The following is a 57,999-nucleotide window of genomic DNA, read 5'->3' on the forward strand; positions in this document are numbered from 1 at the left end:
GAGATGGGCGGTTTGCACCGAACAAAAGCATAGGGCTTTAAAGATGGGCTGGAAATTCTGCAGTTTCAAAAATAGCGGCTGCGACTACTAGACCCCCCGTTTGAACTCTCACACCTGCCCAAGTAGAGGAGCGAAGAGCGAAGGGCTTTTGCTTTCGATATGATGAGCGTTTCACCCCCGGTCATCGGTGTTCTAAACCGATCGGGAGTGTGATGCTTATCGATGGTCCTAAGGAGGATGATGAGGTAGTTGATGATAAAGAGTGTCCAGAGGAGACCCATGAGGAGGCCGTTGTGAAGGGCGTGGAGAAAGATATCCAAGCTGAAATATCGATGCATGCATATTCGGGTACTTCCGCGCCGAGGACGTTACGAGTATACGAACTCGTTAGAAAGTATTGTGTACACATTCTCATTGATTCGGAGAGTACACACAACTTTCTAGACAAGAGGCTAGTGAGAAGATTGGGTTTGGATGCCGAACCGACTACGGGGTTTGACGTTGCTATTGGAGATGGCACGAAGCTTAGGGCGGAGAACTTGTGTCGCCGAGTTGGTATATGGGTGCAAGGACACAACATTATTGTGGACTTGTATCCGTTGGCACTGCGAGAAGCGGACATTGTCCTTGGTTCTCAATGGTTATAAAGTTTGGGACCCGTCACATTTGATTTCCGGAGCATATGGATGATATATAAGTAAGGAAACAAAGATGTGCGGCTTGATGGTGTTCGGTCTTCGCCGATTCCTACGATGCAGCTTTTGGTGGGACTGCCTTATGCGTATGATTTGACCTATCTTCTTTAGTTAAGACCAGCAGAAGATAAGCCTCAAACGAGTTCATGTACTACCATTGAATTGTCTAATTTATTACATAACTTTTCTGGACTATTTGAGGAGATGCAGAAGTTGCCACCGAGGAGAGCGACAAACCATCGCATAGAGATTATACCTGGGGTTGCACTGGCGAACGTGAGCCTATATCGGTATCCATATGTGCAAAAAGAAGTTATTTCAAAGAAGGTAGCCGAGATGTTGGAGCAAGGCCTCATACAACCAAGTCATAGCTCGTGCTCATCCCCCGTGCTTTTGGTGCGAAAAAAGGATGTAACATAGCGTTTTTGTGTCGACTATTGAACACTAAACGCTATTACCGTCAAGGACCGGTATCCTATTATGGTTATCGAGGAGTTGCTGGACGAGCTTGCAGGGGTGACTATATTAAGTAAGCTGGACTTGAGAGCTAGGTATCATTAAATTAGAGCTCACCCGATGGATGTGCACAAAACTGCATTTCGGACTCCGGATGGGCATTACGAGTTCCGAGTGATGCCTTTTGGTCGCACCAATGCTCTAGCTACGTTTCAAGGCCTCATGAATGATATATTTCAGCCTCTATTGCAAAGGTATGTCTTGGTATTTTTTGACGATATTTTGGTGTATAGCAGGACTAAATTAGAGCATTGGCGACATTTGAAGGACGTGCTGAATTTATTGGAGCAAAACTAATTGAAGATCAAGAAGTCCAAGTGCCTATGGGGAGTACTAAAGGTGGAGTATTTAGGCCACATCATTTCAGCGGATGGTGTAGCGGCGGATCCTCAAAAGGTTGCATGTATGACCGCTTGGCTTATTCCTACTACTATCATCGGATTGAGAGGATTTTTGGGGTTGACTGGTTATTATCGTTGATTCATCACCGGATATGGCAGATCGTTGCTCCTCTCACTTCTTTGTTGAACAATGACTCTTTTAGATGGATGGATGAAGCCACTTTAGTCTTTGAAAAATTGAAAACAGCAATGACGACGGAGGGGTCGAGAGTGCACCCTGTCTTTAATGTTTCATTGTTGAGAGAGCGCACTGGAGATCATGAAATTGTTCGATCGGTTCTATCGGAGCCATTGGAGGAGATAGAGATCGTAGAGCCATTTCGAGTACTTGCTAGACGCCGACGATAACATGGTACCAAATTGGAGATAGAGATTCTAGTTGAGTGGCTTGGCAAGCCATCTGCTAACGCGATATGAGAGTTGGAGACTGATATCTTAGAGTGTTTCCCTGACTTTTCACCTTGAGGGCAAGCTGGGGGAAGCGTGGTGGGCTGATACACTTAGGTAGGTGATAGGCTCTGATACCAAATTGATGAGCTCTAATACCAAATTGATAAGCTCTGATACCAAATGATAGGCCCTAATACCAAATTGTTAAGATCTGTAATCCAAAGATCGGCTACGGAGCAATTTCTTAAGATCTGAATTTATTGTAGGAAGCAGTTTGCGTAACTATAGAAAAATATTCGTCAGATATTCTCCAATAGTCAGAAAATAATGGAACTAATTGGGTTGGATCCATAACTTCCTGATCTACAACTTTTGTATGTATGCTCTTCACAGATTCGAACGGTAGCAGGGACGAAAATACAGAATAACATGGGTGATGGTGGTGGTGACGAGTGAAGTGGATGTTAGGGTTATAGATGGGTATGGAGATGAGGGTGGATTGTGGAAGTGATTCAGGGAAGTAGACAAAGGGAACAAAGTGGTCGAGATCCCAAAGAAGAGGGGTGGCTCGATAGTCGAGAGAGATTAGAGAAGTGAGGAGAAACCTTACCAACGGTAGAGGTGGAAGGATGGTGAAGAGGGAGGAGGGAGAAGTTTAGAGAGAAGATAGGAGGCAAGAAATTAAAAATCCAATAGCATTATGAAGTTGGTTGTCATCCACATATTTATAGAGGCTAGCCAACAAGTCCTAAAACAATATGAAATCCTAATTCTAGAGGATTCCCATTGATCGCGTTCGAATGCGCCCGATCGCGTTAGAACGCACTAAAAAAGGCCCTTCTCTGGATTTGCGAACGCGACACAACCATTCGAACGTGGGCGTTCACAAGGTGTTCACAAATGCAGGAGTTCACAAATGTGGGCGTTCACAAGCATTCGAACACGACCTACAGGAATTTTATTTTAATAAAAATAAACACCTAATGTAATACGAAAAGATCCTAGCTAAGTGTATCAGCCCACCACGCTTCCCCCACCTTGTCCTCAAGGTGAAAAGTCAAGAAAACGCTCTAAGATATCAGTCTACAACTCCTATGTCACCTCGGTTTGCCAAGCCACTCGATTAGAATCTTCATCTCCAATCTGGTACCATGTCATCGTCGGCGTCTAGCAAGTACTCGAACTAGCTCTACGATCTTTATCTCCTCCAATGGCTCCGGTAGAACCGATCCAACAATCTTATGATCTCCAATGCACTTTCTCAATAATGAAACATGAAAGATAGGGTGCACTCTCGACCCCTCTAGCAGCTACAAACGATATGCAACTGGACCAATACGCTCCAAAGTAGCGATGTGCTAACTTTTTGATTTCGCATCGGATGTTAGGTCACCTGTTGATACTGTTGCACCCTCACAAACACCCAACTGCCGATGTAGAACTCTTGCTCCCTATAGCTACGATCATAAACTTGCTTCATGCGATTTTGAGCAAGTTTAAGATGAGCACACAACCTCCTCAACGTGGCATCTCTATCCATCAATGCTAAGTCCACCTCCGTCCTATTTGCAGATGCCATTGGATCATAAGCGCGTAACATCGGAGCCGTGCGTCCATACACCACCTCAAATGGAGGCATGCCAATACTGTTATGGTATCACTCCGCCCACGGTAAGAACTCCAATCATCATCTCAGCATCTCTCCAACAAAGAACCTCAAATACTACTCAATGCCTCGATTAACCATCTTAGTTTGGCCATCCGTCTATGGATGGTAGGCCGAACTAAAGTTTAACCGAGTCCTCTGCAATCTGAAAAACTTAGTCCAAAAGTCGCTCATAAATACACAATCACAATTCGAGACAATCGTACATAGCATGCCATGTAATCGAGCAATATCTCTAACAAAAATTTCAATTGTCGTCTTAGCTAAAAATGGATGTGATAATGCCGAAAAGTACGCATACTTGCTCAATCTGTCAACCACCACAAAGATAACAGAATAACCACATACCAGCGGAAGACCCTCTATGAAGTCCATAGAAATGTCCTCCCAAACATGGTCCGGTATAGGTAAAGGCTATAGTAATCCGACCGGTTTCAAAGTGGTTACTTTAGCCATTTGATAGACTTCGCAAGTACAAACAAAACTCCTCACATCCCGTCTCAATCCTGGCCACAAGCAACTCTGCGATATCCTCCTATAAGTCCTCAAGACACCCTCATGACCAGCCTCTGGAGTATGGTGAAAGTGATCCAACAATTTCTGCTGCAATCCGTCATTTGCAGGCATTTGAATGCATCCGTGGTCCAGCAACAAACTACCTCGATTCTCTAACTCAGGATGGCACTCCGGATCATCCATCGCCTCCTACAACAATCTCAAAATATCTAGGTCAAATGTACATGCATACCATAGCTCATCAAGGAAGGGAAAGGTAGGAGATGAATAGGCTGCAAGCTTGGCGGTATCGGGTTGGCGTGATAGTGCATCCGCTGCTTTATTTTTTGTTCTCTTCTTGTATTGAATTTCATAATCATACCCTAGCAATCCTATCGCGACTGTGCCGGAGTGTGTATGCGCTGTCCTAAAAAGTATGGAAGGCTCCTTTGATCGGTTCGGATAATGAATCGTTTACCGATCAAATAAAGCCTCCACTTTGTCGCCGCATGCAGAATTGTCAACATCTCTCTCTCTCTCTCTAAGTCGATAATTGCTTAGATTTTTGCACTAAAGCCTTACTAAGATAGGCAATGGGACGTCTTTCTTACATTAGTACAGCTCCTATACCAACATCCGACGCATTACATTCAACAATGAATTCTTTGGTGAAGTCCGGTAGCGCTAGAACAGGTGCCGTCGTTATTACTGTTTTTTAATTTTTCAAAGGCTAAAGTGGCTTCATCCATCCATCTAAAAGAGTCCTTCTTCAACAAAGAAGTTAGAGGAGCCGCAATCTTTCCATATCCGGTGATGAATCGACGATAATAATCAGTCATCCCCAAAAATCCTCTCAATCCGGTGGTAGTAGTAGGAATAGTCTAAGCGGTCATACATGCAACCTTTTAAGGATCCGTCGCTACACCATCCGCTGAAATGATGTGGCCTAAATACTCCACCTTTGGTACTCCCCATAGGAACTTAGACTTCTTGATCTTCAATTGGTTTTTCTCTAACAAATTCAGCACGTCCTCCAAATGTCGCCAATACTCCAATTCAGTCCTGTTATACACCAAAATATCGTCAAAAAGTACCAAGACATACCTTCGCAAGAGAGGCCAAAATATATCATTCATGAGGAAAGAGAGGCCAAAATATATCATTCATGAGGCCTTGGATGGTAGCTGGGGCATTGGTGAGATTAAAAGGCATCACTCAGAACTCGTAATGCCCGTTCGAAATCCGAAATACAGTTTTGTGCACATCCGCTGGGTAAACTCTAATTTGATGATACCCGGTCCTAAAGTCAAGCAACTCCTCGATAACCGGAATACGATATCGGTCCTTGACGGTAATAGCGTTTAGTGCTTGGTAGTCGACACAAAAATGCCATGTCCAATCCTTTTTTCGCACCAAAAGCACAGGGATGAGTATGAGCTATGACTTGGTTGTATGAGGCCTTGCTCCAACATCTCGGCTACCATATTTGAGATAACTTCTTTTTGCACATGTGGATACCGATATGACCTCACGTTCGTCGGTGTAGCCCCGGGTACAATCTCTATGCAATGGTCTGTTGCTTTCCTCTGCGGCAACTCCTGTGGCTCCTCAAACAGTCCAGAAAAATTATCTAATAAATTAGATAATTTAGTGGTAGTACCTGAACTCGTTTGAGGCTCATCTACTACTGGTCCTAACTAAAAAAGATAGGCCAAATCATATGCACCAAGCAGCCCCACCATAGGCTGCATCACAGGAATTGGCGAAGTCCGAACACCATCAAGCCGTACATCTTTATTTTCTTGTTTATATTTCATCCACATGCTCCGAAAAGTAAATGTGACGGGTCCCAAACTTTGTAACCACTGAGCACCAAGGACAATGTCCGCTCATCGCAACATCAACGGATACAAGTCCATAATGATGTCTTGTCCGTGCACCCGTATACCGACTCGGCAACACAAGCTCTCCGCCCTAAGCTTCGTGCCGTCTCCAATAGCAACGTTAAACCCTATAGTCGGTTCGGCATCCTAACCCAATCTCCTCACTAGCCTCTCGTTTAGAAAGTTGTGTGTACTCCCCGATTCGATGAGGATGTGCACACAATGCTTTCTAATAAGTCCATCTACTTATAATGTCCTCAGCGCGGAAGTACCCGAATATGCATGCATCGATATTTTAGCTTGGATATCTTTCTCTATGCTCTCCTCAACAGTCTCCTCATGGTTCTCCTCTGGACACTCTCCATCATCAACTACCTCATCATCATCCTCAGAACCATCGATAAGCATCACACTCCCGATTGGTTTAGAACACCAATGACCAGGGGTGAAACGTTTATCACATCAAAAACAAAGGCCTTTTGCTCTTCGCTCATCCACCTGGACAGGTGTGAGAGTTCGAACGGGGGGTCTAGTGCCTTCTCTAACATTTGAAGAAGGTCTCAAAGGTGGTCGAGGTCTAATAGTCGCAACTGCTGTTTTTGAAACCGCAAAATTTCTGATTGGCGTTCTAGGTGCAAACCACCCATCTCGGTTACCCCAATTAGTTTTCGCTGCCATCTTTAGAGCCCTATATTTTTGTTCCATCCTCACGGCCTTCTCAAAGGCCTCCTCAAGAGTAGTAGGACATAGAGCATGAACATCCGCTTGTATCTCCTCTCGCAGCCCTGAAATAAATGTACTCATCAATGTACGTTCGGGCCACGGTGGCTGACAACAACTACTAACTCTTTTAAACTTAGCTTGGTACTCCAATACGGTAGTCCTTTGAACCATCTTGCTTAATGTGGCAGCAAAATCTTCATATGTCACTGTCCCAAATCTGCGTGTAATCCTTTTACAAAAATTAGCCCATCCGATAAATCCACCACCACGAATTATCGATAATATACCAATGCAATGTCGTTCCTTGGAGGTGAAAGCTTGCCATATGGACTTTTGCATCTTCCACTATACCTTGACAATCAAAATATTGTTCAACTTGAAATACCCAATCTGTTGGATCATCGCCTTGGAATTTTAGAAAGTCCAAGCATGGGGTTTTCCCCCGAATAGCATTGTCGGGTTCTCAAAAGATCCTTGGTTTAGGTCTAAACCTTTGTGCGTTGTCAGGATCAACCTCATCCTCAAAGTGCCAATCCTCCTCATCGACGAAGCGCATCGGTGCCGCACGCCTCTCGGGTTCCACCACCATCGATCTTGGGTTTTGTAATGGAGGTGGGGGATGATGTGAACACATAGGTAGGAGGGGATTATTGACACTCATATGACGCACCTAGACTTGTGGGGTATCGATTCTATGAGTTCCCACTGTTGGTCCATCTTGAAACTTCGTTCGTCGTCAAGGAGATGATGAACCCAATTGATTCACGACATATTCCTTGAATTCGTTGTGATCCTTTTGTATGTTGTCAACTCTATGCAACAATGTTTGGAACATGCCTCTTAGTTCATCCATATTCGAACCCATGAATGTTGGTTGACTCGGTCCTATCATGGTCGCTCCAAAGGAATCGGCCTCACGGTTAAGATCATCGTGCATTGGGTCCTCCCTTGTCGGTGTGCTCTCCATTGGTCTCCTTGTTGATGTCATCTTCCTTATTTCAACCATCATGTAGGTCTGAGATTCGCCTGCTCTGATACCACTTGATAGGCTCTGATACCAATTGTTAGGGCTCTGATACCAAATTGATGAGCTCTGATACCAAATTGATAAGCTCTAATACCAAATGATAGGCTCTAATACCAAATTATTAAAATATGTAGTCCAATGATCGGCTATAGAACAATTCCTTAATATCTGAATTTATTGCATAAAGTAGTCTGCACAACTGTGGGTAAATATTTGTCAGATATTGTTCGATAGTTAAAAAATTACGAAACCAATTAGATTTGATCCGTAACTTCCTGATCTACAACTTTCACATTTATTCCCTTCGCAGATTCAAAATGTAGTAGGGACAAAAACATGGAATAACATGGGTAATGGTGGTGGTGACGGGTAAAGTGGATGTTAGGGTTTTAGATGGGTATAGAGATGAGGGTGGACTGTGGAAGTGATTAAGGGAAGTAGACGAAGGTAACGAAGTGGTCGGGATCTCAAAGAAGAGGGGTGGCTCGATAGTCGAGGGAGATTAGAAGCGAGGAGAAACCTTGCCAACGGTAGAGGTGGAAGGATGGTGAAGAGGGAGGAGTGAGGAGTTTAGAGAGAAGATAGGAGGTAAGAAATCAAGAATCCAATAGCATTATGAAGTTGGTTGCCATCCACATATTTATAGAGGCTAGCAACAAGTCCTAAAACAATATGAAATCCTAATTCTAGAGGATTCCCGTCGATCGTGTTCGAACGCACTAAAAAAGCCCCACCTTTGGATTTGCGAACGCGACACAGGCGTTCGAACACGGGCGTTCACAAGGTGTTTACAAACGTGGGCGTTCACAACACGTTCATAGGGCATTTACAAGCGTTCACAAGTGTTCGAACGCGACTCCACCTACGTTCGAACGCATCCTACAGAAATTTTAGTTTAATGAAAATAAACACCTAATGTAATAAGAAAAGATTCTAACAATTGGTATCAGAGCCTATCATTAGGATCTTTTCTTATTGCATTAGGTGTTTATTTTCATTAAAATAAAATTCCTATAGTTTGCATTTGAACGCAGGTGGAGTTGTGTTCGAACGCCCTTGTGAATGCCTTGTGAACGCCCGCATTCAAACGCCTGTGTCGCGTTCGCAAATCCAGAGAATGAGTTTTTTTGAGTGCATTCGAACGTGATCGAGCGTGTTCGAACGCGATCGATGGGAATCCTCAAGAATTAGGGTTTCATATTATTTTAGGACTTGTTGGCTAGCCTCTATAATGTGGATGACAGCCAACTATATTATGCTATTGGATTCTTGATTTCTTGCCTCTTATCTTCTCCCTAGACTCCTCCCTTCTCCCTCTTCACCATCCTTCCATCTCTACCGTTGGCAAGATTTCTCCTCGCTTCTAATCTCCCTCAACTGTCGAGCCACCCCTCTTTTTTGGGATGTCGACTACTTCGTTCCCTTCGTCTAGTTCCCTTAATCATTTTCACAATCCACCTTCATCTCCATACCCATCCATAACTCTAACATCCACTCCACCCGTCACCACCACCATCAGCCAAATTAATCCATGTTTTCGTCCTTGCTACATTTCGCATCTATGAATGGAGTAAATATGAAAGTTGTAGATTAGGAAGTTACAGATCCAACCCAATTGGTTTAGTAATTTTATTACTACCGTAGAATATCAGATGAATATTTTCCTACGATTGCACGGAGTGCTTTTTACAATAAATTCAGATCTTAATGAATTATTCTGTAGCCGATCTTTTGGTTCTAGGTCCTATCAATTTGGTATCAGAGCCTATCAAGCGGTACTAGAGCCCATTATTTGGTACTAGAGATTATCAAAGTGATCTTAGAGCCCATCAATTGGTCTTAGTAGCTTATTAGTTCATGGACAGTACTTTTATGGATTTATCTGAATTATGTTTATGTATTCTTAAAGATCAAGTATGATAGATTAGTAAATAGTTGTGTGGCAATGGATTGATATTATGAATTGAGTATTATATCTATCAAGATATTGAAGGGATTATTGGATTACTTGGTAGAATTTAGTAGATAGTCTTTGGATTTGAATATCGTTATCATTAAATGATATTTTGGTGGATATATTAGTAGTGATAGTAACTAAATAGATAATGATCAAATTGAAATTATGTGAATCGAGGAATAAATAGTTTGGATACAAAAAAAGACTGATAGAAAGATCACTATAAATTTTTATCATGTGTGCGTGTGTTTTTTTTTTGAGGTAACCATTCAGATATTGTAGGTTAAAAAGGAAGATAATGTAGGGAATCAGAATGCTATATAAATTTTATTTGAGGTTGCATTATGATTAACGTTGATAGGTTGGATTTGATGAACTGTATGTTATGTTGAAGAATGTATTATGTATACAAGTTGATATTGTAGTCTTATATGGATAGTTGTGATCTCTTTTATTGATTTGTTTTCTAATTGGTATAATGGTTTAAGCTTATGTGCAGTGCACTATTAAATAAGAGGATTTGTATTATTGCCTAAATTTTATGATGATATCAGATGATGGTGAGTATGTTTAGGTTAGGCAGAAATAATATGTATTTATCGTTCTATCTGGTATTAGTGATAGTAGTGAGGGATAACTATTGAGCATGTTTGAGATCAGACTATACATTCAGTAGATTGGAGATAATTTACTTAAATAGGTTGTGTTGTATTATGGTAGGTGATTATGGTATTACGTTGTTATATTGTTGCAGTTAGCAGAAAAGGTGATATATTTGGACAGCTTGAGGTATTTTTGAGTAGAACATGATTCAATTAATAGATGACAACACTTTTTATATTGTAGAATGAATGTACTCTTTATTGCAGACCAATGGTAATATCGATGTCTATAGACATAGTATGATTACCTCACTGACCTAAATCTAGAAATTTTATTTTTGTAAGGGAGTTACTCGTGGTTGTGTAATGTTAGGAATTAATAAGTAAACTAGTAAGGAAGTATAAGTTATGGACCTAAAAAAGTGAGATTGCACAATTGTCGATTTGATTAGAAGGTAGTGGAACTAGATATGTGGATTTTCTTACAATCCTAGCGTGATATAAATTTCGGGGTCGAAATTTTCGTAAGAAGGGAAGAAAAATGTAACAACCTGCCTTAAAAAAAAAAGAAGAACAAAAATTTAATTAAAAATGTAACAACCCTCCTCGCCGGCCCGGTCCCCTCCCTTCCCTCCCCTCCACTCTTTCTTTTCTTTTTCTCTTCTCTTCTTCGTCTTCTTTCTTCTTTCTTCTTTCTTCTTTCTTCTTCTTCCTCAGCTGCTTCTCCTCTTTTTCTCTTTTTTTTTGTAATAATGTGATACACTTAGTTAGGATCTTTTTTTATTGCATTAGGTGTTTATTTTTATTAAAATAAAATTCCTTTAGGTTGTGTTCAATCGCAAGTGGAGTCACGTTCGAACGCCCTTGTGAACGCGTTGTGATTGCCCGCGTTCTAACGCCTTGTGAATGCCTGTGTTACATTCGCAAATCCAGAGAAGGGGCTTTTTGAGTGTGTTCGAACGCGATCGGGCGCATTCGAACGTGATCGACGGGAATCCTCTAGAATTAGGATTTCATATTGTTTTAGGACTTGTTGGCTAGCCTCTATAAATATGTGGATAACAACCAACTTCATTATACTATTGGATTCTTGATTTTTTTTGCCTCCTATCTTCTCTCTAGACTCCTCCCTCCTCCATTTTCACCATCCTTCCATCTCTACCGTTGGCAATGTTTCTCCTCGCTTCTAATCTCCCTCGTCTGTCGAGGCACCCCTCTTCTTTGGGATCTCAACTACTTTGTTCTCTTCGTCTACTTCCCTTAATCACTTCCACAATCCACCCTCATCTTCATACCCATCTATAACCCTAACATCCACTCCAACCATCACCACTACCATCACCCACGTTATTCCGTGTTTTCATCCATGCTACAGTTCGAATATGCAAAGGGCGTAAATACGAAAATTGTAGATTAGGAAGTTAGGGATCCAACCCAATTTGTTTCATAAATTTCTGACTACGAGAGAATATCTAACGAATATGTTCTCACGGTTGCACGGACTACTTCCTACAATAAATTCAGATCTTAAGGAATTATTCCATAGCCGATCTTTTAGTTCCAGATCCTATCAAATTAATATCAGGGCCAATCAATTGGTATCAGAGCCTATCTTTGGTATCAAAGCCTATCAAGTGGTATCAGAGCAGGTGAACCTTAGACCAACATTAATGGTTGAAACAAGGAAGATAACATCAACAAGGAGACCTATGGAGAGCACACCGACAAGGGAGGACTCAATGCACGAAGATCCTAACCGTGAGGCCGATTTCTTTGGAGCGACCATGGTAGGACCGAGTCAACCAACGTCCATGGTTTCAAATATGGATGAACAAAGGGGCATGTTTTAAACATTGTTGCATAGAGTTGACAACTTACAAATTGATCACAATGAATTCATGGAATATGTTGTGAATCGATTAGGTTCGTCATCTCCTCGACGACAAACGGAGTTTCAAGAAGGACCAGCGGTGGGACCTCATCGAATCGATACCCCACAGGTCTAGGCGTGTCATATGAGTGTCAATGATCCCCTCTTACCAATGCTTACACATTATCCCCCACCTCCGTTACAAAACCCAAGACCGACGGTGGTGGAACCCGAGAGGCGTGCGGCACCGGTGTGCTTCGTTGATGAGGAGGATTGGCACTATGAGTATGAGGTTGATCTCTATGGAGTTGGTGATGGACGTGCTTGAGGATTTAGAGAAGGTGATCAACATGCACAAAGGTTTAGACCTGAACCAAGGATCTTTCATGAACCTCACAATGCTATTCGGGGGAGAACCGCACGTTTGGACTTTTCAAAATTTCAAGACGGTGATCCAACGGGTTGGGTGTTTCAAGTTGAATAATATTTTGATTGTCAAGGTACAGCGGAAGATGCAAAAGTCTAGATTGCAAGCTTTCACCTCCAAGGAATAGCATTGCATTGGTATAGATTGGTAATTTGTGGTGGTGGATTTATCAGATGGGCTAATTTTTGTAGGAGGATTATATGCAGATTTGGGACATCGACATATGAAGATTTTTCTGTCACATTAAGCAAGATGGTTCAAAGGACTACCGTATTGGAGTATCAAGCTGAGTTTGAAAGAGTTAGTAGTCGTTGTGAGCCATTATGGCCCGAACGGACATTGATGAGTACATTTATTTTGGGGCTACAAGAGGAGATACAAGCGGATGTATGTGCTCTATGTCCTACTACTCTTGAGGAGGCATTTGAGAAGGCCATGAGGATGGAACAAAAATATAGGGCTCTAAAGATGGCAGCGAAAACCAATTGGGGTAACCGAGATGGGCGGTTTGCACCTAGAACGCCGATCAGAAATTTTGCGACTACTAGACCTTGACCACCTTTGAGACCTTCTTCAAATGTTAGAGGAGGCACTAGACCCCCTGTTCGAACTCTCACACATGTCCAGGTAGAGGAGCGAAATATCGATGCATGCATATTCGGGTACTTCTGCACCGAGGACATTATGGGTAGACAGACTCGTTAGAAAACATTGTGTACACATTCTCATCGATTCGAGGAGTATACACAACTTTATAGATGAGAGGTTAGTGAGGAGATTGGGTTTGGATGCCGAACTGACTATGGGGTTTGACGTTGCTATTAGAGACAGCACGAAACTTAGGGCAGAGAGCTTGTGTCGCCAATTTGGTATACGGGTGCAAGGACACGACATCATTGTGGACTTGTATCCGTTGGCACTACGAGGAGCGGACATTGTCCTTGGTGCTCAGTGGTTACAGAGTTTGGGACCCGTCACAGAATAATAGGCAGATAATTATGTTTTAAATACACTATTAAATAATATAATTATGGTTAATAAATAACAAAACAAATATAGAAATGAAGAGTACATAATTACAATAAGAAACTATCTTTTTGTCGGGTTAATTTTAATCAATAGAAAGACTGACATATTTGTTATAAATAATTTCAGATCCCGACCCCCTTATTCAAGACCCCATGAACTTAGTTATCGAGGCTTGATTGTTATCGTAGCAGCGTGAACGAGTGGTGGTTTGGTATTTGCAGTAGGGTGAGTAGTCTTATCCCCTAGATGCCTAGATGCCTTTCTCAAATTATGTTATACTATATATTATGTATATGCATGTTTTGGCCTCCAACATGATTATATGACTCTATCTAGAGATGATTACAATTGCGCATATTTTATCATGCATTTGATTAGGCTAATCTTGGATATAAGTATGATGATGATAAATAGAGATGATCAGAGATGATTCTACTGTTATGATTTTATATAAAAATGATCTTCTAGTATGAATGTGCATGTGACAGACTAGCGGGAGTATGCATGTGTTAGATACATGGTTGGAGTCTACATTGCATCATTTTTCTCTTGATTCTTATTCCACCTAAATTCCTGTTATACATTGACTCGTTATCGTACTGGATATATACATGTGATCTGACATTTAGAAGGAAAGCATGAAATGTGATTGATATGATAGTTGATAGAAACTGTGAGGATACCCGAGTAGGCACCAGGGTTAGGGGTGCCTAGAGTGATGATTATGGTCGCTGATATGTGATATCTCGTGGCCCATGTCTGAGGTCAGTTGAGTCTGTGCGCATAGACAATCGGACACATGTCGTTCGCCAGGGTATATGTGGCGAGTTATCCTCATGAGGTTTCTATCAGCTAGGAGGGTGCTCGATCTGGATGAATTTTGATATACCCTTAGCGTATGACAGGGTATGATTATGACTAAGATACCCTTAGCATATGGTAGGGTATGCTTTGAGCCTACGGGCAGGATGTTGAGATCGGGTACCGGGTGTTGACTATGCACAATGGTCTGGTATGATAATGACATATAGAGATGGCATTGATGACTGAGATGTTGAGAAATGCATATGATTTTATTATCATCTGATTACCTGATTATTGAGTGGTTAATATACATCATATATGGTTGCATTTGATATCATAGCATTGTCATGGTCGGCATGCATCATGTGTTATATTAGAGAGAGAGTTATGATGATAGTATGACATTGAGATCTATTTATTCATTGTCGAGGATTATATACTTCTATCAGTTATGACATGCTATCTACTTTTCAATTATGTATTATTGAGAAACATTCATACACTTATTCATGACATAATACTCTTTCTTATTTATATTATCCGGTACTTGATTTATTCTCTATTTGGCTTCACTAATTCGGGGTAAGGTCTATTCATTGAGCCTTTAGCTCATGACTTTCTTTGTTTTCTCCTTTCCAAAAACCCAGGTGAACGAGAGGAGCAGGATACTCCCTTAGAAGTGAGTGAGGAGTAGAGTGTGATTAGTGTTATATGCCAGATAAGTTATCTTATCTGATGTATTAGTGGACATCCTCCAAAGTGTATCTGTATCCTTATCTTATATTTTAGAAGGTGACTTTGTACTTATATAATTCTGTATATGTAGTTGTGAAAAGCTCTTGATGATGTGTTGTGGCCTATGTGGGGCCCAAGTAGGGTTTTCTGTATGCTGTTGACAGTTAGACTTGAGTTATTCTTAGTTTAAATGTTGTGGATAAAATTATGATGTTGCTACAAGTTTATTTGATTGTCAGTAACTAACCAAATGATCAGGTGCTACGCACGTGTCATGTGGGCTCATGCCATGCACATGTTTAGGGTTTAGGTGTTACATGCCGGTCACCGCGGATCGCCGTCATCACTTCCACTATAGTGCTATTGACGCCGATGAGTCTCCTCCCTCCTCCCCAACCCGCCACCGCCGCTACCGAGCTGCCAATAAAGCCCTTCTCCCTCCATCGTTTTTTCCTTCTCTTCTCTTTCTTGTTCTCTCTCTGCCTTTATACCTCTCTCTCTCGATCTTTCTCGTTCTCATCTACCCCTCGACCTCTCTCTATCTCTCATGGACTACCAAAACACTAGGAACCCGCCACCGTCGCTACTAAGCTGCTAATAAGGCCCTTCTCCCCCCATCATTTTTTTTCCTTCTCTTCTCTCTCATGTTCTCTCTCTTTAGCTCGAGCTCGTCGGAGTCGAACCACCGGTGAGAGATCGGCCGCTAGCTGGCCAACAATAGCCGAACCCATCCCTACCGACTCGACTTTTCCCTTCCCTTCCCTCCCCTTCCCGTTCCTCTGTTAGGAGAATTTGTGAAGTAGAGTGGAATCAAAACAGAAATTTAGGTTTTTTAGGCAAGATGCTAGAAGCTTCTTTTACGATAGTAATTTCCCCACCTAAGGTACAGATAGACTCTTGGAAATTCAATCTCTAGGATATAATGCTGACATGAATCGTGCATCCGTTCCCAATGAAGCTCAGATGTAGGGAAGCAGTCCGCGTAGTTGAAGGAGAATATTCTCAAAATATTCTTTTGTAGTTAGAAAATTACGAAACTAGAGGGGATCGTTCCGTATCTTCCTGATCTACGGATTTTCATGCTCTTGGAAGATTATGACTGCTCCTAGGGCGAAAATAAATAATATTGCGGTGGAGGTGGAGATGGTGGGTGATGGTGATGATGATGATGAAGGTGGTGGTAATGGTGATGGCTTTGGTGTCATGAAATGCTGAAGGGATAAGGATGAGGGAGGATAAGTTGGCCGAGATCCCAAGGAGATGGGAGGACCTGACAATCGAATGGGATTAGGGGTAACTGGCGTTGAGACGACACATGCTTAGGGCTTGAGCGAGGAAGGAGAAGAGCTAGGATAGAGGGAGAAGGAAAAAAAACTCAATATTCAATAATTCCAATTAGGTCGCCATCTACATAGTAAGAGGCTAACCTAATAAGCCAAACTAACAATTAATAAACCTAGAAATAATGCATTTTCGCCGATCGCATTTGAACGTGCAATTTACGTTCTCTATATGTGCAAACATATGTAAGCATTTGAACGAGTGCGTTCGAACGGGGTTGAACATGTTCGAATGCACAATTTGCTTCCTTTGTATGTGCAAACGTATCTAGGCGTTAAAATGAGTGCGTTAGAACAGGGTCGAAAGTGTTTGAACGCACAATTCACATCTTCTATATGTGCAAACGTATGCAGGTGTTCGATCAAGTACGTTTGAACATGACTTGCAGTTCTTATTTTCTAAAGAAAACAAATAAATCAAAATAAGAAATAGGGTTCATAGGTTTGTATCCATGCACAAGATGACTCAGTGTGGTCCAAATCACATCATTCCACCATGCCTTTGCTCACTTTGTCCTCAAAGTACAAATTCAGGATAACGATCCATCATTGTTACTTCGGATTCCCATGTGGCTTGCTTCTGTGTATGATTGACCCAGCTCACCAACACCTCTGTAACTATTTTTCCTTTGCATCTGACCCTTCTTTGTGATAGGATCTTCTCTGGAGTGAGCTCAATTGCCTTCTATTCAGGCTCGGGTAGTTCTGCTGCAACCTGCTCAACTGGAACAACCCAGGCTCTCAAGCTAGATACATCGAAGACTGGATAAACTTGGGATGACTCGAGTAAGTCCAGCTTATATGCGATCGCTCCCACCTTTCCTAGAATCTGAAATGGATCAAAGAAGTGATGTTGTAACACCCAAACTCTAAACACGTGCCTAACATGAGCCCACATGACACGTGCAAGGCACCTGACAATTCGGTTAGATACCGATAATCAAATAAATCTGTATCAACACCATAATTTTATCCACATCGTCTAACCCAAAAATAACTCAAGACTACCAATAGCATACAGATAATTCTTAATAGAGCCCCACACAGGCCAACAACACATCATCAAGAGTATTTCGCTATTACATATATACGATAGTGATATATACATAATTTAACAAGTATAAAGTCACTTGCTAAAATATAAGACAGAGGTAAAGATATTCTGAAATGTCAATTGATACACCATAAAATATAACGTATCTAGCATATAACACTAACCACACTCTACTCTTCACTCGCTAGCAAGACCTCTAAGAAAGTATCATGCTCCACTCGTTCACCTGGTTTCTTTTTTGGAAAGGAGAAAAACAAAAAGAATCATGAGCTAAAGACTTAGTGAATAGACTTCTCATCATCATTTGGTGGAATTATTTTCAAATTAGTAGATAGCTCAGGTTCGTGAAGCATCTGACAAAGATTGGTTTATAGACTTCTCTTTCTTATTTTATTCTTATTATTTTATTCTCTTTCTTGGATGGGTATTAATTTATATTTGTATGGATATGTATTTTGAGCTTGTTGTGGTCTTAGTATTATGGACTTCTTTTGTCCATATTATTTGAGTAAATGTGGGCTTTTCTTTTATATATTGTATTAAAATATTGACTAACGGATCACATGGTAATTATGTGAATTCTACCCATGTGAGGGACAAATGTTTAATGATGAGTGTTACATTAACTATATTACCTAGTACAAAATTATACAATAAAATAAATGTTTATCCCTTTTTTTTAGCTACCTAAAGCACTAATATTCTCTAATTTTGAAAGGTTGATTATAACATTTGATTATTTTAGCTTTTTAATTCAGAAAAAAAATCTCATATAAAGATAGAAATATTAATATCCATTGGCCTGTATATTGTCCAAATTTGTGTTTATATTAATTAATAGTAATAGTTAAAATCGAAAGAGCATCAGCTCATTGGATGAACAGTAATTTAGTAGTATATACTGAGAAAAATACTTTCAACAACGAGGCAATAATACAATGGATTTAGATTATAAAAGTACCACATAGGACAACTATAATTTTCAGTGATCAAACAAGAAAAAACTTCTTTTTTTTATTATTTATTGGTGTAAACAGGCATAAAACTTGGTTAATATTGATAAAGCTTTATATATTGCTTAGAATACTTTAGAAGTGTTTTGATATTTAGCTCCCGCCTCTCATGGTCATCCTGGTTTTCATGTAAAGAAGGCCAAGCAATTGATTTTAAATTCTTAGCCCCCTGATTTCGATCCATAAGCGACATCAAACTCATTACCCAACCGTTTGTTTTCTACCTTTCTCAGCCACGAAAACTTGGAGATGGACCTCCAAAAAAGATCTTGTGAACTAGAAGCTCTCACCACATCCCAGATGCAACTCTGCATGATCACTGTCTCCACTACCAGCTAGGATAGTTCAACATCACACGGTCTTAGCCATGACCCCAACTATATACACACGTCTACTAACAAGTAGCAAGAATTTTCCTATATTCTTGGCCAGCGCGATTTATGGAGAGGGTCGACGATACTGAACTTACGAAATCTTTGAATAGATTCGGCAGCCAATGAGGTCGTGACGCCTAGGACGGTTCTACCCTATGAGTGGGTTAAAAGGAGATAGATTCGTTTGGTTGATGCTTGATGCGGCCATTTCTCTCTCTATGGCCGTGGATGCCCAAAAGGCCGCCACCGTTCTGCATGCTGAAATTACGGCGTTACCCTCCTATCCTCTTAGTCTGCTGCCTATTGTTCCGCTGTTCGCCACAGACGGGCTTCTACCCGGAGGTTAAAGTGGTCATTTCGTTATCTTCTTGGATGAGATCGCCGATCTGTCCCGCATCATAAATAGCGATCGCTGAGCTCACCCGCTTTTAAGCTCTAGGATTTCCCCTTTCTTTCTCTCTAAATCTTACCCCCTCTCTCTCTCTCTCATGGCGCTTCGGCTCTCTCTCTCCTCGTCCCCGTCCCTCCGTTCCCTGCCCACCAATTCGCCTCCCTCCGTGGGGCCCAACCGGAAGGTGGATTGGCCCAATCGGGGAAGGACATGTGGCTCGGTCTCCAGGGAGGCGTCGAGAACGGTGGCGGTGAGGTCGAGCTTGGAGATCGCGGCGCCGGCGGTGGGGAGCGTGACGGAGGTGAACAAGGACACCTTCTGGCCCATCGTCGAAACCGCCGGCGAGAAGGTCGTCGTCCTTGATATGTACACTCAGTGGTAGGAACTTGCCCATTTACTGCTCAAGGTTTTTATTTATTTTCCACACTTGAATTTTCTTTATATTTTTCGAATTAGTACTTTTACAAGTGTTCTGATGTTAGATTGTTTTAGTTTTTGTGTCCGTTAGTTAAGATTGGGATTGCCATTATGTGGCAGCTGCTTAACTTTGCGTTTGATTTTGGCATTGCTACATTATGCAGAGGAAAATACGCCTTAATTTGATTAATTGAGTCAGTTTAGGCATAATGTCATCCCTGTTGTTAAAAGCTCGGACTTGTTTTGATGTGCACTTAGCGCGTTAAATTTAAGACCAAATTTGGATTTTTTTATAGATCTCTCTAGAATATGATAGAATTAAAATTTACTCATTGCTTAGGATATATTGCCCATTACTTGCATTTTTAGATGTTCTTCAATTGTTAAGGCATGGAAGAGTTGGTCTTACTAAATTTTCCAGTATTTGTGGTGTATCTTGCTTCCTGTAAACTTTTGCTACTTCAGTCGGTGCTCGAGTTCTCTATTAATATTGATTTAGCATTCTATTCAAGATTATTAGGATTAGATAATTAGTTGACCCAAAAGCTTAAACTATTAGGCAATGGACTAAACAATGTATATCATACTTTTAATACTTGGATTCTTCTTTGAAACTCTTAGCCTTGTTTACATTTAATTAAAAGGTTTTAAATCATTTTTAGGTTATGTAATCACTTTCAAGCACTCTAATACAGTTTTTGCTGTTTTAGAATTCTGCTATTAATTGTTAAAGCATTGCTATGTGCATGCTTATGTAGAGTTTCACTGTATGTTATGAGTTCTTGTCATTGATCTTTGATCAATAATCCATATAAACCACACTTTGGGTAGATCTGAAAAAAAAGAGTTTCAAGAACTAATACTACTCACTTCCATGACTTCCATCTTGAGAAAAACAAAAGGTTCTATCTGCCAATTCTTTAGTCTTTGCTGCCAACGGATATTTAGGTGGACGATTATGGATCCGGTTTTGGCATACTAATATTCTTAAGTATTTGGCTCAGTGGTTTATTAATTTTAATACTCCTTGTCCAATTTCTTAAGGATCATCAAATTTTTTCTATAACCAAATTAATATACTTGTAGTTAGTGCCTCTTCTCTTTTCAATTGATTTTTCTGTAGTAAGTTCAGAATAATATGTAGCTTCTTCTATATTCTTTTTTATGCCCTTAAAACAGGTCACTGTAGTGGAGCCTTTGCATCATTGGCATTATATCTTGTTGCCAGATTCATATTTAGCAATGATTATTGTCTTATTGATATCTATTTTACCTTTTTGCATATGACAACCTTTTACTATTTGTTTCTAACTCTTCTCTTGCATCGTTTGGTTGTTTGTATAGAAAATCTTATATCTTCTATTCATTCTCATTCAACGACTATTTCATGGCTTAAAATAAGAAAAACTTCTCACTTAGAAAAGGACCTTGGATGAATGAGAGCGTAACCTTTCACACCGGTGTATATATCAGGCAACAAGGCATACTTACTGAGATGAGCCATTGTTTATTGTTGGTTTTAGATTTATTGTGGAAATTTGCATGCATCCGTACGTCCTTATGCAATTCGATCCAATGTGTGTCTTAGTTTTGCATTTCTTGTCTTTTATTATAATATTTTTATTAGAATTCAGTCATGTTGCTCTCTAACTATGATTAGGTAGCTATTTACCTCCGCATTTAGAACTTTTTTCTTTTTTCTTTAAATAATTGCCACTGGAATATCTTCAAATATCAAAATTGCCACTACATGTCATAAATGCCACTGGAATCATTAGATTCTTTCGAAACTGTCATTTCTTTTGCTCCCTTTCTTTCTTTCTTTCTTTCTTTCTTTTTCTTTATTATTTTTTTTGCATTGACTAGCATTTGCATATGATGTTTGTTTCAAGTTTCAATCAATGATATGCAAATTAAAGAGTAAGTTTCATTGCTTCATTCTAAAAATGGAAACGGAGAATTGAAGGCATTTTCACCGAGAGGGTCAAATTCTATAGTAAGGATGTCGCTATTCCACATTTCCTCTTCTTCGCCACAGAATATATATTATTGACAGAACCATGCTGTGTGCCTATGTTTTTTCCTTTCTCTGAAAGCAACCTTGGAAACCAAAATCCATAGGAGAGTGTTGTCCATGGGAAAGGAAAATTCTGATCAGATTTCCTTTTTCCTTCCATTTGGAACTTAGAAAAGGATTATAAGACAACATTTTTCTGTTTAGTCCTTTTATTTTAATGCCAGAAAAGTAAAGTAGGTTGCCTAGTTCAGAGGCTGTGAAGATTATCATCAGTATCCCATTTTTGAAATATAATATTCAAGAAAGTGAAAAGAGAAACTCTATGCTCTTTTTCTTTTTCATGTTATCTTTCTGAAAATGGAAAGCTCAAGTTTTCCTAAACCTGAAAACTGATGCTGAGGGTTTCCTACTCAAAGAACAAACTGATTGGAGATGAGTTTAATGTGCAGCGCACATTATTTTAGGAGCCTCCATACAATTAAATATGTTTTGAGAACATAATCTTTCTAATTGTAAATTCTTGGAACTAGGGCACGCACTAAAGTGTAGAAGTTCACTTGGTTTTCAACTTTCACTTTCTTTTAGCTTATTATACTAATAGTTCAATTAAACTAGACAGATTTTAGGCTGACTATTCCTTTAATGGTAATTTAGCTATGCTTGTTAGTGCCATAGGAAGATAACCATATCATTATAATTTTGATGGATCAACCCTAGAAAAGATCAACTATTCTCGTGGTAGAAAGATCAGTGGTTTGATAGTGATATTTTCCTTTTCCTCTCTTGTAAGAAATCCTTGTTGCTTTATTCTATCAATTATAATACTTAAGCTAGTTTTCTTAAATATTACCATCCTGGCTTCATAATACGGATGGACAATTGGACATAATATAATGTACGTCATATCAACAACGGCCGTACCGGCCATGGTACGGCACGTGCCGTAAGAGAAGAAAAAAAAAACGAGATACTCACCTTTGTCATCGTCGATCGCTACTCGCCGCTCACCTGCCGTCGTCGCTCACCGATTGCCGTCACCCGAGCGCGTTGAATGTCCTAACCCGAGGGAGAAGATGAGATCGAGAGAGAGAGAGAGAAATCTAGAGAGAGAGAGATCGAGATATATATATATATATAAGTTTTAACCGATAACCTTATATATATATATATATATATATATATATATATATATATATCTCGATCTCTCTCTCTCTCGATTTGTCTCTCTCTCTCGATCTCATCTTCTCCCTCGGGCTAGGGCACCCAACGCGCTCGGGCGACGGCGATCGGCGATCGGCGACGACAACGGTGATTGGCAACGAGTAGCTCGATGGCGAGCGGCGGAAACTATTAGGAGGGGTGCCGTGCGGCACCCCTCGTGCCATGTGTCGGTATGCCGTCGGCACGCTCGATCTGTGTGTCATATTAACATAAAGACCAAGATGATTGTTATCTTAAAAAAGGTTTTGTGGCCATCCCAGAAGCTGCTCTTTGTTGATGACGACTTACTTTTTGTGATAACTAACCTTTTCTCAGTTAAAAGCTGACCTGACTCTTAGTGACTTGATTTTAATCAGTTTGAAGTTAAGAGTAGCCTCCATTCAACGGCTAATCATTTAGTTTGGCATTCATTGAAGTTCTTTATTTTGAAGGATTCTCTCAAATATCAGTTGATGATTTCATTTGAATATCTTGATTAAATATCTTAGAGATTAAGATTCTTAGTGAGAATCTTACAAAGTACAGAGTCCTGTGCAAGAGGTAGGTAGCTATACCATTTGCCTTGAGAGGCTGCAAAACAGATATTGTTCTATTGGAGTAATTTCAGACTCAATTGACTCCTTTATCTTCTGATTATTGCACTCTTTTCGCTGGTAAGCTCCAAAAAACCTACTATCTTTCCACAACAAGGAAGATTTAGTTCCTCCTTGGGAAAGTCTTCAATTTTTTCTTTTTTTCTGAATAGCAGGAATTTCCTTTTGTACTAGCGACCAAATGACCTAATGTTGGTTCATGACCTCTGGATTTAAGAAGAATCAGGTTTTTACCATATCAAGCTTTACTGACAAGGCTGCAACGAACTTCAAGTGGTTCTGGAAACCCTCGCCTCTTTAAAGGAGTTCCTCTTTGGAATTGTACCTAGCTTTTGCAAGGATTGTTGGACCTCAATTTATCCTACAGAACACGAGCTCCTTTCTTACGTTCAAGCCTCTTAAAATGAGCTCTCACAAGATATCTAACTTATTGTAGCCATATAAATCTGAATCAAATTTTATGTGCCAACGTATAATTTCCTACAGTGCCTTAGAGTGATCATACCAATCAGGTATATGCAGTATCACCAAAGACCAAGCTTTAGACAGATCAATATGCACCTTGGACAGTTAATTAGAATTACCAATAGGCAAACTACATAATATACACCCAAAGGTTTATTATGTGAGATTTGTTCATGTCCCGATTTCTGATATTGTCAGTTGACCATTCAATAAGAAGACATCAACAATACATTCTCATGATATCTTGAGATTTTTTCTGACTTTCACAAATAAGTTATAACTTGCAAATTTGAGTAGTTCTTCTATTAAAGAGATGGTCACTGTTATAACCCTGACCATACCCCTTGGCCCATCTCTTTCTAAGCATAAATTGTTTGTGAACTTTGTGTTTCCCTAAGCCACATCTAGAATGTCACAAGGGCTGAGTTTTATTAGAGTTGAGTAGATATAGTAACTTGTCTAGCATGAAAGAGTAACTTGTATAACATTAGTTTATGACATCTTTCTGAAGATATGTTAGTCCAACATGCAATACTATTCTATTTTCATTACTTTGCAGGTGTGGCCCTTGCAAGGTGATGGCACCTAGATTTCAGGAATTGTCTGAGAAGTACCTTGATGTTGTGTTCCTCAAGCTTGATTGCAATCAAGAAAACAAGGTCGATTGCCACACTCATCTGTTGCCTATACTTCTACATTTTTTTAGTCTATCGGCTTTTGCCCTACTGCTGCTTTCTGATACTGCTATTTTTCTTGTAGTCTCTTGCTAAAGAGTTGGGCATAAAGGTTGTTCCAACATTCAAAATTCTCAAGGATAGCAAAGTCGTAAAGGAAGTAACAGGAGCTAAATTTGACGATTTAGTTCTTGCAATTGAGACTGCAAAATCAAGCTAACAATTTAACCCCTAGAAGGTATTTGTCATGCACACACCATGGGATATATATATTTTATTTGTATAAACTATCTTTGATCATGTGAACAATGTATTCTTATGGCTGTAAACATGTGGATGTTATCCACATTGAAAGGAAATGTAGTATATTGATTCTCGTTTCTTTTTGTGTTTTGAAGATCTGTGTTTGATGTTATTTCTTAATTTACATTCACTAACCGTGTTTTTTCCAGAAAAAGATAAAAAACTTGTAATAACCATTAATATGCCACTGTTTCCTCTATTCCCTTCCCCCCTACCGTTATGAGGAGAGGGGGAAATCTTGCCCTCCATAAAATCCTACACAAAATTGCGATTTGAGCTATTTGAGGTAATGTTTCATTTTGTCTCATATTTCATACTATTATATTATTTTTGTATAACATCTATTATGTTATTTTTGTGCAATAGTACTCTTAGTATATTGTAATTCTTTGTTCAAATACTAAGTATATTGACAACGAGTAGCTAATGGAACTTAAATTCTGATAGATAGGATTTGACAACAATCTTGATATAAATCGTTTTGTGATTTTTTGTGGTGACTTAGTCTACTTTGAAGTTTATTGAATGAACTTATTTTAGATTATTATAATGATTTTCTTAGTTAACCCTGGTGGAAGTGTAGAAGACATACCTAGATCACTATGTTGACTTTCCTGATTGACTTCGGCGGAAGTATAAGGAACATATCTATTTTATATCACTATAGTAACCATCTTAAGTGACTCTAGTAAGATAAGGAAACAATATCATGCTAGATTGAAATATTTTCTATGATAGTTGCCATCTCTCTCAATAGCTAGATAAAAAGAAAAATAAATTTATCACTCCGTGACACCTATTAGTGATTTTAATCAGATCGGCTGTGGGGATAAGAGTACAAGGATGATCCCACTATTTTGGCATGGGAGCTATTTGATGAGTCAGAATATCTTTTGAATCCTTTCGATGATAATATTGCAGGTTTAATTCTCAAACTAGGTTCGACGTAGCTATTAGTATGTTAACTCTGGGTACCTTAAATGTGTTTAAGGCTTTGTTTACTTTTAGGCATGGATAAATGAGATGGCATTATATGTCAATTCCATTAATCTAGTGCATCTGTTAGAGTGCATGCAGCTAAGATCGGTACGAGAATCTCAACCTTGTATTTCTTTCTATCGATAGTTATATACATTCTGATTCATTCTTTTTGGCAGGGTCATAATCTTAATAATAAAATTGAGGTCTTATTTTAAATTATTTGTAATTTATAATTGATTGTAAATTTTAAACAATGTTCTAATTGTCATAAGATTGTTAGATTTGAGAGTTGAAACTAAAATTAGTACTTAAATTTTTGTTTATTTAATGTTTGATGTTTGTGGTTGAATTGTGAAATTGAAATTATGTTGTAATTGTCATGAGAGTTGAAACTATGTTGTATGAATTTATGTTATGGTGAATTATTAGAATTATTAAGTTTATGTTGTATGAGTTTTGACTTTTGAGTTGAAAATGACCTATTTTATTTGTATAATACACCATTTATATACGATAAATTAATAAATATTAATTTTTATATAGGGTTAATACTACTATGTTATTCGTGTCGTGTTAAGTAAGTTCTCATGTCATATAATGTCTCTTTTTAACACAACTAATTAATTAAATGGATTTTATGGGTCATATCGTGTTACTCGTTTAATAATTAGGTCGTATTCTTGTCTACCACATACAACCCGTTTAATAATTGGATCATGTTTGTATTATGGTGAAATTGACGAACCCAAATTCGATTTGACTCGAACTCGTTTAACATGACCTGATTACCGCCCCTAGATAAGATCCTAACATAATATCGATGTGAGTTTTTGTAACAATCTACCCTAAAAAAATTTTTAAAAAAATTTAATAAAAAAGTTTTTGGGCATGGCATGGCCAGTGACACTATGGCCGACCTCGTGCCCATGCAAGCTACATGAGCAGCTTGTGTGGAGGGTGCCACATGCCCCAGCTGCCGTTGCTGCAACCAACCGGCTGCGGCTAGCTAGCTAGGGCGGGGCCCCCCACCGCTACCCGTTTTCACCACCGCCTCTCTCTCTATCTCTCTCCTCTCTTTCTCTCCCTCTCAAATGCTCTCTCTCTCTCTCTTGTTCTTCTCCCTTAAGCTTCCCCATCCCGGTATGCCGATGCTAGCCACTTCGGACCATCGCCGTCTCTTTCATCGCTGAGCTACCGACGCTAATTCCGAACTCCCTTATTTGAAACCTCGTGGACCTTGCTAATGATGTGTGATGGTTAATCGGTGGACGTGAGGGATACGTGTGTTGGGTCTTCTGATCAATGTGAGTAGTCTTATCCCCTGGACGTCTTTCTCAAATTAGAATTTATTATATGATTATTTAGAGAATTTATTATATAATTATTTTGGCTTCTAGCATGATTATATGACCTTATTTAGAGATGATTTCAGTTGAGCATATTTTATCATGCATTTGATTAGATTGATCTGGGATATGAGTATATTGATGACATATAGAGATGATTGGAGATAATTATACTGTTATGACTTTGTGTCGGGATGATCTCTAGCATGAGTATACATGTGATAGACTAGTAGGGATATACATGTGTTAGTTATATGGTTGGAGACTGTAGTACATTATTTTCTTCTTGACTTCCTTACCACCTAAATTCCTGATATGCATATACACGTGATCTATCATATAGAAGAAAATACATAAATCTCATTGATAAAAAAGTTGATAGAAAAAGTAAGAGGGTACCCGAGTAGGCGCCAGGGTTAGGAGTGCTTGGAGTGATAATTATGGTCGTTAGTATGCGATATCTCGTGGCTCATGTCCGAGGTCAGTTGAGTCTGTGCGTATAGACAAATCGGACACCTGCCGTTCGCTAGGGCATGCATGTGGTGAGTTACCCTCATGTGATTTCTATTAACTGGTGGGGTACCCGATCTAGATGGATTTTGATATACCCTTAGCGTATGGCAATGTATGATTATGACTGAGATATCCTTAGCGTATGACAAGGTATGCTTTGAGTCTATGGGCAGAATGTAGAGATCGAGTACCGAGTCTTGACTATGCATAGTGGTCTAATATAATAATGACATATATAGCTGACATTGATGACTGAGATGTTGAGAAATGTATATGATTTTATTATCATCTGATTACTTGATTATCGAGTGGTCAATATACGTCATGTATGATTATATTTGGTACAATAGCATGGTTATGGTCGGCATGCATCATGTGTCATATTTGAGAGAGAATTATGATGATAGCATGACATGGTGATATGTTTATTTATTGTCGAGGATTATATAATTTTATCAGTTATGACATGTTATCTGTTTTTCATTTATATATTATCAAGGATACATTCATATACTCATTCATAACATGATGCTCTTTCTGATTTATATTATTCAGTACACGATTTACTCTTTGTTTGGCATCACTGATTTGGGGTAAGATCTATTCACTGAGTTTTTTGCTCATGACTCTCTTTATTTTTTTTCTAACCCTCTCAAATATGTGAGACGTGATAGTAACTTGAGATATCCCGAGAAGATATTTTAGATTGATGATGTGAGCTATAGGTGCGAGACAGTATATATGATAATTTTTATAGAAATTGAGTTGTATCATTATTTGTTATATTTGTACTTTATTGTATCAGACGATAATTTGTATAATACATTTCAGATTATAGTGTACTCGTGTATCAGTTATTTAGTTGTATCTTGATGGTTTGTCGTGGCCTGTGTGGGTCCTACCAAATTATACAGTGGTCTAGTGTATATTATTGTGGACTTGGATATTCATATATTAACAGATTTATTTGGTTGATAATATGATTTATTTGGTGTTGGATTATATGAGCATGGATATGTTAACATGTATTATTTGATGATGTGATGATTATATGTGCACATGAGTATCTATGCGTGACAGGCCCCGCCCGTTCTGTCGCATAAGCCGCACGTGCCATGTGGGTGCATGGGTGTGCATATGCCCGTGCCGGGCGGGGGCGTTACAATTTTAGTTTATATGCATCCATAGGCTTAGATGCAAAATAAGAAATATGATAATTATTTGAGATTGAGAAGTTCCGCATAAAGAAACTTATGCTTTATATTTTATGTAATAAATTGTTGAGCTTTGGTTTTCCAATCATGGTTTATGGATTCTAGTTTTTACTAACTTTTGGGTGAATTAACCAGCTGAGCTTGAGTTATTAGCTCATATACGTAACATCCAATAAAAAATAATAATAATTTGGGTGCACACATGAAGGGCACGTGCGCCCTTTTCCTCTCTTCCCCCTCTCTCTTCTTCTTCTTCTTCTTCTTCTTCTTCTTCTTCTTCTTCTTCTCTTCTTTCTCCTTTTCTTTTTTTTTTTCTTTCCTTCTCCCCATTGCAACTTGCTTTCCCCTTTCTTCTTCCCACCGTGTTGGAGCGTCGCCGAAGCTTGATGACATTATGAACAGTGTCTAGGGTAAGTCCTCTATCTCCCTTTTTATTTAATTGCATTTTATGAACTATTAGACGAAGAAAGGATTTTTTGGTTCGATGCATGGAATTAGCTAAACATTTTATTCGAACAAATGAATCTCCCCTCCCTCTTTGTGTTGTGTCGGCCCTCCTCGAAGGTGTTGGCTAGCCGGTGACCCCGTGTCGTCGGCATGCTAGTCCGGAGAGATTCACCTTGTGAAGCTTTCTAAGTTGTGGCCACTCCTGGGCTCTCCTCGCTTTTTGGAATGGGCACACTAGGCAGCCTTTTCCCGTCAACTTCTGAGGAGGTTTTCAACTGCCGCCATCGTCGTCTCCTCCTCTAGTTGGTTGGGAGCTTTCCTCTTTGCGAGGAGGCACTGTGGGGTGCCTGCATTTGGGCCCTCGTGGCTGGAGTCGCCGAGCAGCCCCTCGCCTTGGTCGTCAACCTTAGCGAGCGTGGTTCTCACCGCCGACCACCTCTAGTAGGTGGACTCCCCCTCAGCTAGCTTCGACTTGCTGAAAGGAGGGTGCTAGTGGGGTTAATTGGGATTACTAACAGCCACGATTGCCGGCAAATCCCTCACCCTCCACTAACTGGGTTCTTGTCATCTGCAAATGGTCTTTGGCTTCCTCGCCAGTTGGGCCCGATGTCTTCCTTCGCTGGTAGGGCATCGATCAGCCTAATGGCCCCGATTGCCGATAGTGGTGACCATCGGTAGCCACCCTTCCTTCGTTCCTCCTTTTCGTTGAGGTAAGGAAAGAAGGAGGGGTGGGGTGTCTTGGGCTTGGGCTGGGTGCAACCAGCCCAAGTGCCGGGTTAGGCTAGGTGCAACTCATCCTGTGTTCTAGGTCGGGCATGGTGCAACCTAGCCTAAGTTTGTGGTGTGGTTGGGTTGCATGCAATGTATCAAAGGAGTCTATGGTATGAGTGTATTTGTATTAATTGCTCCTATCAGAGAATTAATACAAATTAGTGTAGCGAAATGGTAGTAAGCAAATTGCCCTATTTAGTGAAGCAGATTAATTCAATGTTGCCCATGTGTTTTACCTAAGCGATATTAGTGGAATGAGAATTCGAGGTAAATTATTTTAAATTACTTTTAATAACGTGTTAAGCACTAGTACAACTATGTTTGCTCAACCTAATTAATAAATATAGGAATCCGTAGATGGACCTACCCAAGCCTATAGTGAATGTCAGTAGAGTTATTTAATTAATTACTGGGAGATATTAGTGCTTATGTTTTTTATTACTTTTCTTATCGAGGTGGACTCCATACCCAATGAGGATGACCCTGTGGCGCAGTGGCAACTAGTATCAGGAAAGCGATTCAAGTAAGTGAAACTTCTATAATTTAGGAGTAGTGTAGAGAATGCCATAACTTACCCCATGACATTATCGCATTCATATCATGCATGTACACACGTTTTTCTTACCATTATTATTACACGTCATGCATGTTAATTTGATTTTAATATTTGGTAAGATTTCGTGTATCATAATGATACGATCTCTTCTTAGAAAGGGTTGATTTGACTCACAACTAATTTTGGGTAAAAACTTCTATAGAGTTTTCGAGATATTTGTTGATGGATCTAATCATTAGATTGTCGTGAAATTTTGATATATTGTAGCCCTAGTAAAGAGCTTTGAATAAATCTAATTTCACTCGAATCAATTAGCTAGATCGAGAGATATCATCGAAATAGAATATGAAGGTCGGAAGATCTAAGGAATTGAGATCCGTGGGTGGAGGCACGGAGTCGTGTTGAAATATGGTGGTGATAAATTGATAGTAATGGGGTGGCACCGGTAGGATTGATGGAGATGGAAGGTTAGCGATGATGGATGAGGTTAATGAGATGGTAGGGAGAGTAGAAGAAGAGGGAGAAGAGGGCCTCCCTTAAGGGTCTAGGGTGGTAGGCCAATCGATGGGGTTAGAGGCGGCGAAGCCGAGGAAGGAAAGAACAAGGAGAAGGAAAGAAGAATATGATACATTTAGTTAGGGTTTTTTTTTATTGCATTAGTTATTTATTTTCATTAAAATAAATTTTTTATAGGCCACGTTCGAACATAGTTGGGGTGCGTTCGAACGCATTTGTGAACACCTGCATTAAGTTCGCAAATATAAAGAACGTGAAATGCACGTTCAAACATGGCATTCGCATCGACAGAGAATGCCTTTTATGCAATCGAACGCGATCAACGGGAATTTTCTAGAATTAGGGTTAAAAATTGTATTTTAGCTTGTTGGCTAGCCTCTATAAAGGTGTGGATAGCAGTCAAAATTATTATGCTATTGGATTATTAGTTTCTTGTCTCCTATATATCTTCTCTCAATTCTCTCTACCCTAATCTCCCTCCTTCACCACTAACCTATCACCTCTACTGTTGGCAAGGTTTCTCCTAACTTCTAATCTCTCTTATTTATTGAGTCCTCCCTCTTCTTTGGAATCTCGACCACTTCTTCCCCTTTGTCTTTATCCCTTAACAATATCCACCATCCATCCTCATCTCTATTATCATCCATAACCCTAACATCCACTTTACTCGTCACTACCACCATGATCTATACTAAATCATAATTTCATCCCTATTGCAGTTCGAATTCGTGAAGGGTGTAAATACAAAAAACGTAGATCAGAAAGTTACGGATCGATTCCACTTGGTTTCATAATTTTTTAACTATGGGAGAAAATTTTCCAATAGTTGCGCAGACTGCTTCCTACAATAAATTCAGATCTTAAAAGAATCGTTCCATAGCCAATCATTGGTATCAGAGCCAGGCGAACCTTAGACCTACATTAATGGTTGAAACAAGAAAGAAAACTTGACAAGGAGACCAATGGAGAGCACACCGACAATGGATGACTCAACTCATTATAACCTTAACCGTGAGGTCGATTCCTTTGGAGCGACTATGGCAGAACCGAGTCAACCAACATCCATAGGTGTAAATATGGGCTTGGCGGATGAACTTAGGGGCATGTTCCAAACATTACTACATAGAGTTGACGCAATGCAGAATGGTCATAATGCTTTAAAAGAATATGTCATGAACTGATTGGCTTCGTCATCTCCTTAATGAAGATCGGTGCCTCAAGAAGGACCAGCAGTGGGACCACACTGAACCGATACCCCACAGGTCCAGGTGTGACATGTTAGTGTCAATGATCATATTTTACTTATGCCTACACATCACCCCCCACCTCCATTACAAAACCCAAGACCGACGGTGGTGGAACCTGAGAGGCGAGCAGCACTCGTGCGCTTCGTCGATGAGGAGGATTGGCACTTTGAGGATGAGGTTGATCCCTTTAGAGATTGTGATGGATGTGCTCGAGGATTTAGAGAAGGAGATCAACATGTACAAAGGTTCAGACTTGAATCAAGGATCTTTCGCGAACCCGACAATGCTATTCGAGGGAGAACAGTAAGCTTGGACTTTCCAAAATTCTAAGGCGATGATCCAACGGATTGGGTGTTTCAAGTATAGCAATACTTTGATTGTCAAGGAATAGCAGAGGGCACAAAGGTCTAGAGGGCAAGCTTTTACTTCTAAGGAACGGCATTACATTGGTATTGATCAGTTATTCGTCGTGGAGGATTTACCAGTTGGGCTAACTTTTTAGGAGGATTACACATAGATTTAGGACAGCGGTATATGAAGATTTTGCTACCATATTAAGCAAGATGGTTCAAAGGACGATCGATTTGGAGTATCAAGCTGAATTTGAAAGAGTTAGTAGTCGTTGTGAGACACCTTGGCCCGAACCGACATTGATGAGCACATTCATTTTAGGGCTACGAGAGGAGATACAGGCAGATGTTTATGCTCTTTGTCCTACCACTCTTGAAGAGGACTTTGAGAAGGTCGTGAGGATGGAGGAAAAGCATAAGACTCTCAAGATGGTGGTGAAAATAAGTTGGGGCAACTGTGATGGACGATTTGCACCTAGAAGGCCGGCTGGAAATTCTGCAACTTCAAAGGCAGCGGTTGCGAGTACTAGATCACGACCACCTTTGAGACCTTCTTTTAATGTTAGAGGAGGCACAAGACCCCCCGTTCGAACTCTCACACTTGCCTAGTTGGAGGAGCGAAGAGCGAAGGGCCTTTGTTTTCGATGCGATGAACGTTTCACCCTCGATCATCGGCGTTCTAAACCGATCGAGAGTGTGATGCTCATCAACGATCTTGAGGAGGACGATGAGGTTGTTGGTGATGGAGAGTGTTTAGACGAGGTCCATGAGGAGGCCATTGAGGAGGGCACGGAGGAAGATATCTAATCCGAAATATCAATACATGCATATTTCAGTATTTCCGCACCGAGGACGTTACGGGTAGACGAAGTCGTTAGAAAGTATTATGTGCACATCCTCATCAATTCTGGGAGTACACACAACTTTCTAGATGAGAGGTTAGTGAGGAGATTAGGCTTGGATGCTAAACCAACTAAGTGATTTGACATTGCTATTGGAGATGGCACGAAGCTTAAGGCGGAGAGCTTGTGTCGTCGGGTTGGTATATGCGGGAATTACGGGCGACAAGGGAAGCCATGGCGAACAGGAATGCACCATCGACCGCATGACGCGAGTCCACCCCCATGAACCCGCCACCACTGGTTTAGAATATGCACCCACAAGAGCCTCTACTGCCACCACCCTATGGGTAGAGACAAGCAAGGATGGTTCCACCAAGCTTAGTTGCAGGTGAGCCCAACCAACGAGTGAACAACTATGGAGATCATCTTGGAGATCTAGATCCGTGGGCGAGGCAATATGAATCGGAACCACGTCGAGTCAACCAAAATCGAAGGAGGGATCATCAACCATTCATGGTGCATCCACCTCCAATTAGACAAGGACTAGGGGATATAATCCGGATTGAGACAACGGTATCCGTGGGCAAATCGTGCATCTTGAATTTCCCAAGTTCAAAGGTGGTGATCCGATCGATTGGTTGTATAGGGTGGAACAATTCTTTGCCTACCAGGGTACAGCAAAAGAATATAAGGTGACGCTTACGAGCTTTCACCTTGAAAATGCGGCGCTTCATTAGTTTCGAGCAGCCAATGCCCATGAGGCTATTGAAACTTGGGCTGACTTTTGCGCCGATATTACGCGGCGATTTGGAGCGTTGGGGTATGAAGACTTTGATGCTCTCCTCTCAAAAACGGTGCAAAGGACCACGGTTGGGGCATACTAAGAAGAATTTGAGAGGATAAGTAGCCGATGCCAACTCTCATGGACGAATCAACAACTTTGTAGCACCTTCATCTCCGGGCTGCGGGGAGATATACAAGCTGACGTGAGGGTTTTAAAGTCTAAAATCTTAAAGGAGGCCTTCGAAGATGTAGTACTCATGGAAGACAAACATCGAGCCATAAAATTACATCTTAAATAGAACTGGACGAGCCAAGGAAGCCGCAATCCAACTCAACAAACTATAGCGATAGAAAATGTAATCAACGTACTAAGAACCGCTGCTGCAATGGAGCCTTCTCGATCACCCCTGAAGCCCTCCCAAGATGTGAAGTATGAGCCTAGAGGTCCGGGACGAGCACTCACACCTACTCAAGTGGAGGAACGAAAAGCCAAAGGCCTATATTTTCATTGTGATGAGAAGTTTGTATTCGGGCATCGCTGTGCTAAACCGATGGGATTGGTGATGCTAATCGACGGATTGGAGGAGGTTGAGGATGAGATTGCAGATGAAGATGAGGGTGTGGCTAGACAGCAAGGAGGAGTAGTAGCTGAGGAGCGACCTATGAAGGACATGATGACCGAGATCTCCCTCCACGCCTATTCTGGGACAGTCGCACCAAAGACTTTACGGGTGAACAGTATAATCAAGACAACCATAGTGAGAATCTTAATCGACACTGGGTCCACCCACAACTTCATTGACAAGAGGCTTCTTAGAAAGATTGGACTTGAGTTGGAACCCACAGAAGGGTTCGATGTGACGATTGGAGATGGCACCACATTGCGAGCAGATTTCATTTGTGGAGGTGTGGAGTTGAAGGTGCAAGGCCAAATTTTTACATTGGATCTTTATTCGTTGGCCTTGCGAGGTGCTGACATTGTTTTGAGGACTCAATGACTTCAAAGCTTGGGGCCCGTGACATTTGACTTTACAAACCTCACATTGACATTTTGGAGGAATGACCGGAGAGTGCCGTTGGATGGAAGTCAACCACTATTTGAACTTCCAAATGTAGGGGACGTAAGGGAGCTCGCTTCTTTCTCGGCACCCACCTTTCCTTTCTTCTCAGATCTGCGGAGAGCCAACGTAGATGATAGTGACCTGGTCCAACTCATGGAGGAGTTGAGAGAGAACCCATCAAGCCACCCTAAGCATGAGGAGTGCAACGAGTTAGTACTCGAGCGCGGGCGGATCAAGGTACCCGCGAACAAAGAGCTATGAAGACTACTGATAGCACACTTCCTTGATACTCCTATAGCAGGCCCTGAAGGGGTCTTACGTACCTATAAGCAGCTAGCCCAAAACTATACATGGACAGTGATGAAGTCGGACGTGAAGAAGTATGTGCGTGAATGTCAAATTTGCCAATGAGTCAAATCGGAGACACTCAAGCCCAGCAGGCTGTTGTAACCACTGCCTATACCAGAACATATTTGGGAGGACATCTCCATGGACTTCATCGAAGGGCTGCCGGAGGTTCGAGGACAATTGGTGGTATTCGTTGTGGTGGATAGGTTGAGCAAATATGCTCATTTCATAGCATTGACGCACCCGTTTTCAGCGAAAAAGGTTATTAAAATTTTTGTTCGGGAAGCGGCGCGCTTGCATGGGATGCATAGGACGATCGTGTCAGATCGGGATCGCATCTTCATCAGCGAGTTTTGGTCCGAGTTCTTCAGATTGCAAGGGACTCGAGTCAACCTTAGTTCAGCTTATCACCCCAAGACGGATGGCTAAACCAAGATGGTGAATCGCGGACTAGAGTAATACTTGCGATGCTTTGTGGCAGACTGACCAAAGGATTGGGTCAAATTCCTTCCATGGGCCGAGTGATCATACAATACAGCTCATCACTCTAGCATTGGCATAACCCCCCCCCCCCCTTTGAGGCGGTTTATAGGCGCATTCCCCTTGTCTTGTGTGCCTACGATAGACTTGCGACGGTGAATAGGACCGAACTTGACTTGGAACTTGCTGATTGAGATGAAACCTTGAGACGGCTCAAGATTTACCTAGCAACAGCCCAAAACCGCATGAAGCAGACTCATGACAAAGGCGCCGGTAAGCGAGAATTTGAGGTGGATCAATTGGTGTTCGTTCGAGCTCAACTGTACCGACAATCCACATTGAGGCCAATTTTGAACCAGAAGTTGGGTCACAAGTACTATGGTTCGTACCGAGTGCTACAACGAATCGGTCTAGTGGCTTATCGATTGGACCTACTTAAGGGAACCCGGATCCATTCGGTTTTCCATGTATTGGTATTGAAGGCCCAGATCGGGCCTAACTATGTGGTGGGTTCAGCCTTGCCTGAACCAATGGAGGAAGATGACCTAGATGAATCGGTCCAAGTCTTAGGTCGTAGGAGAAGATGCCATGGATCTAGATTGGAGATAGAAATGCTGATTGAATGGCTAGGCAAGCCCACTAACGAGTCTACCTAGGAGTTAGAGTTAGAAATCATGGATCGCTTTCCCAATTTCACACCTTGAGGACAAGGTTACAGAAGCGTGGTGGATTGATACGATTTGAACTTCACCAATGTCATCTCGAGCATGGATAAACTTTAGGAGGTGTCTTTGTTTCTTGTTTTAGCGTTTAATTCATAGAAAAATAACTTTTTTGTATGTCGCATTCGAATACAGGTGGAGTGCGTTCGAACGCGCTTGTGAATGCCTACATCAAGTTCGCATATACAGAGAGTGAGAAATGTGCATTCAAACACTGTGTTCGAATGCGCCTACGAATGCCTACATCGCGTCACACATATAGAAAACGCAAAATGTGTGTTCAAACGCGATCGGGCGCATTCGAACGCGGTCGGTAAAAATCTACTATTTTAGGGTTAATAAATCCATTTTTGAATTGTTCGGTTAGCCTCTAAAGGTGTGGATGGCAACCATAAAATCATTATTGAATGAATTGAGTTTTGCCTTGTCTCCTTTGTCTTCTTCTCTCCATTCTCCCATTCCCTGACGTCGCCGTTTCTAGTCTCCCTCGATCAGCCAATCACCTTATTCCCTTAAGGGCGGCCCACTCCTCCCTTTTCTTCCAATCTATCTATCACTTTGCCCTAACCCTACCATCACCCATAACCCTTCCATCTCCACGTACTCACCGGTGCCACCCCATTAACGCTGGTCTACCAACCTTCACCATCACCAAGGATCTCGTGCCTCCATCCACGGATCCTAAGACAGACTCCTTGATGTTTGTCCACTAATTGAACGATATCTCGATATCCCACCATCCGATTCGCTTGAAACTTGATTTTTTTTAAAGCTCTTTTTCGGGGCTACAACATATCAAAATTTCATGTCGATCCAATGCCTAAATCTTTCGAGATCTATTTTTAAAGTTCCTTGTCAGATCCTGTCCAGATCTGAAAATCGAAATAAATTGAGCCTTGGCCAAAAGGGGAGATCGTATCAAATAACTTACTTTTCCTTCCTTTTTCTTCTTTATCTCTTTTACTCTCTTATGTGTCTTAACTATAGACCATATTAAGAAGTCATGAATAGCAGATGTCCATGAATATACAAGCCCTTTAATATCTTCCAAATAATGTGTAAGGCCTGATGGGTATGTGTAGTTACTTCCTTGGAAAAGTATGTTATTGAATATAAAAAGTATAAAAAAAATAAACAAAATTTTCAACATCACTCTCCACATTGCTTAGTGATAGCTTCTCCAACAGCCTAAAAATGACAAAACGATATAATTTCTGATTATCTTCATCCAAATGCTTAATAACAAATTCAGAAAATGATTCATATCCATTGTAATCTATCTCAATAGGAAGACGACCAACAATTGGCATACCAATCATAACCGCTACATCCTTCTTTGTTAGTGGTAAAACGAGATGCTCAATCTTGAAGCAGCTCTCATGTAGCCAGCAAAAGACTAACTCTTACACCAATGGCATGTTGGCATCAATGTAAGGAAATTTTGCCAATCTTCAAAGGGAGTATGCACTAGGATATTATTATGTGGCTCCCTCACAAATTTTTTGTATAGCTTCTATGACGACACAAGTGTAGCATCTAGAGTATAAATGTACTGTGTATTCATTTTGCTCATTTTCTATTTTTTTTTTCTTCTACTCACATTTGCCAAAAATAGAAAATATTTTTAAATGAATTCCAACCCAAAATAATGGACATTAGTAAACTTAAAAAAGATTGTCTTAAAGGAAGATAAAATATCACTAGTCAATTAAAAAATAGAGATATTTGGCTTGATAAAAGATTCCTTCATTTTTGAAAGTAATTCATGTACAAAATAATTTTTAAGTGACTGTGAATTACATCCACTGTAGGAGCTTTTCCTTTAGTAATACACATCTTATTTTGACTAGGATTCAATTCTGATAATTTGGATAGAATGATGTTTTGGTTAAATTTCATATGAAATTTGAGCTACAACTATACCAACTTAGAGGAAAATGCTGAAACCATGATACTTTTCGAGTTCCTCACCACTATCTGTGGGTTGAAGAAGCTTTCAGTCTTTACTATATATTTTTATTGCTTCCAAGGCCTCAAATTTTAGCTTTAATTTAGTCTGAAATTGACATGTATAACTCACAGAAAACTTCATAAATTTAAGGATGAGAGGAACTAATGAAGATGCACAATGGGTTACTTTATACAGTTGCAAAATTATTGATATTAAATAACAATCGGCTAAAATGATCAAAATTAAACATAAAAGAAAATAAATATGAAAGAGCAAACAATGATAAACAAAATAATTCAGAAATATAGAGAAAAATAAATATTTCATACTACTCAAAACACTCATTACATGAAATAACCTCGGGAATTTTCTTGCATCTTTGCCGAGGAGCCATAAGATTAACAAAAAATAGTAAAAATGGTGAAGAAGAGAAGTGAGCAAGAATTGAACAAAGAAGAGTTGGATACGTGCTTTAGGGTTTGATGCAAACAACTTTATGATGAAATATTATGGTTGAAGTGTGCATTAGGATTTGATGCATAAGAATGGAAGGACAATAAAGAGAGTAGAGAGGAAAAAGAGGAAGCAGAGGAAGAAGATGAAGAAGAAGGAAGATGGGCTTGATGCTTGATGCTTGATGCTTGATGCTTGATGCGTGAAAGAGAAAGTTGGGGTTGATGGTGAGGAGAGAAAACCCAATTTGATGTGTGAGGAGAAAAAAATTGAAAGAAGAAAAAATGAAGGGGTTTGATCGGTTAAATATTTAATTAATTAGATAAATTAGATTAAATAGTTGGGTTAGTTTAGAGAAAAGGTAAATTAGTCTAAATTGATAAAAAGGACCCAAAATTACAATTTGATAATTATAATTTGATAATTGATGAGCCTTTTGGTGCAAATTACTCGTAAAAGATGTGCAATTAAGTTACAAATAACCCGTGATACAATTTGATTTTAGAAAATTGATTTAAGTATTTATTTGCTAGTGCCACAATCTATGTATTATAATACTCTCCTATATATACATACCCAAAATTACTGATGGAGAAAGTACTTTATATTAATATAAATCACTAACTCAAATAATAATTTTTGTATACATGTATAGATATTTTACATGGCATCCCGTGGAATAGAAGTCACCTAATCAAGTAAATAAGTTTGTAACACATCTATTTGGGTATATTCTTTGGTAAGCAGAATTAAAATGGTTAAAAATTCAGTGGGAACGACAACGAGCGGACGGAGTCGTCTTATCCGAATAACTCGAAACACCCGCCTTTCTTTCCCTCCCCTCTCCAGAAATGGGCGACCACGAGAATGAGCGCTCTATCCTGTGCCTCCTCCTCTAGCTTCCCCAGGTGGCGCGGCCCTACAGCCAGCACCGCCCGTCGGCGCCACTTCCGTCGCCTTTTTGGGCCTCCGACGAGCTCCAATCCTTGTTTCTTCCCTTTGCATGGTAATCCTTCGATTCCATTCCTTTCTTTCTGTCGTTTTGGCGATCATGGTGATGTATTTGGTCTGATCTGTTTGAGTCGAATGCTGTAGTGATAGATGAGTCGAAAGAGGTCGAGACATCCGATTTTAAGATTGAAAGATCTGAATCCGACAAGTTGGTTGATAGCATGAACTTTGGGGAGCTCTGCGATGATTTCGAGTGCATTAGCAGTCCTGCTGTGGAATCCACCGCTAGGCAGCTTGCACGGGATATTTTAGAGCTGCGCGAAGGGAATCGTGCATTGGGGTCGTTTTCCATTTCAGTGAAATATAAGGTATTATGCTCTTTTCTCTTGTTATAGTTAGAGTTCTACTTCTCTAGTAGTTATAAATTTATAAATGTGATTTGGTATCCCGTTCTGTTTTCATGAGGGGTGTAGGCTTAATGTTATGTACTTTTCTTTTCCTTCCATTTTTCTTGGTGCCACGTTTCTAAAGAATGAAAACTAGCTACTTGGCAGCTCTCTGTATTTTGATACAAATGGGTCTCAATTGTAGAGTATTTATTCGAAATTAATGTGTACTGCAATAAAGTATATTGTAATATATCTGATGTATGAATTTTCATCTTGCATGTTGTGAGATAGTACAAGTATAGAGCATAAGGAAACCATAGCGTTTGTTTATCAGTGTATTGAAAGGCATGACATACGTATGCTGGAAACAACATATGTGACTCTGGATGACTATGCACAGCCAATAGCTGATCATTGTAGGTCTAACATGTTTGGATAGTGGTTTTGGCGCCTCTTGCTGGATAACTATGAATGATCTTATTTCATTTTTGGGAAAAAAAATCAGAATTTAAGTTGTTCTTTACGTAGACTTTGAGATATGTAACAAGGAAAAAGGTTTAGTTAAATACTTAAATTTCGAGCATCATTTCTTGATGCACTGAAGTTGTATTAAAGAATTCATTTTTTCTTAAGATATTGAAAAAAGAATGACAAACTGAAAAACCAATAATTTCCTACTAACAAGTATGTCCAAACATTCTTATACATAAATCTCAAATTGACAGGAGAGAGAGAGAGAGAGTTGTTGCAATACTACAATAAACCTATCATCAGTGTCCAGTTCTCTTTTATTTGTGCAAAAATGTCAATTCAATATAACCATATAAGACAAATTTGCTTTGCGACTACATTACTTCTATGCAACATATTCCATGTCAAGTGCACTTTCATGCTGTTGGGAATAAAGGCTACATGATACCAAGGGTGTGTTCTAAGCATGCCTACCTATTAAGCTATCAGCCTATCACTTTGTTAGTGTTATGATTTGTAATTGGGTATTCGTGAACAAAGCATATGTTTCTTTCTAGGATCTAATCATAGAAAAAGAGCATTACTAGGAGAGTAGGTGATAGATTAGTAAAAAATTTTGGGCCAATTTTGCCAAAGGTGTTCAAAGAGCATGCAAAGTCCATCCAAACAGATCCGTTCGAATGCCCTTAACTCCTTTGAACAGATTTAGACAAAAAGATCTATGTTATGCTGTTTGAACTTCTGTAAGACAGATTTTTAGAATTCTAAAAGTGTTAGAAGTCCGTTCAAATGCCCTAGAAACTTCAAAAGCCATTCAAATGCCTGACATAGCTGTTCGAACCTGATTTTGTGAAGATTTGAACTTTGAAGGTGATTTTGAAGCTTCCTAGTCTGATTGAAAGAGTGTTTCACCATCTATATAAGAGAGAAGAAGGCTATTCATTTGTAGGCTTTTTTGATATGTCTTCCACAAAAAACCCTAGGAGCCTTAGAGAGAAGAGAAGAGATCATCTTTGGTCCACAATCAACTTCATCACCAGAGCTTCATCCTGAAGATCTCGGAGGTGCAAACATTGTTCATCTATATCGGCACCTCAAAGAAGTACTAAGGCATAGGCTTTTGAACTTCATAGATTTTAGCAGAGTTGGCGATCCACTACTTGAGGAGCAGTTCACTATGGGATCTAGCGAGTAAGAAGAATTTTAATCATTAAACGTAGATGTTGAGCAGGGGGAGAAGTTGTAAGTATATCTTGTAGCTAAGTTTATAGTGCAGCAGTTTTTGATCCTTGGAGAGAATTTTTGGTTTTTTACTCTTAGTTGATAGGGGTTTCTCCATGGAAAATATGCCGTGCATGATTATTTTGGTTTTTAGATTGACTTAGAAAATCATATCCTAGAGTATTTGCAAAGTTTTTTTACAGATAATAGTATGAGAGCTGTAGTTTGCTAAAAATGCTCTAAATCATTGTAGCTTACAACTACGATTCCTTTTCTCTCTCTCTCTTTAATCTATACCATGTGGCCTCAGCTTCTTTCCTCCATTGTGACATTGAGTTCTCTCCCACTCAACCCCCATCAGCACATTTGCCACTATGACTCTTCAACTTTAACTCCCTTAAATAGTAGTAGACTATAAATAGTAGCTCATTTCCCAGACTCTCCTCTATCACGACCCTTGTTATAGTGGTTCCTCTTGTCTCCCTCCCTTGTGATAGGGTAGCTCTCTCTCTCTCTCTCTCTCTCTCCCCCCATATGGACATACCTCCATGTCAGTGGTTCAGTGGTCTTCATACTCCGACATCAGCATGACTAGCCATTTTGAGTGTTTTCATGGCACGTGTTGTCCTGTTTAGTCCCTTCGGTACAAAATTCTTGCTATATGACGCTTTAGATTTGCATTATCACTTTGTTAAAATTGCATCTTCAAACCTAAATTGTGTATCAAATTCACTTGTAGATTTCCTAACTTTCGTGCAAGTCTTAAACAACTATTCTTTGAATTTCATGACTTCTATTTTATGTGCTATGGTTCAAACTTCAAACTAATCTAATCATGATATACCCATGTTTGTGTGTGATGTAGAACACACTTAGGGGAGCAAACTTCTAGGGCACTAGATTAATTACAAGTCTGAAATAGAGAAAGAATATAGCTAGCATTTCAAGATGGAACCTGAATGTTGGTTCTAATACCAAAGTGATGGATATAAGTACAATTGAAATTATAATGCTAATTTCTAGGCATTTTAAGTATCATATCAAATCAACCTTACCTAAGGTTGAACTATTCAAAACTGAATTGCAGAGCTAATTTAATGGAAGCAACGAAAAGTTAACTGTGCTACTAGACTGAACTAATAGCTATTTATAAAGGATCAAAGAGCATGCAGGGATCAACTCTAGCATGGAAGGTAACTACATAAAGAAACAAATGATCTAGCATATAGAAATAGAACATTCCTGAGGATCAATGTGCATCTGAATCTAGGGATCATTCCTAGAAATAAAGTCCTCGTTCCTTTTGCAGAATTACCTCATATAGGGAAAAAACAACACAATATATTAATATTCACCTTTCTTTTATATCATAACATCATATAGTACTTAGACAGTTGATCCGGACATCAATGACATATTACACAGGCGTATGTATTAGTGCAGTTCCTCCTTTAGGAAATTAGTCTAAGTCAATTAGTTTTATTATACATTTGTTATTTATGGTGTTTAGGATTATATTTGCTTTTTCGCAATTAATTAGGGTGTTATTTGCTTATTGTCATTTGTAAGGTCTATATATTGGCCAACTTTTTACTCAATCGAGGTTAATGAAGAAATGATATTTTTTTGAGATCTCAAATGTGAGTTTTGGGTATGAAACCCTATTTGAGAATGGAGGTGTGAAACCCTATTTTTTTTTCTCTTTCTTTCACCATCATCGTTCCTAGAATCCTAACGATCCATTTGTTTCACATCAACAATTTTCCTTTAATATGTTACACTGTGATCAATGTGCATTTGAGCACTTCAATCCATGGTAATTATCTTACGGAGATCATGTTCCCTATATATGTATATTGTTGTACACATGGATCCAAGTTTTGACCGATTTGTACGTGCCAGTGGCATACCTTTAACATAATTTTAATAAAAAATTTAGATATTTAAAGACATATTTGAGTTTTCAGCATGCCAATCTTTGATTTTTAGTTTAGATATATGTATTAAAACCTGCATTATAATCTTTTATCTTTAGATTATTTTTATAAATAACCTATTTTATTTATAAGTGTATTACTGGTCAAAATAATTGTGATTCCTCCATAAAAGGAAACTCATCTGCTCCTTCAAAAGTTTCTATTTGTTCTTTTTGCATGTCGAGTTCTCATCAAAAAAATTGAAAGGATGGAAAATATTAATTCTTTTCATAACCTCAATAAGTAAATAAACTTCAAAATGTTTTACACGTATTGCTCTATGCTTCTTTTCTTTAGGTATTCATTTATGGGTTCTTTAAATCATGATAAGCATTATTGAATGTTATATGCACTTAATGCCTTGAAATATTAAGGACCTTTTGGCTCTAAACTGTTGTGGGAATTCAAATAATTTATGTGTCCAGATGGAGGTTGAAATGGCCGCTATAGCATAATGGCCTTAGGATGCCTGTATATTGTAATTTGCTTACAGATAATAGCACTAGTATATCATTGGGTTTCTTTTTAAAAATAAAAGAAATGTGTAAGGAACATACTACTAGTAAGTTCTTGACTATCCAACTCTAGGATCGGTCTGTTTGATTTTGTTGGAATCATTTGACAAGTAAGATCTTGATTATTCCAAATTCCATGATCAGTATAATTTTATTCCTTATATTTCAGCTTTTATGGCCTAAATAGCTGAAGGATAGTTTTTTTTTTATATGTGAATGTCTATTGTTTGCTGGAATGAACTGGTTTTACTCTATTATTTGATTAAAATTTACTGTATATTTTATTTTAGAAGAATGATTTAGATCTTTAACATGAGAGATATGCTTCTTATAGCCCATTTCTAATATAATTCATTGTGTTCTGTGCTGAATAGGCCCTGTGGCAATAAGATCTAGAAATGTGAATTATGAATTGTTTAAGGCTATACAGAAAATGAGCAGTATGGTTTATTTCTCATTATTCTAGATGATTTACATACCAATACCTAATTTCCAGAACATGCTTTTATTCTGTTCTATTGTAGATAAACATATAAATCTTTCATCCTAGTTTTGAACTTTTGATTGATGCAACTGGCTTAATAAGAAATATTATTGTGTATTAAATAGTTGTTATACCCTGTAACTTGTTTGTCTTTATGTTTATTATTTGTTTTCCTAAGGCATAATACTCATCTTGCAGGATCCGCTTAGATCCTTCGTTGGACGTGAAAAGTACAAAAGGCCTTTATGGGCTACTATTGCTGTAGAAAACCCAAAAGTGGTGAAGTGTTAACTCTGCTTCTTCTTTCTTGTTTCCTTTTTTACTTTCCTTCATGTTAATAATTCTTTCTTATATGATTCGTTTGAGATTCAAGTCATACATTATTATGATCACTTATTTAGATATAATATATAGTGCAAGCAACGAAATAATGGAGTGGTAATTATGCTCTTTTAGCTATAGTTATCATAAACAAAATGGAAATTGGACCTTAGGATAGCTGTCACTAAGTCATCAGTTCAATTGCTAGTTGGTAATCTAACCAGCTGTGGTTTTATTAATAAATAAATGTTCTCAGACCTTCTTCACCCATAGTCCTATCTGTTTTAGCTCCTCTTTGATCGATCCTTGGCCAAGTAGTTCTATTTTTTCATCCTTACTAATGGCTAGGTTGTTGGTGGGACTTTAATGCACTCTTCACATGAGATGAGAATGTAGTATCCTTTATGGATGCTTAGTGAATGACCCCATTCCTTCTCCTCTATCTATCATCGAATTGGAGCAGAATGCATCTACTTCTTAAGGAGGTAGCAAAGATAAAACCAAAGATGAGTGAGGAAATGTCTTGAACACCATGCCAATTCCTCTTGCAATGACTACTCCAATTTCTACCTCCGCTCCTCGATCAGGAATTCGTTACTGAGATCAGCTTGTTCAATATCTTGTGATTAAGCAAATGTGGGATCCCCTCCGTTGCATCTCTCTCTCTCTCTCTCTCTCTCTCTCTTAATGCAGAGTTGAGATATAGGAAACCTTCTGGCAAGCCTTCTAATCAAAACCTTCTAGGTAAAATCAACCATACTCCTTCCTATCATTTCTTACCTTTTGCACTTCTTCTGTCAGATCTTCTATACCTTTGGGCATATAAACTGTCACCATCTATAGAAGTATCTGACTTGCCGCTGCTGGTAGCAGCAGGCTCCTATGGTAAGTGGGACCTATTCTTTCTCTTCTTTCAGTTTCTATTCATTTATATATTTGAAAAATTGAATTGAATGTCCAAAACAAAATGCTTGAAACCTTCAAGTTCCTCTTGAGGACCGAAGGGAAAGCGAGTTTGAAATCATTGACCATGGCCTTGAAGGAAAAATGTCTGTTGCAAAAACAAAAGATAAGTATCTTTTTTTAAAGTTTAAGAGAAAATCCTTAAAAGGTTGATTACCAAATCACTTGCCACGGTGCTTTTCAAATTCAATACAGTTTTTTGTAGTAGTCATTCATAGTTTCATACCTCAGCAAGGTGCATCTGCGGTTGATGAATTTAGACTCTTTAAATAATTCTAATCTCCTGATTTCTGCTGAGCTAGAACATGTTTTATGATTCCCATGCCTAACTTTTAAGCTACTGCCTTTGTCAATCACCTTTTAGTTTTTTTTTTTTTTTTTAACTGGCTATAATATGTCCAAGGATTTACATATGTTTCAACTAACCCAATAATGTGATGCATTTGCCAGACGGTACAAGAAATGGTAATGCTGTCAACTAGTGAATTGAACATCAAATGGACACTCAGAGGGAGACCTAAAAATCCAGTATTCTCAAACATTGGAGGAGACTTGACACTTCGGGTTGATTCCAAATTCATCTTGAACCAGATAAGTGGCCAAGTTATTGAACATATGGAGACATGGGATTTGTCTGCATCAACTGTCGTTTCTCAGGTGTACTTCTGGTCTTCTAGGAGGTTTTTCTCTGCCATTGAGTCAGGCAAAGACACAATTGATGCTGTAAAAAGCACAACGGCCCGTCTTTCAGCCAAAAAGGAGAACATGGAAATATATCCAGACCCATCTGGGGATCCGACGAAAGTAAGAAATTTTGCAAGTACATGACTTTATTTTAAAAATCAGATCTAGCAGTTAAATCTATGCTTCTCTCCTTGTTGTAATATCTCGAGATTGATTCAGAGTAATATTAGAGTTACTGCTTGTTCGTAAGTCTGACATATTTGGTTTTCTTTCTCGTAGGTTCGTTTGATTGTATCTTTCTGACCTTCTTTGTTTCCACATTGTTTATCAATCTGATTACAGTTAATCACTTTCCAGTTAACAAATAAATTCGCCTGCTACTCTCCTAGCTACCTAGGGGACTGCCAGTGCAGCTAAACCATTTTAAGCACCTAAGCCAGGTCTTCATGAGTGTGAGTATTTACACTCAATAAAACTTTACCATCAAATATATAGGCATGATTCCTAGGATTAAAAGGCTTTATACAAAGATTCAACTTTTATAACCAGCTACTGAGGCAGATGTCAGTCTGTGTATTTTCAAAGAAGAAAGAGTATTATCGCCAGTTGACAGTGGAATCACAATCTCAAATTCTACTCATGGAATGAAGGACCACTATATTATTTCTAACAGATATTAAAATGGCCTACAAAAGGAAACACATTATTCTTTTTTGATCTAGGAGTTTGTGTTCATTTCTAGGGGATATAAATTTGAGACGGTGAAACACTAACTTGTTTATGGTCAGTTTGGACATTGATCATCTGTGCCAATGGAAATGGGACTGTATGCTTTTAGTAGGCTTGACAATAATTTCTTAAATTACTTATGATTTCACTTCCTACATCACAGTTCTACATTCTTAATGACATTTTTGTAGTTTCTGTACAGTTCTAATGTTGGAAGGGAAATATTGTGGCAAGTGATTGTAGAATGTATTTATGATCTATCAATGATTCCACTTTCATGTTCCTGATAACTTTTGTTTCTTGATTACTGCCTGGCTACATACAATTACCTAGGTCATTTGAAGGAAAATTTCTGCAATAACCTGGATCATTTGAGGGAAAAATTCTAATCTTTAGCTTGGCCTAGCATATCTTCAGAATTGATAACTAGGAAAATATAGACTAAGTTCCAGGGATACTAGTCATATGTTGCATAATTATCAGAACCTGGACCGAACCAGGAGGTTCGACTGGTGCAATGTGAACCGACCACCAAACCGGTTTGGTTTTGTTATCAGATTGGATAAGCGACTAACTCGGTAAAAACTGGTCAAACCTGTTTTGGAATGACAACATGTGCAACTTGGCCAATTTTTTACGAACCAGCCAGGTTTCTTAGTTTTATAAAGTTAATGATCCTTAATATTTAGTTATTTTATTATTTATCCTATGTATTTTAGTCCTAAAATTTTGGAAACGTTTAATTAATAACACATTTGTCTTTAAAATTTTGTGATTCTTAATTTATCAAATAGATTGACTTCTATAGTTCTATTTCGTTTCATGTTTCTTGCTAATAGTCTATTTTTATGTGTCGAAAATGTTGAGTTAATAAAATATGTTGTGTTACAATTTAGGAATTGGGCAATATCCTGTTAACTGTGATATGCTGAACCGTAAGTTTTTAAAATTTGATATTGTTAGACATAAAGATTAGTTAAAAATGACTAAGTAATAGAAGGCATAGGATTGTAATGCTTTTATAGATGTTTTTTTGAATTATTTAGTACTATCTATATTATTTTTAAATATTTTTAAAATATTTTTTGAAAAAATGAGTGATCCAACTGGGTGAAATACCGTGTGAACCAATAACCAAGTATCCCGACCTCTAATCAAGTCAATGTCCATCTAATTTTGATAACTACGGTACGTTGACTCAATTACAATTACTCATCTTTATGCTACAGTCATTAATGTTCTAAGAACAGTTACTACAAGTTTTAGATTTGAGAAGTCAACTTTTATATAAAATCATACAAGTCAGTCTTTGGATAATCTTATAGCACCAAGCTACAGAAATACCCCAAGTTAGACATTCATTTTAGTACTAGTTGTATGCCATATACTAAGGTTTTTACTTTTCTTAAGATAATAAACTTTAGCTGGAGCTGCTTAAGTTTATAACGAAAATTACTTCACAGCAGAGAGGTTCTATGCCTGGTACTTATGGTTTCTAAACTAACATTATATCTTTAGCCTTGGAAGTATCTTGATGTAATGCAGGATATTAAGATTGCTGATAGAAAAAATAAAGAGGTACTTAGATCCACAGCCAAGAAGAGTAAAGATAAGGCATCTCATAATTTTTATTCCACCTCCAAGTATCTTTTCCAGTTTAGCAAGGGTTAGATTAAGGGAACAAAAGAAAGATTGCGCACCAGGCTTTGGCGAAAAGAAGGCTAATCCATATGATTACTAGGGAGAAAGGAGGAGCAAGTATATATGAAATCTCTAAGGTTTTGAAACTTAGGATTGAGATCAAGAATGACCACAAAAAAAAAAGATACATATCGGTCGTATCAATCATATTGTCTGGTCATATTGATCACCTGTATCAGATCAGACTATCTTTTATTTTGTAAAACTTTAGATATTATTTAAAAATGAAAGAATTTTTTAAATAATTAGAAAATATGATAGAAAAATAAGAAAATAAATATTACTCACATATGAAGTCTATAAATTTTAAAAAAAAAAGACACTTATCTAAAACCATGATGAATTTTGAGCTGAATTTGTAAGTTTTTATGCTTGTAACTTACCACCCCAAAAATGAAATGAAGAGGAAGAGATCTCTATCTCTCTTCATTATGTTTGACAGCAATAAGAAAAGGGAGTTAAAAAGCACGTGAGAAAGAGAGAAAAAAGAAATGAAAAAAAATGCTCAGCAGGCCCACCTTAAGGGGAAGGCCTAAGTATTGAAATAGAAAATGGCCTATTGAGCAGCCAAAGAGATTGGCCCAATAGGAGGAAATCACCTCTGATTCTGCCATCGGAAGGGATAGGAAGTAGGATTTGTTCAAGTTGGTGGATAGATCAACCACCAGCTCGAGTAATGTCATGACAAATTTGAGGTTCGAGATAAAGTCTTCGGTGGCCTTGTAGAGGAGAAGGGTGTTGTTGGCAAACTGAAGGATATGGGTTTCAGATAAAGGCCTCAGCCCTAAATGAGGCCATCAACATGAGCCTTCTTTAGCATCCTCGCTTACAAGTCCTCAACCAAGATGAATAGGAGGAGCGACAAGGGGTCCCTTTAACAAAGTCCTCGGCCTAGACTGAACGATTTAGAGGGAAACCCATTGATGAAAGTGGCAGCCCAAGAGGAGGTTAGGCAAAGCCTGATCTATTCTATCCATTTCAAAAATCCTCTTGCCTGAAGAATAGAAAAGAGGGTTGTCCTACCGAACACTGTCAAAGGCTTTGGCGAAGTCGAGTTTAATGAGCAACACTGAGGACCCTGTCATATTCACCCACGAGAGAAGTTCATGCGCGACCGCGAAGTTGTCCAAGATGGACCTTCCTTGGATGAACATCGTCTAGCTATCTAGGATCAAATCTCCCATAACCGAGTGAAGCCTATAAGCTAAGACCTTCATCATGATCTTGAAGTTATAATTCAGCAAGCCGATCGGGTAAAAGTCTTTAGTTCACTAAAGGTGCGAAGTTGGAAGAGCTTATTGGATTAGCCGTTAAATGAGCTCGATGAAGTGTGAGTGGTGCGAGGAGAGTGTGTAGCAGATAGAGAGTAAAAGCTGAAAATTTTAAAAAGAGGGCAGTTGGAACAAGTTGGAACTATTTATATTCTTCTAGATGGAAACCAGCTATCATACTAGTTTCGGGATAAGATCGGAATCGGTTATGGCCAATCCCAATCCTTCTCAGGATCGGCCAAAATTAGGATCCACGGAATTCTCCGCAATAGAATTTTCCTTTAATTTTTTATGATAAAATCACCTATATTCAACTTAGCGTTGTATAAAGTTATTAGTTAAATTACTAGATAACACGAAATCACAAATGTAAAGTCAATCTGGAACGACACTAGGACTCTTTAAATTTAAAATCAACTGAAGTTCTAATATTTGAAGTTTTAGAAATTATAAAGGAGACAAGATATTCTAGAAGATAGATCCAAAAGTAAATTTTCAGAAAATAAAATAACTAAAAGAATCTAGTTCCAAGCATTCAATTATAGCATAGATCTTGTTAATCTGCATCGTCGAAATCTTGTGCATAAGAAAACGGAAGCATCATTATCCCGAGTTTTTGGCCAAAATAACCTTCCAAATGAAACGATACTCTTCATTGGCTGAGTTTCCAAATATAATACTAATACAGGTGAGTTTTTGCTACGTAATTATCCAGCTGTTCGTCTTCACTGTAAACCACTGATTCGGAAAGAGTGTTATATAATAAAAGAAAAGCTCTTTCTCATTTGGCGCATTAAATAAAAATTGGCGTTTCAGCTGACTCCTATTGCAAACATAACCATACTTCGAAGCCCTTTTCCACCTCCAAGTATCTTTTCCATCTTAGCTCTTCTATGAAGAAGCTTAATAGCATATCTTTTGCTACCTATAGTGATTAGGACCATTTCTTTTGTTTTCATATGATGCGTAATAGATCTCCCTCAGACATATGATGTCATTAACTAGTTTTTAACATTGTTTGTTGTTGGAATGTTTAAGCCATACCATTCCTTTTCTTGCCTAACTGCTAAAACGTGTAACATATGATGGAGATTTTTGGAATTGCCTAGCAATCAAAAGAACTGTAGCTTACTAGGTTGAAAGAGCCTGGTGCATTCTTTCAACATGGGAGAAAATTTTCAACTACTAGATAAGGCATCTGGATTCTGGAACATGCAAACATAATGAGGCTATCGGAAGAGAATTTTAGAATATGAAGAATGCATGTCCACAAGTGTCAGCATGTCTGCATTACATGAACTAGTCTCATGATGTTCTCATCAACATTCATTGAGCAACATTTTCTTCTTATGAATATTTAGCAGTTTAGTTTTCAGTAAATTATAGTTTCTCTGGCCTGTATCATATCTGAAACACTTTACATGTTATTTAGGGTTATTGACAAGTTATATGATATCAAGAGCTTTTGATTTTGGAATTTGAAATGTTGACACAATTCTAATATTGAGCCATCCGTCAAACTCTTACAACGAAATGAGCCATCATATAGTTTATCTTATGGCAGATCAACAACAATTTTAGATTTTTGCGCAACAGATATAATCAAAATTGTATTTTCCAATTTTAGAAGCAAGAAGCAATCTGTTTTGTACCAGCTTTTGATTGTTATTGTAATTTGTACATTAACATGATTATTTTGTCTTGATTCAGTTTTTCCAACGAGATGATGGCCTACAGAGAGACGCTTACCAGATTGCACTTTTCTTGGCTGTAATCTATTTTGTGGTACAGTTTTTGAGAACAACCCTATGAATGTGTTACTTATGGATCTCATTCTGAAATTTTGGTTGTCCTTATTTGTATATATATTATACATTGTGCCCTAGATCCTGCAATGATAAATCCAGTGATTATATTTATATCACATGAAAATGGCGATAATATTTCATCTGCCAAAGCATTTCGTTGTATGAGATTTACATGCTTGATTTTATGTATTTCCTCTTCTTGTTTCAGTACATAAAGCTCTGCAAGGCGTTCTTCTTTTTCTTTATTTAACCAGATTCAGGTACATGGCGATCTTAGACTTGATTCATTGGTTTTATTTATTAATGTTATGATGTATATTAATCTAACATAGTAATTTGGACGCCAACATGCTGTGAATCTAGTTCTGTTCTATTTCATGATTCGTTATATCTATTCTTCTCACAGTGCAAAATGGTGACTCGGTTGGTACGGCTAAAGCTGCCTTTTGTAACAATTCTACAGATTATTTAGGGCATGTATTGCTAGTTGTGTACCTAATAATTAGGTGACCAGCATCAGTAAGCTTTGAGAATGCCATTGATGTGATTTTCTTGCTTTTCCATGGGAGGTGAAAACTCATCCTGGATTGTGCTCAACCTACGTTTGAATTTACATTTTTAATCCGGATACAAATATTGGACAGGTAACAAAATTTAAAACTATATCATAACCAAACGGATACAAATAATTTTCGTTTAGAAGATTGGATCTTAAACGTATGTCAATCGAATTTTAATTAAATTATGTTTATTTAGAGATAATTAATACAAAAAGATTAAGAGTTTCTAAAAAATTAAATTTTTGCATCACACATCTTGTAAATGGAGGTTGGGTCAATGAGGGTCGAGTCCTTACTGACTCAGGTAGCATGCACAACTTCATAAAGTCAAAACTGGTGCAACAACTCTAGTTAACCCTTAGCCCAACTATTAGTTTTGATATGGCTACAGGCGATGGAACGATCTTACGAACACAAGGAAAATGTGAAGCATTCAAGGTATAGGCCCAAGGCCATGAGTTCGAGCTCAACCTGTACCCACTCACACTCAATAGGGATGGACCTAGTACTTGTGGTCCAATGGATGCAAGGACTCGACCCAATCACATTTGACTTTGGGGCACCATGGATGGAGTTCAAGTCTAGAGGGAAGATCATGCGACTTGAAGGTATGGGCTCAAAGGCTCAAGCCCATTTCTAGAGTCTAGATAAATTACTATTGGTAAACTGTTCAGGAACTCTAATGCATCTAGACACGAACCCAAATGGACCCGAGGTGGATTAATTCGAGTGCAAAGAGGGGGGTTTAAACCCCTTAGAACCAGTAAAATTTATTCAACCACACCACCCTAATCTTGAACCATATTGGATCGGACTAACCCCACTGCACCAAAGCCAAGGAACCATATGCAACTAAGGTGGAATGTCAGACCTGAGCCAAATCCAGAAGCAAAGCGGTAGGGCGGAACTAAGAAGAGAGAGCTAAGGCGCGGATTCAGGTTAGACACTGATGCAACACAACCAAGTTAAGGCAGTCGGAGAGGTAGCGACGTTTGAAATTCAAGGGTTCTAGGCTTGCAAGGGAAGAAACCCCATTATGAAAGGCGAATTCCTTGCTCTCCGATCGGCAGAGGGTTAGAGAGGCCACCACGGAAGATCGAGCCCTCTTCCAAATTGAATTACCAACTTGTTCCTTGAAAGTAGATTACTCAATTTGGGCTAAGGATTCAGTCAACGATGGAAAAATCCAACCGATAGCTCCCAAGGGCATCCACTCATTCAAGAGGCACAGCAAGGGACATGTGTTGGCGACGGACAATTTCCTCTAACTTAAATTACCAGCCCATCAACCCCACCAAAAAGTTAATAATTCGCCTTCTAATGGTGCCCGCACACCGAAATGCTTTGGGGGTGACTCATGAAACTAGAGGCAAAACATTTGCCCTAACTGGAATTACCAACCACGTCGCTAGGAAGGTTAATAGTCCAGGTTGGGACCGAAGTACAGCAAAGGAGAAAGAGGAGAGATCGACAACTTCCTTTTGGCAACACCTATGGACAAGGTGAGCGATGCCTAGTGGACTACTATGTTCCGACCCAAGCTAGAGGGTAGGATTTCTACAGGAGGATACTTTGTGGTCCTTGTCTCCATAATAGAAATAGGAATTTTGAAAATAGGAGGTTGGAGGATAGTTTGAGAGGTGGGGTGCGAGGGTTGTCACCTTTCTTGTGGCACTTTATATAAGAGATGGAAGGCCACAAAAAAGGAGAAGGGATACAAGGAGATAGGTTTGTGGGGTTTCTTACTTAGAAGTGCATCTTTATAAGTAGGGGTAGGTGAGGCAACAAGTAGGATTGGATGACTCATCCCATCAGATGCATCATTGGATCACAGAGTGATAATGATATCAATGGTCAGGATTAATCTTAGGCCATCTATTCCTATGAGAAATTACCTGCCAAATACCCCTACACTATTAATGCGAGGCGTCACATAAGGGGAGGCATGAATAGTTTCTCACGTGGTATGGGCTCTCTAAGAGGTTCACCCAATTGCTTCTATATGGATTGGGTTGGAGCATGGCCTCTCCTTCAAAGCCATCTGCTCCGACCAGTTCCTCCACCAATCTATCATCTAAAGAGTTGGGGCCACTCCCTATCATGTCATCAATACCTATGACCTCTCTCTCTCTCTCTCTCTCTCTCTCTATATATATATATATATATATATATATATGTTTTATTTATTTTATTTTTGTGGGAAGAAAAAGAGCAATTTGCACTAGAAAGCCCCTTAGTTTTCATATTGGCAAATATGTGGATTTATGGGCCTCTTTTATTCATAATATCTAATTTACCTTTTTCCTAACCCAACTTGATGCGAACTAAGTCAAATTAGATCACATCAAGGGGAATAGGCTCAATGGGTTGAGTCTATTTATTTTATCTGCTTAAATAATTTAGTTAGAGTCTTTATATATTAAAATTTTATTTAATTAACTAAATCCAGCTCTGTGCACTTTTGAAAAAATATTTAGAAGATATTCAAACATTATGGAACTACCTATAAAAGATTGGCAACCTCAATATCTATAATTATTATATTCTAAATTTCTCCAAATTTGGAATCTATATATGATGAAACGAAGGAATAATCTAAAAAAATAAGGAAGACTAGTTTAGTTAAATTTATTTAGGGCTTTTGGATTTAATATTTATAAATAGAGTCTTATGGCTTGTATCTGAGGAATGATTAAGGAAGGGATATTTGTTTGCTGCCACTATCTCTCTCTATCTCTAGGCCACTAGCCACCATCTTCCTTCTCCCTCCTTGCCAACCACACCACCATCTTCCGTTGGAACGGTCTCTTCTAGCCTCTAGCCTCCCTCTTCTTATTCTCTACTTCTCCTTCAATCTATATTCCCTAATATCCATTAAAAGAGAGAGTTAATCTTTACACAAATCTAGCCATTAAGGGCAAACAAAGTGCAATAGATCCAAGTAAATGTGATCTCGATTAATTAGGTTGTATCACCCTCAGACATTCATCTACTATTATGAAGATATCTTCCAATCTAATAATTTGATTAGCATGAAATAAGATCATTGGGAAGCCTCCCTGAGAGGCTACAACATGTCAAAATTTCACACCAATCCAACTACTAGATCCACCATACAATCTCTCAAAAGTTCTATACTTAGTTTTGTCCAAAACCTGATTTGAATCGAGTCAAGCCTGTTCATATCAAATTGGTATCAGAGTAAACTCTTGTTGAGAATTGACTGTAGTCGAATTTGATATGAACCAGCTTGACCCAATTTGAATCAAGTTCTAAACATAATTATGTACAGAACTTTCAAGAGATTCTATGGCGGACCTAGCCATTAGAGTGATGTGAAATTTTGATATGTTATAGCCGTCGGAGAGTGCTTTCCGACAATCTAATTTCATACCAATCAGATGGTTAGAATGGAAGATGTCTTTGAAATAGTGGACGAAGGTCGAAGGGTGATACAACCTAATTAATTGAGATCGTATCTACTTGGATTGTTTTAAAGGAGGATGGTGGTCGATGGCCCAGAGATAGATAGAGATAGAGGGCAATAGACACATATTCCTTCCTTAATCCTTCTTAGATACAAGCCATAAAGCCCTAATCTTCCTTTTCTTATAGAGATTAAATCAAAAAGCCCTAAACAAATTTAACTAAAGTAGTTTTCCTTATCTTCTCGGATTATTTCTTCATTCGCCGTAGTTAGAGTTCGAACCTAGAGAAATCTTAAATATAAAAGTTGTAGATCTTGAGGTTGCTGATTTTATCTAGGTAATTTCATAATATTCAGATATCTAACAAATATCTTCTAAATATTTTTCGAAACTACCTGGATTTAGCTAATTAAAATAAATTCTAATTTACTAAGACTCTAACTAAATTATTTAAGTAGATAAGATAAATAGACTCAACCTATTGAGCCCGATGTCCTATTGATATGATATGATATGATTAGACTCAGTTAGCATCACAATCTAACCATTTAATTAAATCTTTATATGCTCAAAACATCTTTCTTCTTTTTCTTTTTGTTCTCTCTTATCCTCTCTTTCTCTTCTTTCTTGGCATTATTCTTTCCTTACTATGAACTCATTAATTATATCACCTAATAAGACATGCAAGATTGTAATGTATTTATAGTGTGAGCTTCACCAATGAGATTTTATAAAATCAAGAGAAATATAGCTACTGAGAATGCTTATGATAGGTTGATGCGTAGAAAAGGCAGTAGCAAGAAATTATAAAATTATATTGTGTAATTGGGATGTAATTGTAATATATATGATATAACATACTAG

At 38.8% G+C, this 57,999-nt stretch overlaps 2 protein-coding genes across 2 annotated transcripts; both read left to right on the plus strand.

Moving 5' to 3' along the window:
* The first annotated feature begins 19,418 nt into the window (after nt 1-19,418).
* LOC140768247 (thioredoxin F-type, chloroplastic-like) lies at nt 19,419-25,159 on the plus strand. Its single transcript, XM_073108454.1, has 3 exons — nt 19,419-19,770; nt 24,665-24,764; nt 24,865-25,159. The coding sequence occupies exons 1-3, from the start codon at nt 19,490-19,492 to the stop codon at nt 24,997-24,999; spliced, it is 516 nt and encodes a 171-aa protein (XP_072964555.1). The 5' UTR covers nt 19,419-19,489; the 3' UTR covers nt 25,000-25,159.
* A 5,684-nt stretch (nt 25,160-30,843) lies between these two features.
* On the plus strand, nt 30,844-53,309 carry LOC140769159 (uncharacterized). The gene is made up of 6 exons (XM_073109759.1): nt 30,844-30,877; nt 40,434-40,669; nt 40,759-40,982; nt 45,869-45,949; nt 47,405-47,758; nt 53,050-53,309. Exons 2-6 carry the CDS (start codon nt 40,531-40,533, stop codon nt 53,149-53,151), a joined length of 900 nt encoding a protein of 299 aa, XP_072965860.1. The 5' UTR covers nt 30,844-30,877; nt 40,434-40,530; the 3' UTR covers nt 53,152-53,309.
* The last annotated feature ends 4,690 nt before the right edge of the window (nt 53,310-57,999 follow it).

The sequence above is a fragment of the Typha angustifolia genome, chromosome 10 (assembly GCF_048772165.1).
Source record: "Typha angustifolia cultivar Huaian chromosome 10, ASM4877216v1, whole genome shotgun sequence".
NCBI lineage: Eukaryota > Viridiplantae > Streptophyta > Magnoliopsida > Poales > Typhaceae > Typha > Typha angustifolia.

What these genes read in the sequence shown, in the direction of transcription:
- LOC140768247 (XM_073108454.1), top strand. Translation starts at nt 19,490, where the DNA reads ATGGCGCTTCGGCTCTCTCTCTCCTCGTCCCCGTCCCTCCGTTCCCTG. An exon ending in CTTGATATGTACACTCAGTG is followed by an intron (nt 19,771 to 24,664) that starts GTAGGAACTTGC and finishes ATTACTTTGCAG; the next exon opens with GTGTGGCCCTTGCAAGGTGA. An exon ending in ATTGCAATCAAGAAAACAAG is followed by an intron (nt 24,765 to 24,864) that starts GTCGATTGCCAC and finishes TTTTTCTTGTAG; the next exon opens with TCTCTTGCTAAAGAGTTGGG.
- LOC140769159 (XM_073109759.1), top strand. Translation starts at nt 40,531, where the DNA reads ATGAGCGCTCTATCCTGTGCCTCCTCCTCTAGCTTCCCCAGGTGGCGC. An exon ending in CTGTAGAAAACCCAAAAGTG is followed by an intron (nt 45,950 to 47,404) that starts GTGAAGTGTTAA and finishes TGCATTTGCCAG; the next exon opens with ACGGTACAAGAAATGGTAAT. An exon ending in CATCTGGGGATCCGACGAAA is followed by an intron (nt 47,759 to 53,049) that starts GTAAGAAATTTT and finishes GTCTTGATTCAG; the next exon opens with TTTTTCCAACGAGATGATGG.